This window comes from Centruroides sculpturatus, unplaced genomic scaffold (assembly GCF_000671375.1).
Source record: "Centruroides sculpturatus isolate CEXI.00-Female unplaced genomic scaffold, Cexi_2.0 scaffold462, whole genome shotgun sequence".
Lineage (NCBI taxonomy): Eukaryota > Metazoa > Arthropoda > Arachnida > Scorpiones > Buthidae > Centruroides > Centruroides sculpturatus.
This window is the reverse complement of record NW_019385104.1, coordinates 421422-489578: the sequence shown is the minus strand read 5'-3', so window position 1 is coordinate 489578 and position 68157 is coordinate 421422. Positions and strand designations below refer to the sequence as shown.

Here is a 68157-nt window from a genome sequence, read left to right as displayed (position 1 = left end):
TTTTTTTTGTTGTTGTTGTATGCAGTTTCCAGCAAACTTTAATTAATTTTTTTCTATTTGTGAAAATTTCTACGTTATTTAAAGGTAATTTTTATTATAGGCCTATAGACCTAACACAGCATTATTAATATGATTTTGGAGGTTACAAAACTTTAAAATTACTTTAAAAAATGGAAAATAATTATATCATTTGATTTCAAGATATTTTGTATACCTTAAAAATAATTAATTCTATCCCGGGATTTCCCGGGATCCCGGGAAACAGTTTACTTTTATCCCGGGATCCCGGGACAAGCAAAAAGTAGGCAAAGCCAAACCTCTTTAAATAGATATTTTACCAAGCAACTTCTATCCAGGAAATGAGAAACCCTAATAGTAACATTCTCTCAGACAAGCTCATTTCAAGTGATCCAATCGCGATCATAAACTTGAGTATTTATTACTCTTATACAAATTTATCAAATTTATAATAATATAATTATATACTTACTGAGTACATCGTTTCTAAATTCTTCTAATATTTTTTCATCCCATTTGTAATCAATGTCTTGGTGGAGTTTACCTTCAATACACGTACTCATGCTGTTCATACAGTTTTATTATCCTAATACATTCTAATTGATAATTTCTGCAAACGAAGTTAATATCTTCTCTATCACTTAACTAAAAAGGTTGCTTCAGATAACACAAACAAAACTTTTAAGTTAGGTTCACGACGTCATACAAACCAATGTGAACAAATCAAACGAGCAGTAATTGAAGCGAAATATTGTTTGCATCGTATGAAGTCATGCAATTAGAACTAGAGATTGGTTGAAAAGGTTTCGAATACTAATTGTGTACATTTCATTGATCCTACGAATTGAACTTATCTGTATTTTAGTTGTTAGTTATAAACATAGCTTTAATCTTCGTTACCCTTTTGACTCTCTTTTCGTTTCAAACTTCGATCTGTTGATAAGTTTTGTTTAAAATAAATTATATAACCTGAAACTGATAAGATTATTAAATTCTAAACCTTGAACTAGTTTTAGAGAATATTTTCCAGGAAAACAAAACTGTGATTTGCCTTGACAAGAAAATTCAAAAGTATTCACTTGATTCTATTGTTCTGTTCAATTAAAGCAATTTAAAATCAGTAGGTTTTTATGAAGGTCGTGCCTCATTGTAATACACAGAATCGTCAATAGCGAGGTTGCTGCCGAAGTTTTCATCTTTAAAACGTGAACGTCGAACGTCGAGCGCCGCTATCTTGTAAGCGGCTCTCGACGTTCGACATTCACGTTTTACAGATGAAAACTTCGGCCGCAACCTCGCTAATTATTAAATTATTCTGACGATCTTTGATTTAATAAAAGCTTATTATTTTTATCTATCGCAATTATTTAGATTAGTTAAATAGGTATTAAGTTAATTATAATTAATAATAGGAAATCTATCGGCTTAAATAATGTAAAAAATTCTTCAGTTTTTTTAGTATTTTAATTTTCAAAGAATTGTCCATTAATTATTACTTAATATTAAACCATTTATATTTATTTCCACCTCTTGATATTGTGTTACTAATTGCTGATGTCATTTACTATAATTCCTATGTCATAATACGCTTCATGTAGCGAAGAAACTGGAACATGACACAGAGAAGGAATTCAGGGAAAAATTTAATAAAAACAAAAAGTAAAAATTATTTAATATAATGTATAAAATATTTTAAAACATAACAAAATTAATTATTATTATTATTATTTAATATGATTAAATAATCTTTTCTTCTTTACTATTTCACATATTGTATTATATTTTAATTAATGCCCTCGACATTATTTTTAAAATATATACGTTATAGTATTATAAATTAAATTAAATATTGTTTACATAAATGATTACATAATGTTATTTGATTTTTTGAAGGAAATCTAAAGCATTTTCATCCATTAATTTCGTAACTTTCTTCCAACTTTCCCTATTTGTGGGCCTCCTAAACAAGTCTTTCGTCCTTGAAGTTTACTCGTGTCAACAACACAAATTTTCATCCATTCCTTTTTAAAATGTTTTCAATTTAAGTACTGTTTAATATATACAATTAAATAAATAAATTTTAGATATTATTATTATTATTATACTGTTAAATATAGTCTAAACTGTCTATTGTGAATATTTATTGTTTTTTAAGTACCGTAAATATGGTAAAATATGAGATATTTTATGATATATAGAAGGCTTAGAAGGCCTTATTCTTAAGTTAATGAATGTGTGAAAATATAATATTGATACAATCTAATGAATTATCAATAAATTAATGTAAAAAAATGCTCCTGATTTCTAATTTAAATACATTTCTTGATAATATAATTAGTTAATATATTATATTATTTATAAATTAAATTAATCGATAAAATATTAATTAAAAGGGTGTAAACTTACTCGTTTTTTGTCGAATAATTAACATTAACAGTGCTTAAACAATTAGCAGTGTGATCTTGATTCTTGTCATTACTTTCATCTTCCTTATCGATTTTCTTCTTTTTTTCGGGATTTTCTTTATCTGAATTTTTTTCCATTTGTTATGTTTCCAGTGAAGAAAGTACTTAACTCTTATGATCTTCGGAGATTTCTTTTATTAATCTATTGTAGTCACGTGCTTTAAAATTCGACCAATCCCGCTACTGAAAACATTTAATGGAGGAAAAAAACAACCTCAGTCGAAAGCTGAAGATTTAATAGAAATAAAGGATAGAAATTAGGTTGTTTTTACTATTTAAAATGGGTGTGTGTATTTTTCTATTTCCTGAATCTATCTGGATTTCTAGTCTTACAACTTTGCATTTTCTTCGAATTGTCAAATAACTGTTATAAAATTAGGACAAGAAAAGGAATTTGAAATGTAATTCATGTAAAAATTATATACAGTATATAAAAATAAGTTTAATAAATTTTTTTTATTAATGGAAATTTTATTTTATTTATTATTTAGGAATTAAAAATGATAATTCTTTGAAGGTAAAAAATACGTTGAACATGCAAACAATCATAGAAACAAAGACAAAAATGGCCTTGTCTTTTCTTTAGAGGTGACAATGATGGATAAGAAAGAGTCAAGTCTACAAGGTCTCATCTCTTATCTTCTGTGAAATGTTTTAAAACGTTTTCAAATATTTATTTATCCAGAAGTCTGCAAAATATTTGCAGACTTCGTGATGAAATCTTCATCCACAATGTAATCATTTAGTGTTGAGTAAGGAGGAATGAACTCCTTACTCAGTACCATGCCCCTGTAGAAAATAAAGATGAACATAATTCCTAAATTCTACTATTAAATTTAAAATTTTTATGTTAAAATATTTAAATAATTCGTATATGTTGATGGTAGAAGATCATGTAAAGCCAATATATAATATTTTTTTATATAAAGAAAGTAAATAAAATGATGATAACAAAATAGGTTTATTATATTATATGTTATATTTTATCAAATTATCAAGCAAATTAAATAAAATAAACCTGTTTCTTATAAACAAATAATTAAATCATGGTTGGACTTAGATTTGTTGTGTCTCTGTTAAAACATACAAGTCCTTATCCTCCACATATAAAAATACAAGGCCCTAAACTACATTTTGTTTAGCTTATATGCAAATTTGGCCCTATCCATATTATATAACTTACAGCTTTTAAAATATAAATAGGTAATGATGTTTTTTTTTAACCTAATATCAGAGCCTCCTTTTGTATCAATATTTAAATTATTTGAGCCAATTTATTTTCCAATAAATAATTAATATTTACTCTGGGTTATACAGTATATACTAAAGGGTAGTAACACATAAAAAAATAATAAGTTCCTGAAAAAAATGGCTTCTTAGAAGGGAGGTTTGACTATGTATAGTTATAAATTGAGATTACACTATATTAATAGTAGATTTAATAATTTTATTATGATTAATTTACATTAATATTAAATAAAATTTTACAAATGTTTTTTAAATAATTTATTTATTATTATTTTAGTGTCCGTTTTACTATTATTATTCTTCGCATGAAAGTAATCATAGAAAACAAGGAGAAATGTTAAAATTAAATAATTATTCTTTATTTAGACCATAATTTATGATTATTAGCTGATAATTTATCAGTTAGAAATATTTATAGTACGTACAATGAGATATTTTAAGGTGTAGAAGTTATTTTTAAATACGGTGTAATTAAAATAATGCTAAAATTCTGAATTTTATACCTTTTCAACAAAATNAAAATCGTGCAAAAATACAACCTTGAGGCGTGAGAATTAAAACAAATGCTCGAGATTCTTCTATGAAAAAAATCTCTACAGAAATATACATTAATATTGTAGGTCCATTATGTATATTTTCAAATTTATAAAGAAATATTAAATATATTTTAAATATCTAAAGACTTTTATGCATCAGTTCAATGGCCTTTTTTTACAAAGCTTTCACTCGTTATAGAATTAGAATTATCTATTCTCGTTGCTAAGCAACAGACATTTTTATTTATCAACAATTTATCCACATGTTCAATACTATAAATAAAAATTTTCCCAGATAAAAACTGATAATTTTAACTTAAGAATTACAAATTGAAATTTCCTCTAGTTTATTATCTTAAAAATTCATGTTAAATGTTCAAAAATTTAAGATTGGGGTCCACTGTTAGTGGGAAGTGGTAGTTCTACTGTATAAGTTTCTGTTCTAAATTCTATAAATTGAACAAAATATATCACTTAGATATTAATATATGCCTATATTATGATGACAGATGATATACAGGCGATCCCGACCTATCAATACTTTGACATTACTAAAATATGTTCATATAAAGTATCCAATTACGAACTACTTGAACAGAAATTGCTTAAAACTTCATTCGTTTTTACATCTAGAATAATATTTAAATATTAATTTAGGTAATTCATAAATATTTAATGAATTTTTAACATATAAATGTGGAGAAACTTATGTTTTCTAGAGCTCATATTTAATTTAATAAATTTCGAAATGTCAAGAAGTAGATATAAAACTGTCAGAAACTTATGTACCTTGCATAAATTATTAGAAAGTTCCTATTTCTAGTAAAAAAACTAAACTTTAATATTACATTAGTTGTTTATTTAAATGAGTATAATGGTATATTTTACAAGATTATAATCCTGTCAGCTCTTATCGCACCGTGTGACCCAATTGAGTTATTCGACCCGAACTTCAGTAATTAATGTGTTTAAATACAAAAATATCTAGGAAAAATACTATTTAAATAACAAAAAACTTATTTGATTACATTTTTAAGGCTACATTAAGAAAGAAACATTTATTTTTGGTCCATTTTTTGGGATCTCAATACGGGGACAATCACGTTTTTATGTATTCCAGGCATCCCTTGACTTGTAAGTTACTCTCTGATTTAATAATCAATAATAGTTTATATATAATAAAATAAAATTTTATATCAATTTTCTCAGCATTTTAATAATTTCACAAAGAAATTTCTTAATTCTAATACTAATTCTACTTAATATATTAAGCTCCAGACATTGACTAAAATTATTGTTTTAATATTTTCAAATGTAATTTATATATATATTATTTATATAAAAACATTTTGTAGGGCAGTTTTAAAATGGTTTAACCTATTGATTTTTCTACCTTAGCAACTAAAACATTAATATTTAAAGATTTAAAGCTACTGTTTATTGTTTGTGAGGTGTTTTCATAAACAACGTGATATAATTCTAATTGGTTTTTTTTAATTTATTTTTTTAAAGTGAGATTCATTACACTATTCCCTGGTGAATATAATCTGTTTTGATTGTATATGTTAATGAATAATCATTTAATGAATATTATGCATATTATAACATGGCTATCGGAAATTAGCAGCTGTTTTATAGCTTCCAGTACCAGGAGGTTGTTCCAATTATAGTTAGTCCTGTTGTATCCGCATATAGGTCAGGGAAAAGGCGGAATTTCCAAAATTATTATTTAAAAAATACACTAAAATTACTACTAAATTGAATATTTTTTTATGTTTCTAAAAATTTTATTACATACATTTAATACAGAGTAAAAAAATTTCATACGTTTATAACATCGAAAACTGTACAACATTACATTCAAATACATCATTTTTAACATTAATTATTGATTAAAGCGTAATATTATAATCAAAATAAATAAATTATTTATCAAATATAATATAAATATAATATAAATTTAACATTCACAAAGATAATGTGCTCAAAATTGATATAACATTGCCACGTAAACAAAGTTTAAAGATATACAACATATGCTTTGAGAGCTGAAGATGGTCATAGAATAACCAAAAATGTTAATAAATAATAAATAATTGGGTGAATTGATTATTGAATTATTCTTCTAATTGTATTCTGCAAAAGAATTTGGAATAATTCACCACTTTTCTAAGAAGTTTTGGTCTTTTAAGATTACAACATGGTGCTAAGTTTCATACATTTCCATTGTAAATTATGTTTTATATAATATATAAAATAATATAAAAAAAAACAATAATTTAAATTGAAAGAATATAAAATTATACAACAAAAACTGAATGATTCTGTTCTAAAAATGCTGTGGAATTTTCTCGAATTGGAAATTTAGGATTATTCTGCATGTTGTTTTCATCATTCTTCTGTGCCATGAACATCATCATTGCTGAAGTCGCTGTTGTGGCTAAAGATGCTAAAACAAAGGATGAGAGTGACATCAAAGGATTTTTTGGATCTCCGTAGTTATTTAATATCAAAGCATCAGTCGAACAGCAACTCACGGGCCTGGATTGATCGTTTGGTATCGATTTATTATCCATATCATCAATCTTATTGCTTTGAGAAACGATTTCGAATTGGTTGACGGATTCTTGTGTAGGAGAATCGAACTGAAATTTCGATCCGAATTTTTCAGAAAGGATGTTTCTAGAATTTCGAGTTTTTCTATAACAGCAAGCCCAGAAAATTAAACTCATAACACCAAAGAGAAATGCCCCGATTATGGTAAAAATAAAAACGTCTTCCACCGACATTATGAATTTACTCGTAAGCTTTCAGTCTGTAATAATAATAATTTGATTTATATAAGTTTAAATTTTTAATAAATTTTTCATAAATTTCACTTATAAAATGCTTCTAAAGTCTAAAATTTATGAACGTCACACATACAAGTGTCATTCATAACTCATCGCTGTAATAAATTGATGAACTTATTTTGTTTATATCTAAATTAAATCTTGAAAATAATATATTTTAATTAAAATTCTACATTATTTATAAACATAAAACACATTTTAAATATTTAAAATACCTGAAAATTAATTATGTATCTCACATTTTGATCTTTAAGAGATGACATGACAGATAACTGTACTCTGTGTACTTTTACAGTCATTTTTTGTTAAATTTAAAATTTTATAATAAAAAAATGCTTATTTTAATAATTAAATTACATTTTAAATTGTATAAATAATTTAAATAACATTATCATTTTCTCTTAAAGAGAAAATTAAGATCTTATAGATAAATCCTAATTGATGCTGTATTTATTCATCTAACAAACTGAATATACTTAATAATTATCTGTATAGAGTTTTATAAGAAGTGGAATAGAGAAAATGACACTTACCAGCGTTAATATTTTGTTAAACTGAATAAAATTAGTAAAAAATAGAGATTGAATGACCAATAACGGATATAGGAGGAGATATACAGGATATATTGTAATGCTCTACTAATTAATTTTTGATGTCAAGGTTTGAATGATATTGTAATTAGTAAAAAATCTTCTTTCTACTTCTGATTAAACTCTGCAGATAATAAATACCTAAACTCATTTATGAATATTTAAAAACGAAATTTATTTATTACGAAATTAATAAATATATTTATTGCAAAATTTATTTTCTATTTATTTTTAAATTATTCTAATCGTATCAAGACTGTAAATTGTTATTAAATTATATGACTTCTGTCTAATTTTGTTATTGTTATTTATATAATCTCATATATTTTATATTATTTTATATAAAATATAAAATATAAAATAATATAAAACATATGAGGCTATAAAATATTTAATATAAAGAAGACATAATTCTGCGAATAGTTTTAATCTGGCAATATTAAACGTGATCGTAATATATTTAAATACGATTGAATTCATTATAATAACGTTGAAATAAATGAATAATTTATATTTATTAATGAAGATTAATTTTCTGTCAACAAATCATCAAAAGCAAATTGACCTTTTTTACAATTGTTTTTAATTATATAAAATTTGTTTGCATTCTTCTCAAACATTATAAAATTTCTATATTTTCTTTGTTTTAAGCATAATTTCATTGTTAAATTTATTATTATTATTTTTTGTCACATATATAATTAAAACATTTATACATATCAATAAAACTATAATAGTTTGCATTCATTCATCATTCATTTCCAACCCAGTAACGTTATTCCTCTCCATCCTCTCCATTGAGATTGAGATCAATCCCGATGGAGAGGAATAACGTTACTGGGTTTTATAGTTTGATAGATGCCTGAAGTAAATGGAAACGTTGTTCAATATTCTATAATTATAATTATAGAATATTGTTTTGTTTGTATTTAGCGTAAAATTCCTAGTTAACTTAAAATTTAGTTTTCTTTTTTTTAATGACCTTAAAACGAAGATTTCTCACATTAATTCTATCAATTATAGCTGGACTTGGCAATAAAAAAAAATGTTAATGGTTGAAGAGAGTAGTGGAAGGGAGGGGTGAGTTAAGTAGTTTTAGCGTTAGGAGGAAGGTCGCATGATCGTGTAGAAACAGGTTAAAAGTTGATAGTGAGTAATATTACTGGTGAAGTTGAGCATGTTATCTTGAGCATGTTTCAACATATTATCTGGGATACTAGGAATAAATATAAACAACTTGCTGTTGGATTATATCACGTTTCAACAAGCTAAATAAGTTCAGTATCTTGCTNGGGAACCTTTTACCCCCTTTTTTGTCATCTTTTTGTTTAATTTTTTGAACGAATGACACATGTAATAATTTTTATTAATACAATAATCAGTTTTAAAGATTTTATTTTTATTATTTATTTATTAAAAATAGAATTAATTTGTAGGCATAAGAATCACCGCAAACATCTAAGTTTCCTCCTTGTATTGTAAAAATTCCTATCTTATTAATTTTTCTAATGACCTCTATGATAACCTGTTGAATTCGACTGACCATCCATGACGACGTTGACACGAAAAAAAATAAAAATTATTAAAAAGTTAAAATGGAAATAACTAGAGATTGAGACGGAAGTTGATTCTTCCGCTTTAATTTTTATTTAACTGTCTCACACTGTTTCATATCAGTATCAATTTGATATGCTTCCCCTCATACGAATACATACTTTAAAAATTGAAAAAACAAAAATTATATATATTTTTACTGTACACATACAAGTGAATATTCTCATTTAAAATGAAAATTTAAAATTCTAAAAACAAGAATATATTTAAAAATTAAGTCGTGTGATGAGAGCCCTTTTTCCTCGCCACCCAACTTAATTGTGGGCCTGCCCGAATCAACGATGGGCCTGAAAAATGCTTTTTTAGTGCCCGTAGGCAGAAAGAGTAAAAAATAATAGTGAATTAACTGAGTAATTTTCAATATTTTTCAGTTAGTGGTGCACAATTTTTGATGGCATACTGACGAGAGACTGCGTAATATCAAAAAGTCCTTATAACTTATAAAAAAACCTGCATTTTTCTACATAGAAAATGTACAAATAATGTTTAAAAAAGTACACATAAAATTTTGTGGCACCTCTTTCATGGCAGACCGGTTTAGAACCATTGTCCAAGTAGTAGAATCTAGTTTTTAAACAGTCTTTTTAGTGAGATAAGTGTCATTTATCAGTATTAATTTATTGAATAATTTAAAATTTCATAAACCATTTAAATATAAATTCGAAAATTAACATTATTATAGTAAAATTTAATTAACAGCAATACAGTTACATTGGTAATACTTCAATATGTAATAACGATTAAACTAATATTATAAGCACATATATAAGAAAACATATGTAAATTTTACACAACAATTATATATTCGTATACTATTATTTATTTAAAAAAAAAAAATAAAATAAAACAGTAAATTTAAAAAATTATTATAAACAATTAAATATATCCATAAATGTCTGCAACGTTATCGGAATTAAATTTTAAGGTCAATAACAGGTGCAATTTCATTTTAAGTAATGCATTTATCTTAATGGTTACATCGATTTAACCAGAAGTTTATATATTCGAGCGAACTTCTGGCATGCTATTCTTATTATTGTATAGATAGCTTTATAAGCCATAAGCGTTTAACCATGCTTGAAAGTACATTTTTCTAAGGTTTTTCCGCTATAATTAACTCACTGGAGCCTTTCAAACTAGCTGCATATTGCCGATCTGCATTACGAGTTTCGGTCTTCCGCCTTTTGTCTTCCATAGCCAAATACAAACCAATCGAACCGATTCCCAAAAAAAACAACATTCCTCCAAATAATAGAAGAACAATTCCAGCGATCCACAAAGCTTCTGGTTCTTGTGGCGATGATCCAATGACAACTAGTATGACTCCAATGCTAAAAAACAATCCACCTACCGAACAAGAAACAACTCCCAAGTCAAAGTAACGTTTCGAAGTCCTAGGGAAGGTCATCATTTTGTGGTGTTATTCCACCTTTCAACCTTTAATGAATTATGTCTACCTAAAGGAAAACAAGTTTGACGTTAGAATGACAGACAAAAGACGTCCTTCGCGTTATTTAATACATTAAAAAATATTAAAATATTTAGATTATTTTAACGTAATGAATGAATAATACAGTAAAACCTGTATAAACCGGAATCAACCGTTCCATTTTAGACAGGTGTAATTGGATTTAGTGAAGATTTGACAATAAATTTATGGCTTTAGATGAGAATTACTGTCATATTTAAATGTATTACATTTCTTTCAGATATTATTAAATACAGTCGACCCCCTATAACACTGTTGATAATTCCGTTTTATAAGAATTCCATGTTGTACGAGTCACTTAGATTTTACAAATACGTGCTGTGAACGGCTCACGTATTTGTAAAATCTAAGTGACTCGTACAACATGGAATTCATATAAAACAGAATTATCAACAGTGTTATAGGGGGGTCCACTGTATCCTTAAACTATAGAATTTGAATTATTCATTAAAGCTAGAAGATATGTCCTAGTGAACTGTGTTTATACTAGTTCTATTTTCGGGTTTCATATTGTGAAAGGTTGATGTATTAGTCATACGAAACAAGATTTTGGCAATATTTCTGCATAAATTCGTGTTAAAATCATGCTTGAGGAACAAGGCCAAAGAATATATACGTAAATTAACATTTTTACATTATAAAGTCATAGAATATATAGTGTATATTATGTATTTTACTGGATAAATTATTATTATTTTCAATTGTGTGATTTATTTATNACTGCACGGTGAGCCACGATTTTATCCTTAAGCTCTTGTTGCCTTGTTGCTAAAGTTCCTGGTTGTTCATCCAGTGCCTCATCTGCCTGTCCTTCAAATTGTTGTAAAGGATTTGCGTTTACTTCTGGTTCGGTGTGTTATAATATACAAATATTATTACAAAATAGAAAAAAAAAACTAGCATTTGTTAAATTATATGACATCTGTATGAGGAATTCGAGCCACACAAGCTTTCTCTGCCTTGTGGGTACTAAGATGGCCTTGTTTTAAACCCCCTTTAAGGCCAACAATGTGAAGGACGTAGCCTGACTTATTCGGATTTTTTGAAATCACCTTATAATCATATTATTAAAGAGACGACGATTAATAATACAATTAATATGGATGTTTTTATTGAAATATTTGTACATATATTTAAGAAATTCGATATTAACACATGATTATTTATAAATATTCCACAATGATATCGTCATTCTTTCTCAGTTTAAAAAAACTATCACCCCAATGATGTCTAGTCTTACTGGATCCACAATGAAAGAAGAAACGCCATTTTGTTTTTGATTCATCGTAATGCCAAACAACATTTCCTAGAAAAGAGCCTATAATGATGCATATCAAAGAGAGTAAACAACACGTCCAAATTGCAGTCTTAAAATATGGCGTGTATGGTCCCGGAAAGGTGAAGATGGCCAATAAAAACCAAGGTGTGATCATAGCTAATGAAAATCCTATAAACATGATTATTAATGAGATGATTTCGGTTATCATTTGAAGACGATTACCTTTATCTTCATCTTCTTTCCTAAAAATAAAAAAATGACAATAAAATACTGTATTTAAATGTAATGATCAATAACAGAAGAAAGATGTTTTATAACAATCAGTCAGCATAAAAATCAAGTTTAAGAATGCAGTAAACTTTTATAGAACAATAATATACTCGAAAGTCATCTCTAAAGAGCTGTAATTTCGATCACCTCTATTCAATATCATTTATTTTTAGACCACGGAGACATATTGGAAATTGTATATATGGCACTAAATCCAACTAGAAATCCTTTCTCTTTCTTCCATTAGACTAATATTGGATGGTCAGGGCGGTTGTTAAGTCGTCAGAATAGCGATCTGACGACCCAGAATCAATACGGGAGAGTAACCCTAGGAATTTTCACGATGGTACGTCCCTCATCACCAGGAGTGCCATGCTGAACTGGGCATGGTACGAAAGTACAATTAATAAAGGTTTAATTGATTGTTTTCATCACCAGCGCCCAATTGTAGATCTGGTCGAACGTACGATAGGCAGAGAAAAATGCCCTCTTAGTGCCCACAAAACGAAGAAAGCCCCCAGAAAAATAAATAAGAATATTCAAGCTTATCAAACTATAAGGAACTTTGTTGAATTGACTGAATCTGGCATTCTTATAAGAGCGAATGCAGTTTTTAGAGCATGGAAATAAAGGGCATATACGAGTATCTTTAATGTCATCGTCAATTCTACATTTCACATCGTCCTTTCTTTCTTACCTTCGAAATTCATTAGAAAACGTAAGTAGCAATTAACTTTAAAGAAACAGCAGCGCCAAACTTACCCTAGCGGCTGAGTTTTGAAATAAAAATTTCTTTGAAATAAAAAGTATTTTTATGGTAATTTCGATTATGCATAAAGACTGTTGAACTTTATCAATTTAATTAAAAAATTGTTATATGTTTAGGTCTATATATACACTATATATTATCTATTAAAGAAGATTTTAAGAGTTAAATATTTAAATATGTTTGGCATTAAATTTTATGTAAAAAATAGAAGAAATGCCTAGAGTAAAACTGTTTTTTAAATTAAAATGCATATATCATATTGCGTGTATGATTTTTTAAATATAAAAAAAAAAGCTTTCTGCATAGTGTTATCTTTGCAATATGAAAGTAAATAAGGTCAAACATAGCTAGAAGCAAAACATTAGAACGACCTTGACACCATAATAATCCTACAGAAAATGTTTTATGAAAATGGCTTCCAACTCGATCAATAGATTATTAGCGGAGATTTTAATAGCATATAATTACAAATCTGATATGTTTTAATAAACAAACTATTATTCTTTTAATCTTCAAAACAGTAACGCGCTATCCTATGGGAAAAGAGTGCAATTACCTGGGATCTTCACCAAGAGAAGCCCTAAACTATACGTGGAGCCCCCTAATTCAATTTGCCTGGACGCCGAGAAAACTTAGTGTCCTTATCGGTTCCTATTCCTTTAAATTAATGTTATTTTTACTTAAAAAATAATAATAATAAAATAAAAGCTTTAAAAGTACTTTTAATAATAACTTATTCATTTGTTAAAAGAAAAATTGGCAAAAGAGGCCTGCTCTACCTTCAAGCTCTTGAAGACCCTTGGTGTAGCCTTGTGCATCCTTTAATGTTATTAACTACGTTAAGAATGAGAATTTTGAGATCAGTTAAATTAATATATTCGAGATTAAACAATTCTTGAATAATTTTCATTATATTATTATTATTAAATTCATTTCTTATTTCTTCGTACAAATATTAGTACAAATAAGAAATAGAAATTAATAATTAGATTTTAATTAAAACAGGAAAACATTTTATGGAATTTATCCACATTAATTAATTAAATTCTATATTAATTTCGAAATAATTAAGCTTTTACACTGTTTTAATCATTGTAACACATGTCAAATCGCTCAACAAACGGCCATTAATAGAAACAGAGGGCCCGGAGAAAAGTTAGGGGCCCACAGTACTGCCTAATTTTACAAAAAAATCGAAAAATAAACTAGAAGGGAGCCGCTAAGGAGCGAAAGGGCCCGCTTTACCTCCGACTCCGTAAAAACTCTGGAAGGACCTTAAGTCGCGAGGTTGCGGCCGAAGTTTTCATCTTTAAAACGTGAACGTCGAACGTCGAGCGCCGCTATCTTGTAAGCGGCTCTCGACGTTCGACATTCACGTTTTACAGATGAAAACTTCGGCCGCAACCTCGCTAATTATTAAATTATTCTGACGATCTTTGATTTAATAAAAGCTTATTATTTTTATCTATCGCAATTATTTAGATTAGTTAAATAGGTATTAAGTTAATTATAATTAATAATAGGAAATCTATCGGCTTAAATAATGTAAAAAATTCTTCAGTTTTTTTAGTATTTTAATTTTCAAAGAATTGTCCATTAATTATTACTTAATATTAAACCATTTATATTTATTTCCACCTCTTGATATTGTGTTACTAATTGCTGATGTCATTTACTATAATTCCTATGTCATAATACGCTTCATGTAGCGAAGAAACTGGAACATGACACAGAGAAGGAATTCAGGGAAAAATTTAATAAAAACAAAAAGTAAAAATTATTTAATATAATGTATAAAATATTTTAAAACATAACAAAATTAATTATTATTATTATTATTTAATATGATTAAATAATCTTTTCTTCTTTACTATTTCACATATTGTATTATATTTTAATTAATGCCCTCGACATTATTTTTAAAATATATACGTTATAGTATTATAAATTAAATTAAATATTGTTTACATAAATGATTACATAATGTTATTTGATTTTTTGAAGGAAATCTAAAGCATTTTCATCCATTAATTTCGTAACTTTCTTCCAACTTTCCCTATTTGTGGGCCTCCTAAACAAGTCTTTCGTCCTTGAAGTTTACTCGTGTCAACAACACAAATTTTCATCCATTCCTTTTTAAAATGTTTTCAATTTAAGTACTGTTTAATATATACAATTAAATAAATAAATTTTAGATATTATTATTATTATTATACTGTTAAATATAGTCTAAACTGTCTATTGTGAATATTTATTGTTTTTTAAGTACCGTAAATATGGTAAAATATGAGATATTTTATGATATATAGAAGGCTTAGAAGGCCTTATTCTTAAGTTAATGAATGTGTGAAAATATAATATTGATACAATCTAATGAATTATCAATAAATTAATGTAAAAAAATGCTCCTGATTTCTAATTTAAATACATTTCTTGATAATATAATTAGTTAATATATTATATTATTTATAAATTAAATTAATCGATAAAATATTAATTAAAAGGGTGTAAACTTACTCGTTTTTTGTCGAATAATTAACATTAACAGTGCTTAAACAATTAGCAGTGTGATCTTGATTCTTGTCATTACTTTCATCTTCCTTATCGATTTTCTTCTTTTTTTCGGGATTTTCTTTATCTGAATTTTTTTCCATTTGTTATGTTTCCAGTGAAGAAAGTACTTAACTCTTATGATCTTCGGAGATTTCTTTTATTAATCTATTGTAGTCACGTGCTTTAAAATTCGACCAATCCCGCTACTGAAAACATTTAATGGAGGAAAAAAACAACCTCAGTCGAAAGCTGAAGATTTAATAGAAATAAAGGATAGAAATTAGGTTGTTTTTACTATTTAAAATGGGTGTGTGTATTTTTCTATTTCCTGAATCTATCTGGATTTCTAGTCTTACAACTTTGCATTTTCTTCGAATTGTCAAATAACTGTTATAAAATTAGGACAAGAAAAGGAATTTGAAATGTAATTCATGTAAAAATTATATACAGTATATAAAAATAAGTTTAATAAATTTTTTTTATTAATGGAAATTTTATTTTATTTATTATTTAGGAATTAAAAATGATAATTCTTTGAAGGTAAAAAATACGTTGAACATGCAAACAATCATAGAAACAAAGACAAAAATGGCCTTGTCTNTGGGGTTTAATGTTTTTTTTTTGACTAAATGTGATGATTCTGTAAATTATATTTTAAACCTTTATAAGTACTCCAATATTCCTTGTGAAATAATGGCTTGAACTTACAACACAAACTTGAATTACAGTATATTTAGAGTTTATAGTACTTAAAATGTTAATTTATTTGTATATTTGAAAGTCTGGATGGGTTTTGGTCCCAATTAGTCAGAATTTTTGATGATTTACTGTACAATGTGCAGTGCCATCGAAACAGTTGATTGCAGTGAGTTTTCAATTAGTTCCTGTAGTGAGTGCAATTCAGTCTGTTTCAATAGATTTAGAATTGATAAAAAGTTACAGCATAATTCAATATTTATTTATTGTTTTGGTTTAATTCTTTTCTCTAAGAGAAACAATATAATTTATGTAACATTCCTAATGAAAATAAAAAACATATTGATTAGATAATTGAATTATTTGTAATTGGTAAATTTGAATGGTCAAAAGAATGATATTCATAGAATAGAAATTTTATCTAAATAATTTTTCTAAATTATTTCTGAATGTTATTATTATTAATCAAAAGAAGTTAGTATTTTATTGAATACAGGTTAGTTGAATGATGATGAATAATGATGTATCAGTACAATATCTATTGTTACTATCTTTTTTACTGAGAGGACTCTCCTTAGCTGAGACAACAATTTAACTTTCTATTTTAATTCAAGAAAGATATATCTTTCTTGAATTAAAATTTATATTTTATATTTAATTTCTAATGTTTATAATTTCTGATCAAGGTGATTGAGATTTTAAGTCATTGGAACTTTAAATATTTGAAATAAAAATTAAAACTTCAGTTTAATGGTATCATTGAATAAGAATGCAGATGAAAAAAAAATCTGTAAACAAAAGTTATGTATTAAGTACTTTTATTATATGCTGTTACATACAAGCTTCATGTTTTTATTATGTAAATAATCATAGCTATCAAATGATGTCCTTTATTTTATTATTATAAACAATAATGCTTTGAAAGTCTTTGCTTTGTTGGTAGTTTAACTTCTTAATCAATTATCTGAAACAAAAATTAAATTTATAATATTAATAACTAGGTAAAAAAGACCAATTTAAAAATGATTGTCTTGAAAATTTAATAAAAAATTTCCATGCATTCAATAATGTTTTGTTATCTCTTACATTCATATACTTTTATTTGTATATCTTTAATATTAATTGAATTTTTAACACTGAGATTTAAATTGGTCATTTGACTAGATGTTATAATTGTAATTTTTATTTTTTAAGAGATTGTACAATTTGAACTGTTAGTAATTATAGAGTAATATTCAGCAGGGATAACAAACTATTTATATTAAGGCTGAAAAATGTAGCATATTTTGGACAATGTTTCAATAGTCGAACATTTAACTTTTAAAAATGCTGATTTCAAATTTAATGAAAACAGAAAAATTTCTTACAGCATCTTTCCTTATACTAATCAAGGAACCTTAAGTAATATTTGGACAGTATAGGAAAATAGGTCTTATAAGTAAAAATGCAAAAACAATCAGTGCTGCATGAAAGTCTCAACACTAACATATTATTAAACATTCAATAATGCAATAAACTATACAATTTGGCTTTGAATAATAGATAAAAGGTATTTAAGTATGTTAAAAACTACACCATAATAAGTTTTCAAAGTCTTTTTAACAACAGCTTTTGGTGTAAATCAGTGTTTTTCAACCTGTGGGTCGCGACCCCTAGGGGGGTCGCAAAGCCTTACACGGGGGGTCGCGGGTATAAGAAAAAGACAAGTAGTTTGTAGGTCCTACACTACAATAAAAAAAAAACTGCAATTTCAGTGAGAAGGCTATGCCTGTTTCTTTTAAAGTACAATTGGTTTTCCGATCGATATTTAAGTCTCTACAGAAAGAAAATTAAATAAGTAGTTTTTAAAATCACTGACATAGTTTTAATATGGCCCTGGGGGTCGCCAGAATTTTTTCACTTGTAAAGGGGTCGCGTATTCAAGAAGGTTGAAAAACACTGGTGTAAATAATGAAAATACAATCTTGAGGTTTTGAAAATAAACATCTAAGTAACTTTTAACTTAATCCAAAATTTAGATTTATGTAATACATTTAATTCAGTTGGCTTCTTAAATTAGGATAGAAATCTGATTGGATAGGACCTTCAATATCACTGGAGGTTTCTGTGATGGAAAATATTTGTATTCTAATTTAAAAAAATTTTTTTACATATTTGAAATATTGTTTTATTTTAGAAATTCAAGAACTTGAAGATGACTGCCAACTGAGTTGAAAACATTTGTTTGTTATTATAATCATTTATTAGGAATTATTGGGAAATCATCATCACTTTAAAATTACAATTATTAAAATGGTATGTAATTCAAATATAAACCTCCACTAAACCAATTTTTAGATTATTATAGCCTGATATAATCTGACAATCATTTGGCATTAATGATACTATTTAATAAATGTCAAGTAATTTGACCTAGAGGTAGGTGTTAGGTGCCATCTCTTGATATATTTGATAATTAATTTAGAAGATTCTAGAAGAAAAGAATTGGCCTGGAGCACAACACTTGAACCTGCAACCAGATTGGATGGAGGTCCAGGTAACTTAATTGGTAATGCATCCTACATAGCAAGTGAGTTGCAGGTTTGAGTCCTGCTATAGGCCAAATCTTTTCTTCCAGAACCTTCTAAATTAATTATTAAATACTAATTTAATTACAATTATTAAATTTATCAAGAGATGGCACCTGATGCCTGCCTACCTCCAGACAAAATTACTTGACATTTAATTATTAAATAGTAGCATTGTTATAGCCCAATGTAATCTAGCAATCATTTGGCATTGATATGTAATTCTTCAAAATTCTCAATACTAACATGTTTTAATTATTATGGTGTTGAGATAATATTGATTCAAAAAAAAAGCATGGTTTTTTTCCTGTGAATATGCTAAGATTAACCAGAAACCAAGTACTGTACATACTAATCAATCAAAATGAATAATTTATTTTCCTATTTAGATTAAAACATTCAAACTTTTCTTGGAGGAATCACAGTTTGGTGTTGAAGCTAATAAAAGGGTACCAATGCTTCTTTATTATTATTATTATTATTATTATTTTAATTTTTTTTATATACAGATTTTTAAACATACAAACTTGACATATGGTTTATATGATTACCTAATGATTTAATTTCACTGACATAAAACAATCTCAAATTCATGGCTTTGTTTCCATTTAAGCAAAATAAATATGATCATGTTAGTGTTGAGCATGAATTTTTGGACAACAGTGGTAGCAGTTTAAAAGTTAAAAAACCAAGTAAAATATAACAAATACTGTCAAACAATAACAATTTATTAAAATGTTAATAAATTCTTTTTAATCTTAAAATGATTTTAAATCATTTCATGATTATCATTTCATACAGTTGCTATTTAATTGTAGCAATAGCCTAATTAAAATGGACTAAAAGTCTATTTTAATTAACGTAAAATGAATTATTTTAGTCAATTAAACTAAAATATCGTCTACAGACTTGTTAAACTTTATACTTTTAAATATTTTAGCAAGCGCAACATTCATTTCACGCAATGTCAGTAGCCTGTTTCCAAGAGAAGCTATCAATATTTTTAAAAAGAATGATTAGTGTTATTTAATAGTAATTAGATCAGGAAATGCAGAATTGACAGTAATACTTCACTAACAAGGTTAATGAACCCTTATTCATGTTTTAACATTTATAACCAGGAAGGGATCAACATATAACTTGAACTATTTCACTAACTTGTAAGTGTATTCTAGATAATGCACACCGAATTTCTCTCTAGAAGCATAAACTCAACATATTAACTTGATCAAATGTGTAATGTATTAGAATTTAGGCAGTTTATAATTAGGCATAATTCTTAATGATAGGCTAGAAACTATCTACATTATGACATAGAAAAGTATAATAGTTATTGTAATCCAAAACAATAGGTATTATTGGGTCGTTTCAAAGTTTGTAACCTTCTCTACGTACAGTACAATATTTTAATGTCATTCTGACGAAATTTAAATTGTTACATGGACATTTCCTTCCGTAATAAAATTAACTACTGATTTTATAGTATTTTCGAAATCTAAAAGAAAAAATATAATTAAGTAATTTTCTACTACATAAAGATATTCTATAATAATAATAAGTTAAATTAAAATTACCTCTACTTTACTAGATTTATTAAGCATTATAAAAGTAATTTTAAAGTAAAATTTGATCGATTTGCTTTATAAAATAGTATTACAAGTCTCTATTAATTAAATACAGTATATAAGTTTAGTTACACGTCTATAGTATTACTTAATTAATAGATGTATAAAGAAACAAAATATTCAAAAGTAAAGGTAATAAATGTAATTACCTGTTATCCATCGATTCGTTGTGTAAATTATAAACACAAGTAAGCTTTCACTTTCCAGAGAAGGACAGACAATGATGGTTGCCTCTCTGCTTATGACGTTATTTCTACCTGTTGCTGTTCATACCTGAGCAACAGGTGGGACTGGCTCAATGCCAAACCAACCCTAAAACGAAGGAAATGGGTGTTTTTGTTTTTTCGTAGTCGACTGTCGTAAGAATCATTATGAAAGTTTCTATTAAAGGAAGTGGTAAAAATTACACTAAATATTTAAAGAATATTTTGCAATAATTCTATTTTTCTTTATNATGTAAAAAATTCTTCAGTTTTTTTAGTATTTTAATTTTCAAAGAATTGTCCATTAATTATTACTTAATATTAAACCATTTATATTTATTTCCACCTCTTGATATTGTGTTACTAATTGCTGATGTCATTTACTATAATTCCTATGTCATAATACGCTTCATGTAGCGAAGAAACTGGAACATGACACAGAGAAGGAATTCAGGGAAAAATTTAATAAAAACAAAAAGTAAAAATTATTTAATATAATGTATAAAATATTTTAAAACATAACAAAATTAATTATTATTATTATTATTATACTGTTAAATATAGTCTAAACTGTCTATTGTGAATATTTATTGTTTTTTAAGTACCGTAAATATGGTAAAATATGAGATATTTTATGATATATAGAAGGCTTAGAAGGCCTTATTCTTAAGTTAATGAATGTGTGAAAATATAATATTGATACAATCTAATGAATTATCAATAAATTAATGTAAAAAAATGCTCCTGATTTCTAATTTAAATACATTTCTTGATAATATAATTAGTTAATATATTATATTATTTATAAATTAAATTAATCGATAAAATATTAATTAAAAGGGTGTAAACTTACTCGTTTTTTGTCGAATAATTAACATTAACAGTGCTTAAACAATTAGCAGTGTGATCTTGATTCTTGTCATTACTTTCATCTTCCTTATCGATTTTCTTCTTTTTTTCGGGATTTTCTTTATCTGAATTTTTTTCCATTTGTTATGTTTCCAGTGAAGAAAGTACTTAACTCTTATGATCTTCGGAGATTTCTTTTATTAATCTATTGTAGTCACGTGCTTTAAAATTCGACCAATCCCGCTACTGAAAACATTTAATGGAGGAAAAAAACAACCTCAGTCGAAAGCTGAAGATTTAATAGAAATAAAGGATAGAAATTAGGTTGTTTTTACTATTTAAAATGGGTGTGTGTATTTTTCTATTTCCTGAATCTATCTGGATTTCTAGTCTTACAACTTTGCATTTTCTTCGAATTGTCAAATAACTGTTATAAAATTAGGACAAGAAAAGGAATTTGAAATGTAATTCATGTAAAAATTATATACAGTATATAAAAATAAGTTTAATAAATTTTTTTTATTAATGGAAATTTTATTTTATTTATTATTTAGGAATTAAAAATGATAATTCTTTGAAGGTAAAAAATACGTTGAACATGCAAACAATCATAGAAACAAAGACAAAAATGGCCTTGTCTTTTCTTTAGAGGTGACAATGATGGATAAGAAAGAGTCAAGTCTACAAGGTCTCATCTCTTATCTTCTGTGAAATGTTTTAAAACGTTTTCAAATATTTATTTATCCAGAAGTCTGCAAAATATTTGCAGACTTCGTGATGAAATCTTCATCCACAATGTAATCATTTAGTGTTGAGTAAGGAGGAATGAACTCCTTACTCAGTACCATGCCCCTGTAGAAAATAAAGATGAACATAATTCCTAAATTCTACTATTAAATTTAAAATTTTTATGTTAAAATATTTAAATAATTCGTATATGTTGATGGTAGAAGATCATGTAAAGCCAATATATAATATTTTTTTATATAAAGAAAGTAAATAAAATGATGATAACAAAATAGGTTTATTATATTATATGTTATATTTTATCAAATTATCAAGCAAATTAAATAAAATAAACCTGTTTCTTATAAACAAATAATTAAATCATGGTTGGACTTAGATTTGTTGTGTCTCTGTTAAAACATACAAGTCCTTATCCTCCACATATAAAAATACAAGGCCCTAAACTACATTTTGTTTAGCTTATATGCAAATTTGGCCCTATCCATATTATATAACTTACAGCTTTTAAAATATAAATAGGTAATGATGTTTTTTTTTAACCTAATATCAGAGCCTCCTTTTGTATCAATATTTAAATTATTTGAGCCAATTTATTTTCCAATAAATAATTAATATTTACTCTGGGTTATACAGTATATACTAAAGGGTAGTAACACATAAAAAAATAATAAGTTCCTGAAAAAAATGGCTTCTTAGAAGGGAGGTTTGACTATGTGTAGTTATAAATTGAGATTACACTATATTAATAGTAGATTTAATAATTTTATTATGATTAATTTACATTAATATTAAATAAAATTTCACAAATGTTTTTTAAATAATTTATTTATTATTATTTTAGTGTCCGTTTTACTATTATTATTCTTCGCATGAAAGTAATCATAGAAAACAAGGAGAAATGTTAAAATTAAATAATTATTCTTTATTTAGACCATAATTTATGATTATTAGCTGATAATTTATCAGTTAGAAATATTTATAGTACGTACAATGAGATATTTTAAGGTGTAGAAGTTATTTTTAAATACGATGTAATTAAAATAATGCTAAAATTCTGAATTTTATACCTTTTCAACAAAATAAAACAACATTTATTTGGAAAGAAAATTTATTTAATTTTAAAAAATATATAAAAATATTCATTTTTTAAAATAAATTACAAAATTAAAAACAAAATACATCATAGGTTTACATTAAAATTTATTTTATTTTTTTTATTTTAATATCCATTTTGTATTAAATATTACAGCAATTTACACCCTTCAGTTTCTTTTAATTAGTTTTAAATTGTATTCATTGCTTAATATAATTTGCTTACAAATAAGATTTGATATTAAATCTTAATAAACTCAATAACTCGTAATGGTTATCAAATGGCAAAAGAGATAAAAAAAAGGGTGTAATGTGGGAACCTTTTACCCCCTTTTTTGTCATCTTTTTGTTTAATTTTTTGAACGAATGACACATGTAATAATTTTTATTAATACAATAATCAGTTTTAAAGATTTTATTTTTATTATTTATTTATTAAAAATAGAATTAATTTGTAGGCATAAGAATCACCGCAAACATCTAAGTTTCCTCCTTGTATTGTAAAAATTCCTATCTTATTAATTTTTCTAATGACCTCTATGATAACCTGTTGAATTCGACTGACCATCCATGACGACGTTGACACGAAAAAAAATAAAAATTATTAAAAAGTTAAAATGGAAATAACTAGAGATTGAGACGGAAGTTGATTCTTCCGCTTTAATTTTTATTTAACTGTCTCACACTGTTTCATATCAGTATCAATTTGATATGCTTCCCCTCATACGAATACATACTTTAAAAATTGAAAAAACAAAAATTATATATATTTTTACTGTACACATACAAGTGAATATTCTCATTTAAAATGAAAATTTAAAATTCTAAAAACAAGAATATATTTAAAAATTAAGTCGTGTGATGAGAGCCCTTTTTCCTCGCCACCCAACTTAATTGTGGGCCTGCCCGAATCAACGATGGGCCTGAAAAATGCTTTTTTAGTGCCCGTAGGCAGAAAGAGTAAAAAATAATAGTGAATTAACTGAGTAATTTTCAATATTTTTCAGTTAGTGGTGCACAATTTTTGATGGCATACTGACGAGAGACTGCGTGGTATCAAAAAGTCCTTATAACTTATAAAAAAAAAACTGCATTTTTCTACATAGAAAATGTACAAATAATGTTTAAAAAAGTACACAAAAAATTTTGTGGCACCTCTTTCATGGCAGACCGGTTTAGAACCATTGTTCAAGTAGTAGAATCTAGTTTTTAAACAGTCTTTTTAGTGAGATAAGTGTCATTTATCAGTATTAATTTATTGAATAATTTAAAATTTCATAAACCATTTAAATATAAATTCGAAAATTAACATTATTATAGTAAAATTTAATTAACAGCAATACAGTTACATTGGTAATACTTCAATATGTAATAACGATTAAACTAATATTATAAGCACATATATAAGAAAACATATGTAAATTTTACACAACAATTATATATTCGTATACTATTATTTATTTAAAAAAATAAAATAAAATAAAACAGTAAATTTAAAAAATTATTATAAACAATTAAATATATCCATAAATGTCTGCAACGTTATCGGAATTAAATTTTAAGGTCAATAACAGGTGCAATTTCATTTTAAGTAATGCATTTATCTTAATGGTTACATCGATTTAACCAGAAGTTTATATATTCGAGCGAACTTCTGGCATGCTATTCTTATTATTGTATAGATAGCTTTATAAGCCATAAGCGTTTAACCATGCTTGAAAGTACATTTTTCTAAGGTTTTTCCGCTATAATTAACTCACTGGAGCCTTTCAAACTAGCTGCATATTGCCGATCTGCATTACGAGTTTCGGTCTTCCGCCTTTTGTCTTCCATAGCCAAATACAAACCAATCGAACCGATTCCCAAAAAAAACAACATTCCTCCAAATAATAGAAGAACAATTCCAGCGATCCACAAAGCTTCTGGTTCTTGTGGCGATGATCCAATGACAACTAGTATGACTCCAATGCTAAAAAACAATCCACCTACCGAACAAGAAACAACTCCCAAGTCAAAGTAACGTTTCGAAGTCCTAGGGAAGGTCATCATTTTGTGGTGTTATTCCACCTTTCAACCTTTAATGAATTATGTCTACCTAAAGGAAAACAAGTTTGACGTTAGAATGACAGACAAAAGACGTCCTTCGCGTTATTTAATACATTAAAAAATATTAAAATATTTAGATTATTTTAACGTAATGAATGAATAATACAGTAAAACCTGTATAAACCGGAATCAACCGTTCCATTTTAGACAGGTGTAATTGGATTTAGTGAAGATTTGACAATAAATTTATGGCTTTAGATGAGAATTACTGTCATATTTAAATGTATTACATTTCTTTCAGATATTATTAAATACAGTCGACCCCCTATAACACTGTTGATAATTCCGTTTTATAAGAATTCCATGTTGTACGAGTCACTTAGATTTTACAAATACGTGCTGTGAACGGCTCACGTATTTGTAAAATCTAAGTGACTCGTACAACATGGAATTCATATAAAACAGAATTATCAACAGTGTTATAGGGGGGTCCACTGTATCCTTAAACTATAGAATTTGAATTATTCATTAAAGCTAGAAGATATGTCCTAGTGAACTGTGTTTATACTAGTTCTATTTTCGGGTTTCATATTGTGAAAGGTTGATGTATTAGTCATACGAAACAAGATTTTGGCAATATTTCTGCATAAATTCGTGTTAAAATCATGCTTGAGGAACAAGGCCAAAGAATATATACGTAAATTAACATTTTTACATTATAAAGTCATAGAATATATAGTGTATATTATGTATTTTACTGGATAAATTATTATTATTTTCAATTGTGTGATTTATTTATATACGAACAATTATATTATATACATTTTATTAATGATTTAGAGTAAAAATTAATTGATTAAAATGAAAACCAAGCTTAAAAAAAATGGCATTACTATTCACTTTTCTAGAATTTATGTTACAATGTTTTTTTAATAATAATAAATAATTTATTAACGATTTTTAAATGTAATAATTTATATTACAAAAGTATTTATATAAAGGTATTAACAAATACTTTATACCAGTTTATATAAATAGTCAACACAATTATAACAAATAATATACTGTATTTGCACGGCTAAATATCTGAAAACAGTTTAAACCGGTCTTTTTTTTCCTATATTTATTTTAAATCGTGTATAAATAATTTATTAAAATGTTAATAAATTCTTTTTAATCTTAAAATGATTTTAAATCATTTCATGATTATCATTTCATACAGTTGCTATTTAATTGTAGCAATAGCCTAATTAAAATGGACTAAAAGTCTATTTTAATTAACGTAAAATGAATTATTTTAGTCAATTAAACTAAAATATCGTCTACAGACTTGTTAAACTTTATACTTTTAAATATTTTAGCAAGCGCAACATTCATTTCACGCAATGTCAGTAGCCTGTTTCCAAGAGAAGCTATCAATATTTTTAAAAAGAATGATTAGTGTTATTTAATAGTAATTAGATCAGGAAATGCAGAATTGACAGTAATACTTCACTAACAAGGTTAATGAACCCTTATTCATGTTTTAACATTTATAACCAGGAAGGGATCAACATATAACTTGAACTATTTCACTAACTTGTAAGTGTATTCTAGATAATGCACACCGAATTTCTCTCTAGAAGCATAAACTCAACATATTAACTTGATCAAATGTGTAATGTATTAGAATTTAGGCAGTTTATAATTAGGCATAGGCCTAATTCTTAATGATAGGGTAGAAACTATCTACATTATGACATAGAAAAGTATAATAGTTATTGTAATCCAAAACAATAGGTATTATTGGGTCGTTTCAAAGTTTGTAACCTTCTCTACGTACAGTACAATATTTTAATGTCATTCTGACGAAATTTAAATTGTTACATGGACATTTCCTTCCGTAATAAAATTAACTACTGATTTTATAGTATTTTCGAAATCTAAAAGAAAAAATATAATTAAGTAATTTTCTACTACATAAAGCTATTCTATAATAATAATAAGTTAATTTAAAATTACCTCTACATTATTAGATTTATTAAGCATTATAAAAGTAATTTTAAAGTAAAATTTGATCGATTTGCTTTATAAAATAGTATTACAAGTCTCTATTAATTAAATACAGTATATAAGTTTAGTTACACGTCTATAGTATTACTTAATTAATAGATGTATAAAGAAACAAAATATTCAAAAGTAAAGGTAATAAATGTAATTACCTGTTATCCATCGATTCGTTGTGTAAATTATAAACACAAGTAAGCTTTCACTTTCCAGAGAAGGACAGACAATGATGGTTGCCTCTCTGCTTATGACGTTATTTCTACCTGTTGCTGTTCATACCTGAGCAACAGGTGGGACTGGCTCAATGCCAAACCAACCCTAAAACGAAGGAAATGGGTGTTTTTGTTTTTTCGTAGTCGACTGTCGTAAGAATCATTATGAAAGTTTCTATTAAAGGAAGTGGTAAAAATTACACTAAATATTTAAAGAATATTTTGCAATAATTCTATTTTTCTTTATAAAATATTTAATATTCAGTTATTAGTAACTGTTAACATAATAAAATAAATGTATTTATAAAACGTTAAAAGTTAAAGATTAAAGCTTAAAAAAATCATAATTAATCAATGAAAAATCAATTATTCTAATAATCATTCGGAATTTAATTTTATTTGTAATTATTATTGATGATTTATTAAATATTAATAGCATTATGAATATAGATTATATAGAATAAGTTAATCATTCATGACAGGCAAAATGATGAATTGTTTAGCATAAGTAATGTCTTCATAATAATATTGTCACTAATTCCCGTAAAATTATAATAGAATAAACATGAATATATTATAATAATTTTGTGATAAAAATAACTAAAATAAATTATATAATAATATTTTTTTAACTAAAATATCAAGGATATTTATATTATTTTTATAATATAAATATACTACACGACCCCCGTTATCTCCCCAATCCCTCGACCTTTAGGTACTAAAATTTAATGGCATCAATGCCCCTAATACACAAACCTTCCTGCAAAATTTCAGAAATTTTCGACAAAAATCACAAGAGTTATTAAGCTTCAAACAGGGTGAACATGGCCGAACGGTTAAAATGCAGTCTACCACTCTGGGGGACCGGGATAGAATCCGGACAGTTCAAAAAACCATAGGAATATTTCGGGGTTATCCATCAGAATATTTCGGGCCTCGTTGCTCACCATCCTCCCCATTGCATGTAGAAATAAACATGTAAAAATTGTAGCACTGATAATTATCTAAATAAATTTTAATTATATTCATACATCTATTAAAAATTTAAAAATATCGTAATTTAATGCAATTCTTGTGGAATTAATTAGTTCTTTTTTAGGTCAAATCGTACGGACGGAAATACTGAGTTCCTTCTTTTGTTATAATACACAAATCAATTCTTATTCCTGAATGTTTATTATTCGAAATACTGGAAATAATGGTTTCTTTGACTAATCTTTTTCCTTCTTCCAGTTCAATGCCGGGTTTCCACTTCTTTTTCAACGTTTCAAGAGCAAATAAAGATCCACTACCCAAAGCGGCATATGATGTTTTCAAAGATGATCCATCAAAGTTTATTACATAAATACTCGGTCCTTCATCATCAACTCCACCAAGAATGAAAGAAACTCCCAATTTTCCATTATAATTATATAAAATTCGTTTCAGTAAATTATTAGCACTAACTACTGGTACTGTTTTTCCAGTCTCTAGTCGTAACATCTCTACATGATATGAAATCATCCTTGTGATAACCTCAATATCTTCTCTAATACCTGATCCGCAGCATTGAATGTTAGGATTCAAATAATTCATTTTGGAACAAATTTTATTTTTTACTGTTGTTCTATTGACATTTGTTGTGTCTGCTCCTAAGATGACTCCATCTTTATAAGTTATTCCAACTATAGTACCAGTGACTTCGAGATGTAATTGTTCATTGGAAGGTGTAGGATTCTGTTTATTTTGATTCTGAAAATTGGGTTCATCTGATGATTTGTTTTCTGCCATATCATAATATCTCTTGTACTAATATAATCGGAAATCGGTTATTTCTATTTAATTTCTCTGTTGAAATTTCCGCATTAATTGGCAATTAATAAATGTTTTTCTGCATATTTTCAATTGTTACTTTCCCCATTTTTATTGTTGATTGTTTAATTTTTAAATAATGCATAAAATTTTCTTGTTTTTTTATTATTATTATAAGAAACTTTTCAAAAATAAAGTTGTAAAATACCACACCACTTGTAAAAATAAATTATATAAAAATATGCTATATCACACGTAACTTTTTAATAGCGATTCCGTTCCCCTTAACACTGGTAGTTCAGCCGTGGGCTCGCATCTTGCCAGGACAAACAGGCAACGTAGAGTTTTCCGGTGTTTCTCCACGTCTCTAACGCCTAAATAGGGACAAATTACCCTTAAAAGTCCTCCCGGAAGGCATTTCCTTCGGCTCTTCAAGAGTTATTTCTTATGGTCATGCAAAAAGCTTCAACCGGCTCTTCGGAGGATAAGCGACTACGCAATATAAATTTAGGTTGTATTTTTCATTCATGATATTTTTAAAACTCTTTTTTGTCCCGTATGCAATAAGAAAGCCACTTTTTTCCATCCCCATCATGGATTCGGCCAGATCTACAATGGGAACTGCTGGTGGGGAGGGACGAACCATTTTAGAAAAAATTCCTGAGGTTGCTCGCTTGGATTCGATTCAAGGTATTTCACTTTAAATTGCCTTGGCCATCTGACAGTCTCATTCGTGGTATGCCCACCCAGTGCCGGCCCGAGGCAAGTTTTAGGATGCAGCGAGATCCTATTATGACGCCCCCCTTGGTTGCCCCGAATTTATACCCTTTAATTTTCTTTACCACTGAGGCGCCCTCTAGGACTTAGCGCCTGGAGCGGCTGCTCTGTTCGCCCTATGGTAGGGCCGGCTCTGTGCCCACCAGTGGCCGGTGAAATAACCACTGAACGTGAAGTCATGCGAGTTCACTGAGATCTCGGTTTACGTCTCACCGATAGACTTGCCACATGGAATTTTGTGGCTTTTTTCGCATATTTTACATTTAAATAGAGACCAGTTTTCATAGAAAGTCTTCCCAGAGTATCCCACTTGGAAAATGCCGCGTGTTGCATTGCTGTATAACATCAAACCAAAGCATTCGGGGCATTCAAAATAATATGATTTCGTAAACTATTTTAAAGTCAGATACATGTAGCCTATCCCTCGTACAAAACGGCACTTCTACAACACGGTTGGAAAATAGGGGAAATACCCCGTACAAAATTTCACAATTTTTAAGTGCAAACTTCTTTATTCGATATTTTTTATTCAAGTAAGCATGCGTGTTATTTCAAACTTTCCCATAGATTTTACAATATTAAAATTTTCAATTTGTTTGGTGCCTTTTGTCAGATTTACTTTAACCTTAGTTAAGTAATCATTCGTAAAAATGACGAACGAAATACGGCGGTATCTCGGTACTCGAATTGCTCCCAACTCGAATAATTCGGTATTCGAACACAGATTCTGGAAAAAAATCGCTCGATCGTCGATTGAACAAACGCGATCCACTGGAGCAAATTTTTGACTAATAACATATTTTTATTTCTTCATAAATAACAAATTAAATTAAAGATGTTGCTGATATTATTTCTGATCAAGATCGACAAAAAAGTTCGGAAGTTTTTTATAAAAAAGAAAACGCTCTCTGAGAACAGAGTTCGATAAAGACAAGACCAGATATGGAAACCTTAGGGGCGGAGGCCCCGATTAACTATATACGAATGCGCAATCTTCCAAGGAGGAATGCCTTCCGGGAGAACTTTCTATGGAAAACTTGCCCCAATTTGGATGTTTAATACGTGAAGTAAATCCGAAAATTCCATCTGGAGATCCCTTTGATCAAGCGCGAATCAACTACCAGTGTTCATTGGTGTTATCCAATCGGACACTAGTGGGCATTAGAGTTCGGATCGACTGAGAAATCACTATGAGTTGATCGATTCTGATGTATCGAGTCTATCACTCACCAACCGCCACCACGCTTTGAAAAATACTATTTTAGTATCTTTAGGATAGAAAAAGAGAAACGTTACGAGTTAAAAAGTTAAGAACAAATTAATTTTATAATAAAAACTGAATATAAATTCTAAATCATGAAATTCTATACGTTATACCTATCTGTATTCTAATCTATTACAGCTTTTAAACGTTCCAGAACAATATGCTCTACAGCTCTGTTAAAGTCCCAATCGCATCATTTGGAGCTGGTATTGTGCCTTAAAATAACCTATATTCAGAAAGAGTTTCGGAAATATTAAGCAAATTGCACAAAATAGAACTGTATGGAAAGTCATGTTGGAGCCATGTATTACTCCAAATGAGTAAATGCCCATCAACCGAGTGGATACAACCATTCAACAATGGTAGTCGATCGCGGGTTCGGGCCTCACCAACGGGCTTGTCACATAGTTTTCCGGGTTTTTTTTACTTCTTCAATATTTAAACAGGGAATAAAATTAAGCTGCGATCCTCACTCCACCACTCCATAACGGACCAAATAAAAATCGCCTTCTTAAGGCCAGGGATAGAATCGGATTCGAACCTTTTTATGAGAGTCGGGAATCGTGTATTTTTCCTCCGACTCCTCATTCCTGCTTTAAGATTTTTTAAAAATATTTATTACTGTTATTTTATAATTAAATTAAAATAATATAATCACGGATGATAAGTTTTCTAACGTAAAAATTGTATTATTTTAAAATATTTTTTTAAAGGAAAATAGAGAAAGATTTGGCAACGTGATTTTCAATCAGCTGGCAACCCGATAATCAGTCGAACAGTCCATGCTGAGACTTCCGGTAGTGGCCTGTGGAAATTTTTTATCGAGAAGATCTTTATTTCTAGTTGGTTTCTCTCGTTTTCATAGAATTAGCATGGATCTTCCGGGATTCAAATTTCAATACGATTTTAAATTAAATTCGGAAGAAATACTAAAGAGAACTGATGAATTAATCGTAAGAATACGTAAAATATATGACCAGGTTGGTGCTCTCGCCCATGATAATCTCAGCTGCCAAACTGTCCTCAAGGTAAAAATCTATGCCTATGCAACCATTACCCGGTTAAATTGTATTGATTTACACTATTTATATTAACTTAAAGTACAGCTGTTTATTCCCTTTTTTAATGGCTTTATTGCCACATTAATACTAATCTGCTGTTATCTCTACCATCCTGTATTAGTAGAGATGATAATAATTTTCTATTACATTTACCTAAGGTGACCAGACGCCCCACTTTTGGTAAATGTCTATCCTTTATGTGTCATAAACTTACGTCTTATGTTTAAGATTCGTAAAGATCATTTTGTATCACACGTATCAGTACCAAGGTGTGCGTTAGAAGAAAAGCAAGAAGTACAAATAATATTTTTTATAAATTAAACGAAAACCTTAAACAAGACATTATTGGTGTTTGTTGTGCAGCGCACATAATACATATCGCTTTCAAACAGCTGCAGACTTGTTACCCATAGATGTGGAAAATATTATTATTAAAGTATACAGTATTCATATTTCTATATATACACTGTGTGTGTTGTTTGCCTTAAAGAATTTTGTGAAACTTCTAAAGGTGAATATCAAAAAATACTTGTATGTAGTAAAATGCACTGGTTAGATATTTTGCCAGCTATTAAACAAATTTTGAAAATATATGATCCTTTGAGATCCTATTTTCTTTCACAGGGTAAATGTCCTAGAATTTTAGAGTTTTTTGAATGAATGTTTGAAAATTTGGCTAGAGTTTGTATGCAATCAAACAGCTTTTTTTCAAACTACAGGTATACCTCGACTTACATCGTTCCCAATTATACATCGTTTGTCAAAAAAGTATATGGAAAAATAAAAATCAAGTTTAAGTTATTTTATTCGACTTTACGTCCGTCCGCCACAAATATTGAAGTCGTAATATCACTACAAAAATGTTTAAAGCACATAAAATCATATTAAAATATATACATTTACAAGTATGTACTGTATTTACAATACCTGCATTCATAAATTTAGATTACTTTTTTCTGTACTATATTAAAAACTAAAATTTATTTGTTTGTAAGCTTAAAATAGATTCTTATTAACCATATATTATTAAAAATGCATTAATAAATAAAATACAGAACCAGGAATGGTAATTTATGGTTTAGCCTAGTGACAAGTAGATTCGGAGACAAGTAAATTCGACTTACGTTGCCCCTCCTGGAACCAATTACCAACGTAAGGCGAGATATACCTGTACTGTAAAATTTATTGGAGGTGACAAAATTTCAATAATCAAAGTAGCAAACAAAATTAAAAATTTTAAATTTCAGTGTCAAGAGCAGTTAGAAAATAATTTTCTTCCATTAACCATCTGTAATAGTATAAGTCAGAAGAACAAGATGCAATAAATCATGCAGATTTCATGAATCACGTCAAAAAGTTTTATAGTAACTGTTTAGATTATTTAGAAGAGGTGCAAAAAGCATTCAATCACATTAGTCAACATTTTCCAGATAGTAATATTTCCAAAAATAATCTTTTTAATGAGTGATCATTATTTTAAAAAATTATATTGATATGGAAAAGATTAAATCTTGAACATCGGCAAAAATTTCAATACAGAACAAATGGTTAGAAATATTTCATCATTTTGAAACAAACTGTTCCATACAATAATGCTGTAAAAATGTGGAATACGCTCTGTCCTTAATGCCGAGACTGAACGCATTTTTTATACTGTAAATAAAGTGTGGACATCTGATAAATCACAATTAAATGTTGAGACTTTGAAAGTCATATTACGTGTGAAATACAATTTAACAAGTTCTTGCAAAAAATTTCACGACATTTTAAACGACGACAGCAATGTATTAAAAAAATTAACTTGACTGAGAAATATGCAAAAGAATAAGGAGATTTTAAAGATTTATTATAGTATATATGTAAAATTTACAAATATAATAAATATATATATATATATATATATTTCTTGCAAATTTTATAAACACGATAAAACATCAAAACAAAAGTCTGTCTGTAATATAATTTACTATTTGGCGAATTATATTATGTCAGTGAACTGAATTCTGATCCGGATTNTACCTATATATATATATATATATATGTTGAAATTTAAAATAATATAATATAATACAATTTTTGCATTCTTTGATGATAAAATTTTGTTGCTTGAGAACAATTTTTTTTAATAAGACAACCACTCCTCCCACCAATTTTGTCCCACTTCATCAATGTTAAAATCTGGTCATCTTACATTTAGCCCATCTGTGGAGTAAATTTAATAGGGTGAGGAGTAATTGTAAATGCTCCAGTTTTTGTGTATAGGACTCTATGTTCGTGTAGAAGAGAAAAATGTAAATGAACATGAAACTTAGAGGTGCAAATTGAATAAAATTGGGCAGTTCCTGCATTGATGTGTGTCCGAATTTGCTGGAATAAGATAATTTGACATACGACTTTTAATTTTAGCCTATAAAAATTAGTTTGAAAGGCTGCAGTTGCTATATTTGCATTTTTTATATGGAGCCCAGAGGTAGAGTGAGCCCTATTTGCTCCTTAGCAGGTCCTTTCCAGTATTTTTTATTTTTTTTTGTTTTTGAACAATGAAAGATGTAAAATACATTAATTTATAAGGTAGGAATCACTGTGGGTTCTTAAGTTTTCTCTAGGTCCATGGGGAAAATTCCCAGCTCACCCCATTTTGATAGTCCTATACAGCAACTCCTCATTAACATTATCAATAAATTCTTGAAAACTGCAAAGGTACACATGTTAAGAATGGTGTAAGGCAAGATAAAATGGTGAAATGAACACTGGTAAGTTTGAATGAAAGAAAACTATATTTAAATGAACAAAATGATAGAGTTAGTTGTTAATTAATTGGGAAGATAACAGTTATCTGTATCTATTCTTTGGCATAAAATGAGCAATATATAATATTAAATTTTGGGTGAAAATCAGCAAATGTCCTACTGAAATGTTACAGTACGACCCAGAAACAAAATGTCAGATTATGCAGTGGAAATCCAGAGTTTACCACACCCTAAAAAGGCACACATGTCATGCTCACAGTTTAAGACCATGCTGGTGTGTTTCTTCAATCACAAGAATTGTTGTTTGTTCTTGTTCAATTAAAGAATTTATTGAATAGGGACAAACAGTTAACCATCAACTTTATTTAGAAGTACTGCAGAGATTACAAGAATTTGTTTGAAGAAAAAGACCCAAACTATGGTCTTACAAGTGGATCATTTATCATGACAATGCACCAAGTCACTCACTGTGAGACATTTTCTACCCAAAAAATGATTACCCAATTAGATTGTCCTGCCTGTTCACCTGACTTAGCTCCGTGTGATTTTTGGCTGTTTTCAAAATTGCCTTGCCGAAAGGATGAAGATTTTCTAATATAACTGATATCCAACAGAATGTGAGACAGCTGTTCAACAGTGTTCCAGAAAACAATTTCCTGCCCAGCTTCTGGTAATGGGAATTCCATTTAAGTCAGTGTTTAGATGCACAAGGGGTGTATTCATTAATAGCGGTTGTTTTGCGTCTTTGTTACTGCTGTTTGTAACAGGAGTGCGCTGCTGTTTGTAGGCATTTAGGAACGGTGTGAAAGAAAGAAAGATGGCAATGCCGTATTATAGATAATATTGTAATAGAAGGGTCTATGATTTTAAAATATGCATAAAAACAAAGACAAAAGAAGGGTCTCAATTGTAAAATTTACCATAAAATGGATTATCTTGCCAACTGAGCATTCAAAGTAGCCATGAAAAAAAAATTAGAATGTCGGTTACCATTGGAAAAAATTCTACTAGACACACAGCGTGCACTAACTTGTGCTTACACAACTTCTAAATTTTCATTCATAAAATCACATAATGGACCCTTAAACAAAACTATCTGAGCTGTGGAGGACGTCATGATGCTTTCCACTGTAAACTACTGCTAGAAGCGGCTGTTTTTGCTGTTCGACAGCGCACACTCCAATCAGAATTTAGGAACACGTTCTGCAGGAATTTTTAAACGGATGTCACTTGCATGGAGTTACATGGAGGAATAAAAGAAGGCACCAATGGAGAGTATTTTGAAAATGACAGTAGCTATTAGTGAACTGTTCTGCATGCATATTTTTCTTAAAGGTGTGCATTCCAGGAATTAAATTCACACCTTGTATAAGAAACTACACGATGTAACACATGGATGGAGGATAAAGCTATGCAAAAACAAAGTACTACAACATCACAGAATGGAATAAAGTACAAAACTTGAAAATAAATCAACACATTAAATAAATATTTAATAAAAACTAATATAGAATTCTCATTATATTCTCTACTGAAGTTTTTTGTTTTACTTCTAATTACATGTCATAAATAAATGTAAATTGAAATATCCATTCCTATATGATTTTAAGACAATATGATAGACTTTATTTAATTAATGAGGAATAAAAAATAATTCTGATATATTCTTTTATACCATAGTTATATTTAGTTGAAATTTCAACATTTATTTACAAATGTTGAAATTCCAACATTTGTAAATAAAAGTAGAAATTTATAGCTAAATTATTATATATACTTTTGTCATTGGAATGCAATACATTTAAAAAATATTGGTACTATTTTTTAGCCTATTGCTTATGCAGAAAGTGAAATGCAAACTGAGGGATCTTTGTATACAATTCCAAAAGAAGTATCAACCGATAAGGAAATTAGAGATGCGAGTAACGAAGCAAATCGTAAATTAAAAGAATTTGACGTTGAAATAAGGTGAGAAATATTAAAATAGATTTGTGTGTAAATTTATTAAATTAAATATTTTGTATATTTAAAGTATGCGACAAGATATCTTTGAGAAACTACTCTCTTTAGAAGCAAAGAATGAAGCACTGGATTCAGAATATAGTCGGTTTCTACAAAAATTGATAAAATATGGGAAGAGACATGGTAATTTTAACTTTTGTCACTCACTGTAATTTCATTGGTAAAGAAGAAATATAGAATTATATTTTATGATATTTATCATATGAAAAATATGATTATTTTGTTTTTAACACTTTCCTGGTTAGATTGATACTGTAATTCCCAGCAGTATATTTGGAAAATATTAACACCTGCTATTATTATTGAATTCCTTGTGTAAAGGTTACTCATTACCAGGTACTGGTACAATATATATAATAGACTCACAAAAACCTTTAAGTGACCAGTAAAATATTTAATAGAGAAAACAACAGACATTTTCGACCGTATTTTTCAGCCTTCTTCAGGTTAAAAGTTCCGAGATTCAAAAAGCCATTGTGCTTAAAGATTTAAAATTTTTAGAACGTTTTGGAACATATCCAACTTTGCATATAAAATTCATTATGTGCATGCATATCAAGCATTGCATAAACAAAAATATATAAAAATATTATTTTACACTCACATGAAAATATTATTTTACACCTTAAATAGAATTGTCGGAGTCTTCCCCTTCATAAACAAACTTCCAAGCTGTAGAAGTATTAATCGCATCCTTATAGTTGATGCAGTTATTGTGTAACCCTGCTTTATATATTTCCTGAGTTTCTAGAGTTCGTATGTGTTCCCTTCTGTGTGTTAGTTTAATGATTTGGGAGTTATGCAAGTCGGCTCTTATGCCCAGGGTTGAAGCATAAGTAGATAGGACAGTGGTGCATCTGTTATGATCAATGTCATATTTGTGTTTGCGTATACTCTTATTGAGAGAGCATATCATGGAGCCAGTATACACCAGGTCCCTTTGAAATCTATGGTCCCTTAATGGGACAGAATATACCCCTGGAGCAAATCTTTTGTCTATGTCGTCTTTGCAGTTGCGCAGAATGTCATAAATAGTACTATGCCTCTTATATGCAATTCACTTGTTTGTACATGCAGCAATATCTCTGTAAATAGGATCAAGGTGGTGGTTATATTCAACCACAGCCAAAGACAGAATTATTAGAATTGTTCATGTGTGAGTTATCGTTGCCATTATTATATACTTGCGATGAATAGGCAAATGCAAGGTTCTGAATTAATTTTTGCCCATATCTGTGTCGTGCAGCTATGTTCTGGATGTGTTGTAATTCTGCCATTGTATCCTCAAATTTTGAGTGGTGTGTGTGAATGCTCTTTTGGTTAGGGCCCAGAATTCTGCTACTTTGTACGAAAAGGGGGTCATCAGAATTGGCAGGGATGAATAGAGGCGTGTAGCATGGCTTTTAATGGACCTTGGTCGATATCCTGTTGCCATCCAATTGTATATTGGTATCAAGGAAGGTTGCATTTGAATTGCTTATTTGGTCCAATTTGATGCAGAAGCCATGCGGGTTATTATTCATTGCATCAATGAAGTTATTTATATCAGGCTTAGCATTCCACATAATAAAGATGTCATCAACATATCTTTTATAAATAAGTATGTTAGAAACATACATAGCTATGATACTTTGTTCTAGTTGTCTAACCACTAACTCTCACAAATCTCCTGAAAGTGGGCTGCCCATAGGGACACCGCGCTTCTGGAGGTAAGTTTTGTTGTTGAACTGAAAAAATGACGTGTAGCATAACAGGTGGACAAGTTCCAATACTTGTTTACGGTACACTGCATGTGAAGTTAGTAAGAGGTCCCTAATGCCATTCCTTAATGCCTTGTATAAAAATCCAGCCATGCACAAAAGCATGGCTGGATTTTTATACAAGGGTATAATGAAACAAAATCTAGCACGGTGATGTATGTTCGATCATTAATACTATGCAGTCTCAAAGCCTCCAATAACTCTACCGAGTTCCTGACTGTCCATGGATAATTGTTTAAGCTATGTTCTATATGCTTGTGTATAGCCGTGTCTAATGATCTAGGGGGTATTATGCCTTGTCAAGGATCGGTCTCAATGAAGGTATATCCTTGTGTGTTTTGGCAAACGCAAAGAGCCTGGGAGTTTGTTGTTTTTTAAATTAAATATTTTACTGGTCACTTAAAGGTTTTTGTGAGTCTATTATATTATTGAATTGTTATTTAGTTTTGTTTATAATTTTTATGTTAATTAATAATTTAAGAAACCCACTTTTAATAGTAGGTAATTGTGGAGAAATGCTAATGTTTTTGTCCTGGTTAATGGGCCATTCTCGGTAAAAGACAGATAAAAAATGGAATTTATAAAAATATACACTTTTCAAAAGCTTGCTGAATTAGATTAACTACAGTGGTTAATCAGCTTTGCCATTGCTAATTTAAATACAGGATGACAAATAATATGTCAAAAGTAAAGTGCTATAATTTTTTTTAATGAATGAATGGCTTTTAATCACACCAAGGAACATTACACAGTATTAAATTCATTTTAATGGTAGTATTTTCAAAGTGCCCCATCTGATTCAGCACAAAATTAAAGTTTTTCAAACTCCTGAAAAAACCCTATCTAGTATATCACTTTTGATAATCTTAATAACCTTTTTAATTGCAATCTTTAATTGTTCTGCATTCTTTGGTCTTTCCTTGTAACAATTATGTTTGATATAAAGAAAGACACAAAGGTTTAGATTAGGGTTGTAAGGAGGCCATTCAATCCCACTAACACAAATTTTGGGTTAACTAATCCAATAACACAATTTTGATATCCAAGATTGTGTTACTGGATTTCAACCCAAAATGTGTGGTGGGGAATAGCACCATTTTGCATGAAGTTGTATTTCCAGACAAAATAATTTCTTTGCTCAAGGGAAAAATTTGGTCTCCAAGAAACTTTTTTATATACAGAGTCTGAGTCTCAATGAAATTTAAGTATATAGCACTCAATGTAATTGCTGTCCATGCTGTGATCTTCACTGGATGCAATGATTTGGACACAGTGACTTGTGAATTTGATGTTTCCCAAGATTAAACATTTCACTTAATAATACAGCCTTCAAGATGAAAAGTTGCGTTGTCTAAGAATATTATCTTGTTGGCAATGTCCCATCCACAAACATTTGTCATTATATTAGCAAAAACAATTCTTTTTATTACCAACATTTTATAGATTTGAATATAAATTAATAACAGTTGCAATTAAAATTAAAACTTATTAAGATTATAACATTATTACATAAAATATATACGTGATTATTTGCATTTAATGTTAAATTATTTAATATAAAGCTAATATTAGCAATATTTTCCAGATATAATCACTCACTTTTATAACTACTTAAAAGGGATTTTTTGGACAAAATCTGAAATACTATATCCTTTGAATTCGATAGTCACTCAAGTTTAAGAATTCTCAGTGTGTTATTGTTACTGGGATTAATTTCGAAGAGTTTGAAATATTGATGTAGGCTCTATTGCAGACTGTACCTTTACTGAAGAGGGATTGGCGAGAATCCTGATGCAAAATGCATTTAAATAAAATATCTGAGAATTAATTGTCTTTTGAGTAATTCTTGAACTTGACGTCGGATTCAAAGGACATAACATTTCAGTTTATTTGTCTGAAAAATCTCTTAAGTGGTTATAAAAGTAAGTTAAATTATTTAATACATAACTTTATATGGAAAAAATAACAGGTTATATTTATCAATGTTTAAAAAGTGCACAGGAAAGAATCTTACAATAATAAAATTATATGTCAAAAATTATAAATAATATTGATAAATGTATTAGAATTATATTATTATGCTTATTGGTGTGTGTAGACACTGCTAGACCTATTTTCTTAACTAACAGTTTCAGTAAATGATTCAGATTAATTTTTATTCAGAAAAAATAACTAATGTTGTGTTTACTTTCCTATTTCGTAAGAATATTTAACATTGGTTTACATATTCTTACAAAAAGGCAACATGTCTGACCTTTACTATAGTTAACGGAAAGTAGAATGAACTTGCTGTCTTTTTAACAATTTGCCAGAAGATTATGATGATTTATATGAAGTTTTTAAAATCCAATACTTTAAATATTTTTGTTTCTAAATAAAGTATGAAAGATTTTGAAAAAGGCAAAAACCAGGAAAGTGTTATTAGTATATATATATATATTTTTTTTTTTAATTTTACTAATCTAGTTCATTATTTTACTAGGATTACATTTATCACCAACAATTCAAGAAAAGATAAAATCATTAAAATCTGAAATAAATAATCTTTGTATTCAGTTTTCCAAAAATGTGAATGAAGAAAATACAGTTTTAGAATTTTCAGATGAAGAATTAAATGGATTGCCTGCAGATTTTATTCAAAATTTAACAAAAGTATGACATTTATTACTTCATAACATTAAATTTTAGAAAAACTGATATTTTTTTTTTATTTGCAGTTTATAAAAATAATATATAGTATTGTGATTTATCAAATTGTTAATTAGTTGAAATAACTCTCTTAATATCCTAATTTAAAAATTCACAATGCATGTAATCATATTTTGAAAAAACTTAGAGTATATGTTTTTGTTATTGATAAATTGTTATTTAAAATAAAAAGCTATGGAATTTAATTCTAGTTTTAAATTTAAAGAAAAGTATATATATTAAAGTAAAAATAGCTTTTAACATTATTTAAAATATCATTAAGCAGCAGCATGCTTTTCTTCATTTCTTACAAAAGATGCTAGAAATATTTTCTTAGATTTTTTTTATCATTAGTTTTTTGTCACATTGCATTTAATATTTTATTTTCATGCATGTGCTTTTTATTATTATTATTATTATTATTCTTTTCTCACTCTGTAGGCATTTGTTTTCATGTCTATTATGGGTTCAGCCAAGCCCACATTAGGGATGGTTGTATGGTAAAGAACAGGGTCCAGCATATCCATCATAATGCATTATCATGGTAACAGCACTCAATATTTAGAATATAGTGTGCTGTTACCATGATAAAGCATTTCCTGAAGGTGGATAAAAGTTTGAGAGTACTGTAATTAAATTTGTTTGTTCTAACTTTTTATATTCCATTTAAAACAAATATTTCAATTATATCGTAAATTTATAGAATCTTTTATATATTTTATCCTTAAAAATCAGACTGACGTATACGAAATAACTTGCATAACTCAAGCAGAATGAAATAAGCATACACCACATATAGTAGAAATTGAATTTAAAGTTTTGAATTGGATGTTAATAAGCACAAACACGAAGAATGATCAGAAAGTTCACATGTCTGCAAGAATTATTATTTAACAAACTACTATGTTCCTAAACAATGAGTTTAACATAATAGGGCATGTTTTGTTATTGGCATGATATCCCAAGTTTGAATATGTAAGGAAAAATTTTTGTGTTACTTTTTCCCAACATCATCGTGTATTGTGTCCAAAAAGATCTTACAAGAAGTTATCCATACATTTTATTAAGAATGGTTTTTTTAAAAATTGCTAAATTGTTTTCTTTGTTTATTTTTTTTATCTGCTTTGCTGTCTCTTTCATTACCGCATATTTTATCAAACAACAAAGATATCCTAAATGTTTTTACTTCTTTTCTGTGATTAATATCTCTTAATGGGGCCTAAATTTGGCCAATTTTTCCAGACTTACCAAACCTTGTAGATCAAGCAATTAAAATGGAGTCAGAAATCAGATCCAAAAATATATACGCTTTTATTAACTTTGAAAATGCATTTTGGACTCTACAGTCACTCATCAATCCAATCAGTTCATGTAGATGACTATAGGCAGAAAATTCTGGCAAATATATAAAGATATGATGATCCTACTCTTAATGATAATTGTTACCCCAAAAAAGCATATGTACTGTACTTCTGAATTAACAGATTTTAGAAGAAAAGACCAACCGGTTTTTTAATGCACAAGTATAAAGTTTAATTGTACATAGTATACTAATTAAGGTAATATGATGATCCTGTTTTTCTCTTAAATAACATATTTAGAAAAAAAAAGAAACCAGTGGTAACACAAGTAAAAAAGAGTAGTTAAAAGAATAGTTAAAAGTACAATTGATTAAAAGGTTTAATAAAATTTTCCTCATTTTCTCTTTGGCTGTGCACAAAGTCCTGGGTTTATATAGTTTTCCTATAGAACTCACCACAAGATCAAATTCCTCCTTGTGTAGGGGACACAACTAGAAAGCTTAAACTTTTGTGTAAAAAGAACACAGCTTATCAAACTTTGAGGAATGCTACACTTTAATTTAAAATAATGTGGAATGTTTGTTTTCCACTAGAGACTTTAACAAAACATCTTTTAGGAGTCATTCTTCACGTACAAAGTTTGCCCAGTTAATACTCTTATTCTGTCCCTTTTTTAAGCATTGACAACAAATTAGTAACTGCCTTGTGTAAAAAAAAGTGCATTCAATCCATGCATATATTTATAACAGTGGTACAAGGAACAAGGAGCTTTCAATGTTATTCCTTGATTCTCTATAGTAAATAAATGTCCAAGATTTCAGTGTTGGTTTGTGATGCATAGAACAGTAACAAGCATGGCTTGCTCGTTATGTTGCCAAGTCTATAAACTTTTTTCTTTATAGCCTGCTATAAGTGATATTTTTCTAAAATCTCTGAAATTTATGTAATTACAGAAAATATAATTTATATCAAATTAAAACAGTAGTGTAATCAAATGTTGCTCCTCTTCACATGTTTGCAGCATACAGCTTAATATCACTTTACAATAATAAACGGTATGCTAATTTACATTTGTCTGAGCATCCTTGGGTATTGCATATTGCATTCTCTTGCAATCTAATGACATTTCATAGAACTCTAAGTAAATATATAGTACGAATATCTTTCTACAACCTAAATTTAATATAGTGTATGATTGAATTTTTAATAATTTTTTTTATTTAATTGGAGAATTAAGTTAACGTTGATTAAACTATAGTTTATTATTTGATCAATTTCACAATTATAATTTAATTTTTATTCTAGAGTGAAACAGGTAAACGAAAAGTTACCTTGAAATATCCTCATTATTTTCCAATTATGCGTAAAGCAAAAAATCCTGAAACAAGAAGAAAACTAGAATATGCATTCAATGCAAGGTAAATATTATACTATTATTATGCTTATTTAAAAAAAAAGATTAATTTTAATTATATTATTAATAATTGACTATATTTTAAAATTATTTAGATGTATTGATGAAAACACTGTCATTTTAGAAAAAGTGGCTGAATTGCGACATGAGGTTATAATATTTTGTTTTACATTATTTTAATAAATTGTTACTTACATTTAATAAAATTTTTTCCTTTAGATAGCAGTGTTGCTTGGATTTCCTAATCATGCAGCTTTTGTGACAGATTTGAGAATGGCCAAAACTGCAGAAACTGTACACAATTTTTTAACTCAGTTAGCATTAAAATTAGATCCTGTTTGGAAAGAAGAGAGAAAATTTATTTTGGAACTTAAGAAAAAGGAGGTATGATTAAAATGTATGATATAAATAAAATGTTATTGTTACTATTCAAACTATCTTTTGAATAGTGTATAGCAATTTGCATATTTCTGAGAATTTTAATTTACATTACAGTGTGATGAATTAGGCATTCCTTTTGAAGACAAATTGCATCCTTCAGAACTCCACTATTACAATAATATGGTTAAAGAAATAAAATATTCTGTTGATGAAAATAAATTACGTGACTACTTTCCTTTGCCTGTAGTAACGAAAGGATTATTGAATATTTATCAAGTACGAAAACTTTATTTAAAAATATATGTTTACTGAATGAAATAGCTAGAATGATTATCTTAATCAGCAGTTTCCATTACATGGTTTATACACTACAAAAATTGTAAGGAAGAAAAATTCTTCTTGATTATAATTAATATTTTATATAAGTAACTATATTTTTAACTTTTTTGGTTGATAAGCATGACAATATTGAACATATTCTAACAAATTTATATAATATCTAATTCTTGATTATAGTCACTATCCAGTTTTCATTCATTTCTTAAATATACCTAATTTATACTTCTTACAGATTATTTATGCTTTATACATTATGCAATTATATTACCTCATATATTACTCTCGCATTCACTATAATAATACAACACTTATGATCTGTTTAACTATTAGATTTTTTTAACTTACATAAAAATCCTTGTGGGAACTGCTGATATAAACAAAAAGTTCATGGCAATAAAGTTAATTTATATATTTATTAATATTTAGCACATATAATTTAACTGTTGGAGTTAAAATTATATACATTTTTAAAATTACTTTTAAATTAGAAATATATTTATTTATTTTTAGATAAAATTTAAATATTCACTCAATTTAAGCTCCTATTATAACACTAGTTATTGAATATAGAAAATGTTTACTTTGTTATGTATCTTTAGAGATTGTGATAGTGAATTTAATGATAAATAAATGTATATTTAAATTCATAGAAAGCTGTATAAATTTTTTTATTTAAATGATTTTTATTACTTATGTTGCCATATAAATTTTGAATAATACTGTATATTTAGGAACTTTTAGGTTTGGAATTTGCTGAAATTAAAAATCCTGTAGTGTGGCACCCTGATGTTCAATTAGTAAGTTGTTTAAGTTATATTTTAAAATAAGCAATAAGAAATAAATTACTTTATTAACGCAAGATAATTTTTTCTTGTGTACTCATGTGCAAAAATATATTAACTATTTACGTGCATATAAATCTATTTGTGCTTTATTACTAACTTTCATATTTCTTTTAATGATATAAAGCTACATCAACTGTCATAACATCTAACGTCTCCCTCTAGGGACAAATTAATTGGTAATTCAAAGTTGTTATTGCCGAAATATAGTCTGATATTATACGGCAGTTGGTGTAGCTTTATAGTAATGAATTGGGTTTTGTAGGATGTTTATATTTTTTAATGATGATAATATATCAGTAATAATTGAAATTTTGTAAAGTTTATTTAGAAAAAGTTATAATTATTTCATATAATATTTTGAATCTATATACAAAGAACGTTTACTAAAATTTTCATTATAATTTTTTAATTCATTTATTTATATGAAAAAACTTATCCTGAACCAGTTATGAACTTATTTTTAGGAAATATTTTTATTGTTAAGTAGATTTATTTGCTAAAATCTGCTTTTAATTCTATATTATTCTAAATAATTTAAAAATTGAAACAAAGAAAGAGTTAATTGATATACAAAAGTGCATGAATTAAATAAGATTTAAAAAAAGATTTTATCTTAATTATTAATAATGAAATTAATTTTTTTAAATAAAAATTAATGCTGGGAGTAAATTATATATTTGTCTAGAAATTTCATGTAACAACTATAACTCAACTACCTTTGGATAGATTAAATTGGTTTCTCTGTTGATTTATGAAAGCATATAAATTATTCTTTGGGGATAAGATTATTAAAAATATGTATGCTATAAGAATTCTTAATGAAGTGTCAGAGAAACAGGTAATGAAATAATTTGACTTTATAATTTAAATTATAAAAATAACCAAGAATCATCATATCACATTCATGATAAAAAATTATAGAAACATGGCTATGCAATTTAGACAATATATTTAAAAATTAATCTCTTTATTCTGAATGTTCAAAATATTTTCATTTTTCTGTGTAAACAAATTGTAAATATTTCTAAGTTTGGTTTTAATTAGTTTTAGTATTGATATTTTTATGTCATACAATAAAGCAGAACATACATATTATCCCAGCATGCGTAATTTTAAAAAGTTTAAAAGAACATGAAGAACATTGTTATGTAATAACATACACCAAAACTTGTGTATTATTTATTAAAAACTTTGTTACCATGTTACCAAATTAAAATTGTGTTCAACTATTTCATAAATCTGATGATGTACAATTTTTGGAAGAACTTGCTAAAATTATATTTTGCACTTCAGCAGACCCAAATTCAACAGATGCAATCTCTCTACTATGAATTTTTGTACTTAATGAAGGATGTTTAAATCTGCTTATGTGATATTTATGTTAATAGAAGGGAAATATTGAATGATGTTTTTATCATCTCCCCACTTTATTGGACATTATAATAAATTTAATATCATAATTTTTTTTTTAGTTTAGTGTGATTGATGCTGAAAACAAAAACTTGCTAGGTTACTTTTTCTTAGATTTATTTCCAAGAGAAGGAAAATATCCTCATGCCTGTGTGGCTCCATTGCAAGTAATAATATTTTCATACTGCATTTGAATTTTAAGCTATTTATAACATACAGATATGTATAATTATTTTTTTTTTTACTAGCCTGGATGTTTACTAGATGATGGAAGCAGACAAGTTGCTGTAGTAGTAATGTTAGCAAATTTTACTAAACCAACTGAAGAGAATCCATCTTTATTGGATCATAATGAAGTAAATAATAATTAAATTTTCCTGCTTTAATGTTGTATGTACAAAACATGTCCCAAAGTAAGGTACAATTTTTTATAACTTCTTAATAACAAATTACATTAAAAAATTAAATTAGCCATTTTAAAGTACATGGTCTAAGGTATTTTGCCATTCTTTTCTAAACACTTTTCCTACAGGAGAAAAGGCAAAAATTCCTTGCTGAAAAAATTTCATGAATACATCTTTAACTTCATCATCATCTAAGAAGTGTAAGCCACCAAGATGTTTCTTAATAGATCCAAAAAAAGTAAATTTCAGAGGGTGCTAAGTCCAGATTATGCTCAGGATGGTCCATAACTTCCCATTCATACTTTTTTAGTCAGTCTGAAATCTGACATGCAATGTGGAGAATTGCATTATTGTGTAGAAGGTTTACCATGTTGTGCATAGTCTGGACTTAGCACCCTCTGATTTTTATCATTTTAAACCTCTTAAGTGATGACCTTTTAAGTTAACAAAGAACCTCTTAAGTTTTCAGATGATGATGAACTTCATGAACTTTTTCAAATCTTTAAGTGAAAAATTTTTTCCTTTTCTCCCACTGGGAAAAGTGGTCATAAAAGAATGGTGGCTATGTAGAAAAATAGCTTAATCTGTGTACTTTCAAATGGCTAATTTAATTTCTTAATGTAATTTGTTATTGAGTTATAAAAGATTGTTTCTTACTTTTGAGACATCTTATATATAAATAATAGTTTTACTGAAATGTTGCTTGCTTTTTTCTAAATACCAGGTTGAAACATTTTTCCATGAATTCGGTCACATAATGCATCAGCTTTGTGCAGTGGTAAACATATCACATTTTAGGTAACAATGTTTGAAGTAGTATTTATTATTATTTTTACTTTAAATGAAAATTAAAGTTTGACTATTTTGGTAGTGGAACGAAAGTAGAACGTGATTTTGTAGAAGCTCCTTCGCAAATGCTTGAAAATTGGTGCTGGGAACCAGAAACTTTACGACGAATGTCTGGACATTATAAAGATGGAAGCCCTTTACCAAATGATATTCTACAGTCTCTCATACATTCACGTTTAGCTAATGTTGGTTATTTTAACTTGCGTCAGATAACTTTAGGATTGCTTGATCATAAAATTCATACTGGTCCAAAAGTAAGATACAAATTTTACTAATGTTATTACAAAGTTTGTCAGCATAACTGAAGATTTTTATCCTCACCAGGCTGATACAAGACAGATTTTTCATGATTTGAGTTGCTCACTTCTTGATGTTCCTCCAACTGAAGGAACAAACTTTGCTGCTCATTTTGCACATCTGACTGGTGGATATGATGCACAGTATTATGGCTATTTAGTAAGTTTTATATGATTTTTTATACATAAAGTAAATCTATGTATATTTTTATTCATTTAAATTTTAGATTCAATTAATGTTAATGTATTTCATAAATTTCTAAAATATTTCTTATTTTTGTAAGTTTATTCAATATTCCTGTAAATGTTTTTACAATAAAATTGAAAATTTATCTTTGATTATTCAAAATTGGATAGTGAAATTAGAAATTCGTTTATAAAGATCATTAAAAAGAAGTTTCGAAATAAATTGTAAGAACTGTTCTTTCCACTTCAGACCAAGTTTTCCTTGGGAAACTTAAACAGTTACTGGACTGCAATTTGAAAAATTGTAGACCTGTAAATTCTCACTGTCGTCTGTCTGTTGTCTATCCTTCCTTAAAATCGAGAACAGAGTTAAATACATGAAAGCCAAGACCAGATATAGAAAGTATAAAGGCAGGAGGTCCCAATTAACTATATATGAACTTTCAATGCATACTGGAAGTCATGTTGTTTCAATTCAAAACTTTTCCTCTGAAAGGAGTTAGATAGTTGACCAGCCTACTAACAGAAAAGTATGATGTACAAGGAGAAAGATGCTACAGTACTAATTTGAGGTGGAGAACATATATTTTAAATTAAATAAATTAAAACTATGATTAAAAATTGCAGCCTGGCATTGTGACAATGTCATAATAAATAACTGCTTGTTTACAGTGGAAAACTTTTGGTTAAAATGTTTAAAATTTACTTTTCTTAAGTTAAAAAGAACCTTTTATAACTAGAATCTTCATTCTCTTCTCTCTCATTCATTCTAATCAAATGGCTCTTCAGTTTGATATTTTTTAAAATCTGAATCCCTCTTCTTTAACAACAAAATTTTATATATTTATTTCCAGTTTTGTCAGTTTCCTGCTTCAGTGATGAATAGTTGTTATTTCATTATTAAACAAAATACTTTATTAAATTTCAAGCCCTTAACAAAACTCTCTTTTATGTATTTAATTAGAACATTATTATGACACACATTGTAATTTTAAAAATTACTACATTAATAAACAATGAAAAAGATTCAATTTGATATTTTAAATTTTGTTCTATTTTTATAACAGTGGAGTGAAGTTTATAGCATGGATATGTTTATGACCCGTTTCAAAACTGAAGGTGTCATGAATCCACAGACTGGTAAAGACTACAGATATAAAATTTTAGCACCTGGTGGGACAAAGGTATAGTATTAACTTATCTTTATAAGACAATTGTATAAATTTAACATTCTCTTAATTTTAGGATGCAATTGATATGCTGAGAGATTTCTTGGGAAGAGAGCCTAATGATGAAGCATTCTTGAAAAGCAAAGGATTGAAAGTTTAAAAGAAAAGAAGTCTAACTTGAGTTTTTTGTTACATTTTTAAATATTTACTAAGGCCTGATTTTAATTGTATTGAGTGGATAACATGGGGATTTACTACCAAATTTATAACAACAATCTATTCTCACTGAACCAAATTAGAACACACTTTTGCCAAAAACAATCATTTAAGAATTGCATCAATTTTGCAGTTTATCATTTGAAAATAGGACAAGAAAGGATGATCAGTTCATTACTATATAGCAGTGATTCTCAACCCCTGTGCCACGAGATTTTTGAAATGTGCCGCACTGCAAATACCTATACATAAGCGACATCAGACAAATAGTTCAATTGGTTCTACCTTCCTAGGACACGATTGGAAATTGTAATCTGTATTACTGGTAACTGCCAATAGTTACCAAAGCATTTAGAAAATGTGACCTAAATAACCAACTGCATTTAAAAATCAGTTATGACATCACCAGTTGTCCTATGGTACTTACTGAAGTAACCATGTGTGCCGCCAAATTTTTAAATTATTAAAAGTGTACAGTGAAGAAAAAAAGGTTGAGAATCACTGCTATACAGCAAAAATTAATTAAAAAGTTCTTAAGAAAGTTTTGATAAAATTCTGTAATTTTTTTTTTATTTCAAACATGTATTCTTCCATTTATAACTTTAATACATCATTAGGTTTTTTGTTTTGTCAATAAATATGTTATTGAAATTTAATATTTCAGTTTTAGCTAGATTAATTTAAGCAATGACAGAATGAAAGTAGGATATCAAAAAACTTTTAAACTGAAGCAGTCATAAATTTAATGAAAGTTGTCTTTGTTCTCTCTAAAATGGTTCTTCCAATTTTCAAATGAATATTAATTATTAGGAAAGAACTCTGTGATATTATTATTCCAGTTTTATCATTTCAACTATATTCCTTCTTCCTTCTATTTGCTATTTTTAGTGAATTCTGATTATAAATTTTAAAAATGAACTAATTAAAAAATATTTCTTTATTGATAAATACAATACAACTGTAGTTTTATTTTGAATTTCAAAATAGTATCATTAATAATTTTCAATATAATACGAGAATTATTTAAAATTCAAAATATATATTACTTAATTTAAAAGTACCAGTTGAGTAAACACATACAAAGTACTGTAAGCTGCTTGGCTGATTGACTTTGAATATAGTTTTGGCTTGTTATTGTTGTTTAAATTAAATGTTGCACTAACTGAAATGCTTAAAACAAAAAATTATATAAAGAAGAAAAGTTACTGAAAGCAGAAAATGATTTAGGATATTTATATATAATTATATATATTTATTCTTTGGAAACATTGTTTAGTTCAATTAGTTCAAACAACTGCAACAGCATCTCTCAAGTGCTCAAATTATATTTCTCATGATGCAGCAGAGCAATAACAGGCATGGCAAAACTCCTTGCTTAACTTTTTGACCAACCTTTTTATTTGTTTACTCTGTAGATAAGTTTTATTAAATTAATCTTTTGTTATTATTTAATTAATTTGGTTGTATCTTCTCTGTAATATCTATAATACATCAGAAATCATCTCTGTACTGCTATTGTTGAGTGATATCATGGGCAATGTTAAATAGTTGAAATGGAAACTGGAGGAATTTTGAACTTGATGCTGATATAATAATAAAAATTGGAGTGTTTTCATAATAACTGAACTCTTGCTATCAATATTCTGTCCATATCATGCAATGAGAATCAGGCCTAATTGTTATAACATTGCCAAATTCATTATATACAATTAAATTTTATAATTTTACATGCAAAATTTTTTCTTTGTTTGTAATTAACAGATCTCGATCGTTACTAATAGTAGCAGGAATTTTGTAGTAGAGACGTTGATTATGCTTACACTTTTTAATATTTATCGGTCTTGAGCGATGATATATTTCTGTAATTTTATTTATAAAAATTAATGAAATTGATTTAAAATTTTTACAAGATTATAGAAAGTGACATTTTACAATGTAAAGAATGCAGATATTTGTATACAAATTTTGTTCTTGAAATAAAATTTTTCAGAAATGAGATTCTTTTAAAGTGTGGACATTCAGATATATATGTGTATGTTTAAATTGTTGAATGAGGAATTTTAGAAATGATTAAGTAGCTTGGATAACTAAAGCCAACCATTGCCATATGTTATTGGGCTAAATAACAGCTGTAATATTAATAAATTACCAAACAATTTGATATATTTATTAAATTTATTTAGAGATTTGATACTGCAGGGAGATGCCAAATGCTTTCCTATAGTATCAAATTGTTTGGTAATTTATTAATACTATAGCTGTTATTTAGCCTGGAAATATATGGCAGTGGTTGGTTTTAGTTATATAATGTATCGGGTTTTAGTAGTGTTGTTTGTAGTTTGGATATCCATGTAACTTGAAAAATTTAAACACAAAGATACAGATATGTAGAAAAGCAATTATGAAATCATTTAAATATTTCACAAAGTAAGAATAGTTTAAAGGGAATCTTCTATTAAGGATCCAATATAGAAAATAGCTATATTCAGATTAAACTTGAGTGTGATGTGGTATGAGAATTTTTGCAATATACTACTACATTCACAAACCTTTGCAAGGTAGCAAGTTAAGTAATTAATCATGTGAAATTTAGTAACAAAAAATGACTTAACGCATTGTTTTTGTTGTTATTTATTGAACACGTGAAAAATAAAGAATTACATATTTGAATAAAGCAGCAAAAATTATGGTAATATGAGTTAAAGTAATATTAGCATGTTATGTTGTCATCAGACATTGTTCAGAAAAACATGCAATTCTGAAAACTCTTCAGAATTGTTTGCATAATCACAAGACAATAGGTTTTAAGTTTTACTGTTCTACATAATTTGTATTTGGTTTGGTAGTCTTTGTTACGTAACACTGCAAGACATCTTTTTGGCATCAAGCTGTACAATTTTTGGCAATCTGCAATGGAAAAGTCATCCTAAACATGCTGAATAATGCTTTTCAGAGTATTCACTGTTGTTGGATGTGGGTTGACTTTGCTTCCTATGTGCTTCATAAGCTTCCACACAGTCTTGATCACGTTGCAATCAGGAGAATTTGTAGCCCATAACAAAACGTATATCTAGTGGTTGGCAAACTATCTTTTGAGACATGGCATGGGCAAGATCCTGCTGGAAGATAATGTTTCATTTTGAAAATGATGTTCTATCAGTTTTATTAATCAATAGTCTCGACTGTTTCTTTGTACTCAGAATAACAGTTCCCATTCTAAATAATCATTTTTCAAGTCATCAAGCAATCCCAAACCATGACACCTGCAGGGTACTTCACACTGCATACTCTGCAAGTGGGTTCAGTTTTGTCCTCCTCTTTTTTCTAAACAGGCCTACTATCTCCAATGAGTATGATTTAATTTACTCATTGCTGAAGATTACCTGATACTAGTCCATCACAGTCTTGTGCTTAGTTGTATCTATCTCGTGGATGCTTAGCTGTCATTAAAGATTTTCCTTTACATATTCGGGACTGAAATTCCATTGTTTATTGATATATGTTCAGAACAGTTTATACTAACAAGTCTACTTAAACATCTGTCTTCACAAGCTGATGTTTTGTGGATGACCCCTGCTTTTTTTTTTTTTATCAATTACAGAGTGGTGATTGTTCACAGCAGTAATCACTCCAGATAAAATTGATTGGTGAAAGCCCATGTCTTTAACAATTTCATATTACTTTAGGTCATTTGCATGTAAACATAAGATGACTTCCTTTTCAAGGCTGTAAGTCTTTAAAAAATGATACAACTGGACACTAAAATGCTTTTATATAACATGTTATATAACTTTTTTATTAAGCATTATTATTTATATATTATATTAAGCATTTTATATAACATGTCTTCATGTTATATAAAATGCTTTTATATAACATGAAGACATATTCCATTTTTCTTGTATATATTGTTTAGTATCACTACCTCTTTAGATCCTTGTATAAACCTTATACTTTAGGGTACACTTACTCTGCTAAAGGAAAATCCAGTTAATGGTTACTAGTTCAGAATACAGGGTGATGAAAATATAATGGATACAGGGTATTGTATGTAAACCTACACTATGTTACATAGTATATGTAGTATTTTAGTGTAATCCCACACTGGCTGTTGGGCAGGCATTGTAACAAAGGTTATTTGATTTAATATAAAAGTAGTAATACGTATTGCGTTCATGTAAATACTGCATAATAAGGTTTCCACTTGTTATAATAAAGAATTTGTATTGAGAACCATGTTATGAATGCCTTTATGGTTTTTGACTTGATCCTAATTACAGGTAAGATAGATATATATATATATATCTTACCTATATTATATATCTTATCTGTTAATTATATATCTTAGCTGTTAATATATATGTCTTATCTGTTAATAGCATACATTTTTGAAGAATTTATATATATATATATAAATTCTTCAAAAATGTATGCTATTTAACAGAATTATATCTCTAAGTTAAGGCTCCCAATGCTATAAAGTAGCTCAGGATTATTTGTTATGTTCAATACAGAAATGTTTCATAATTCATCTAACACATAGCACATTTACCTCACTGATTAGTCTTTAGTACTAATTATGTGCAATTATGTCCTATCTAATAGGAATGACTTAATCAATTGGTATCTTGTACTTCGAACTCTTCAGAGTTAGAATGCCAAATTCGCTTCAGACTTCGAACGATGCTTCAAAGGTTGAACGTGCAGTGAAAAAAAAAATGCGTGTTTTAATTTAATTGTTATTTTTACCTTAAATTACGTGTATTTGCTTTTTGAAGTTTATCGAAATGGGCATTGTTTAGGGTCTGGAAATGGGTTAATTTGCTTTCCATTATTTCTAATAGAAAAAAAAATTGATTCGGAGTTCGAACGGTCTCATGGAATGAATTAAATTCGAAGTATGAGGAAATACTGTATTTATGTTGAATGACATTTTTGTATTTTTTACTGTACTAAAATGTTTAAAAAATGTAACAATTATTATTATATTTTTAAATATTAAAATTATAATATTAAATTTTTTAAAATAGTTTTAAAGCTTATTTTTGTATGAAATTAATTTATTTATTTCTTAAAATGTCACCTGTTGCACGTTGTAGGTAAGAAAGCAGGAACAAACGTCACGCATTCTTCACGTAGTAGACCACCCTCGCATAGCCTTGTGACTAGCAGGTGGATAGACGACCTTGTGTTTGTCCTCGCGCCCAAATGTCAGGTCCTCGCCCCAAAACTTCCTTCTTTTCTCCAAAGTATTTCCGGGTACGAAAAATATTTTGACGAGAGAATGTCGTTACAACTTTTTAAAAATTCATTAACAAGCAATTAATATTATATCGTGCTGAGTGATTACAAATGCTAATATTTGCCAAGTTTAGAAGGGGAGAAAAGGAAAAAAAGGCATTGTCCATTAATATAACGAGATTAAACTTTAAAGACAAGATAACTAATGGCAGCGACTTCAACTAAACCTAACATGTCGTTCTATACCTTAGATAAGCACTTGTCAGGAATAGGTGGAGTTAAAGATGAAGAGGGAATGGGATACGATATTAAGTGACTCCATGCCAATTGCTGTGATGTGTTGACACGCTGGCCTCTTGATCTGATTCGATTATCAGTCAGACCCATTTGTATTGATAGAAACGTAGGTTAAATCTCTCAATAAATTATATAAAAAAATCATTTATATTTACCTAATTAAGTATACACGTAATTAAACTTCTCTCTATACTTCCTTATTTTAAAAAATGAACGTGTAATGTTTAATTATTTAATAAAGGAAAAAAAAAGGTTAAACATTATCAACAGGAAACAATTTTATTTACTAATTTTGATTTATATNCAGGCCTTTCCACTCTACCAAAGCAATGATATATACAAAAACGTGAGGCCTTAAGCTATAACAGGCCCTTCTCCTCCACGAAATAATGGTACATACAGAAATGTGAGACCTTAAGCTATAATAGAACAGGCCCTTCCTCTCTACCAAATATATACAAAAATGTGAGGCATATAACAACATATCCTTCCTCTCCAAAATGTGAGGCCTTAAGGTATAGAGTAGGTCCTTCCTCTCCACCAAATAATAATATAAAAATGTGAAGCACAGAACAGTCCCTTCTCCTCCACCAAATAATGTAAGGACTTATAATGCGAGGCCCCAAATTGTTCGGTTTATGTGCAAATGCAGCCCTATATCCGAGATACTTTATATTCATTGAATGTAACCTATACATAATTGAATAAATGACACGAATACAAGTAATTAAGAAGGAAACAATATTCCAGAAAATTAATGATATTCGTGTCCTCACGCAATTTTTTAACTTAAAAAAATCAATATAAACAAGTTAAATTATGTAGTAATTATAGCTAAAAACAATTTTTATTTGAGAACACTTTAATTAATTATTTACAATTTTGGAAATTTTATTCCCAAACCTCCGAACAATGACTGTCGTTTAGGGATGACCTTTATTGAAGGGCCTTTTTTTAATTACAAAAATTACTATTGAAGTCTTATAAAGCGAAATTAGACGTAAGGCCTCGTAATAGGAGGGGGCCTTACTCAATTTACAAAATTTATTACGTATTTTACATTATTATAAGGCGGAGGGAGGGCCTCTAGTCTCTTGCTAACAATAAACTTAAAGGCTTTGTTTAGTGTTTAAGTATTGTTATATATGTAATTATGATATAATAAATATTATTTTAAGAATTAAAGATGATATTTTATTAATTCTAAAAGGTTTTTATCGTAATTTGAGTGTTGATAGATGTAAAGAAATGTGTTGAAGACTGTAGTAATGTTGTCTATCTCACGTGATGTGAATAAGAGATGCTTAGTAACGAGCATACACAAAGATGTAATTACACTTGAAACTTGACTACGAGCTGATTTTAATTTGAACGAACATAAATCAGAATGTGAGTATAATATAATCATTATTTACAATTAATTAAGTTTAAAATTCTATAGTTTTTAATGTATTTTTGAACTGTAAAGTGTTGGATTGATACTAAAAATTACACGTTTATAATTAATAGATTAATTTTATGAAGGAGTTTAATGTGGGTTATATTGTAAAATTTAATAATAATTTTAATATTTTTAACACATTAGAAGATTTAATAGTAATATATAACAGACTCTTTCCTTCACCAAGTAATAATACGTAGAAAAATGTGAGGCCCTAAAGTATAAACTTGTGATTTTGCGGTGGACCCAAAAAAACTTATTATTGGGGCCTCAAAATATTTGCAGAAACGAATTTTCTTATAAATAGGGCCCCTGAGAGCGCAGGGCTACGGTCTGAGGCCCGAAAAATCGATTGTATGGACTCTTATAACGCCAGGCCTTAAACTTTAGTTTATGCGCAAATCCTGTGTTACACATATACAATTTTTTACGCTCTCTATAGTAATTTTAAGCGGAATTTATGCAAATTTTTAAACATTTTATATAGTTAAAAAATTTAATTTTTAGGCCATTAAAATTTAAAAATCATTATATCTTTCTCAGGGGCAGAACATGAAGGATAAGAAACGAAAGAAGGATCCGCGGAAACTTCGTGTTTTGTGTACATTGGCATGCATCCTTACTATATCCATACTAGGAATATGCGTAGGAGCGGCCATCTTGATAATAGGATTATATTATAAGTTACCAGAGGGCCTAGAAGAAAGTGGAATCGTTTTACTCATCACGGCAGCAAATTTAGGTGTATTGGGAGGTTTATTTTGCCTTATTTGGTGGTGCATTATTAAAAAGGATCGAAAGGCTGACAGGAAGAGAAAAGCCTTCCTGAAACTTAGAAAAACAAATGGACCTTCGTGGACTGATGGTAAATGGTAATTTTATACATCTTTCCGTCATTGGGTATACGAATATAACTTTTCTTCAATTTATAATCAAATTCGACTGTTTTTTAAACATTATTTTATATTGGAAGGTAAATTGTGTGAATTTCTAAGACTTAAAACACCTGTCTCTATTGTATTTAAATTATAATGGTCAAACCTCTAAACGACGGCCATTTTTCAGGAATATTTGTTTCTGAAATGCATACGAAATAACCTCCGAACAACGGACATTTCCTATGCGCTCGTCAGTAACCGTGGTTCACAGGTTTGAATGTATTTATATGAAAGAAATGCATCCGTTTGTCTGCCCAAACTGAGTTATTATATTAAGTATTATTTATAACTCTAATATTGAGATATTTTATGCAGAGTGTGTACCGATATTATTATTGTTATAAGCAGGCACGTGTTCTGTTTACGTATAACATCTTCCATTTTTAGCTTTCATTTAAATTTATAATGGAAATCATTATTACAGATTATCTTTCTTTATGTACATTCTCGATTTACTTATTCGTTTTTCTTATAAATATTGATTTTGTACGCTTTATATTTGTTCAAAGCTTCCTGTTTTTCTAACTACGAAGTTCCTCGGGGGGACACCGAATACCGATTCAAATACTCCTACGTGCAGTTACATTTTAACGCCATTTTAGTATTGTTTCTCTTAGATGTACTGCTACATTGATTAACCTTAATTCCTTCAAACTGTAGTTTCTTGTGAATAAATAATTCCCTTCATATTATGCTTATAGAAAATTATAGACCTAATTCCGTTTGGTATGCGTTTTTCTAGTGTTCATGTCTTACAGCCATGGGCGTCACAGAAAAATTTCTAGAGGGCAAAACTTGGAGGTAAATTATTTAATTTTGGGGGGATTTCTTCACAAAAGCATACCATGGGAGGGTATTACATACCTTAATCACTGTTACGATTATAATTTGTGGAATATATTACTCGATCCCAGGGGAGAGTAAGTGTCCCGTTTGGTCCCCACTCCTGACACCCAAGCTTTAAAAATATCGGAATATATTTTTTATTGTATAATGATTTCACTGAATGTTACGAAATAAATGAAGCTATAGAGAAAATTAGATGCTTCCCACGCAATTATAATCCAACTTTTCTATTAGGAAGAAACTTTGGTCTCAATCTTACTTTCTCTTTTTACTCCTATAATGTACAATTTATCTATCCTTTGCATTCTCTTTGCGAATGGCAAATCCCACATCAATCTTCTTACTTTCCATTTCTATATTTATTCATTCTTTTCATTCGATCTCTTCCCTCTTCTCCATCAATCACAAACTTTTCGATATAAAATTTATAATGCATTTAAACAAACGAAAATACTTAACTTCTCGTCTTGCTTCATGCACTTGTTTTATTTTATTTTATTTTTTCCTATAATTTATTAATACAATTGGAAGTGGATTATCCGGTTTTACGTGTCATCTATCCATAAATATATATTTGTATTTTTTTATGCAGAATATTTTAGAAAATTAAAGAAAGAAAGAAAAAAGCTTATCCTGAATTTCGAGCGTAAACGAGCATCCCTGTGATGTTTAGAGATGATTTTCCGCAGCAAAATCAGGATAACATGTTTGTATATTATCCGGATTATCCTTCTTGTTCGCCGGATAATCGAGAGTACTATAGAAAAGTAACTTGAAGCTATCATTTTCAAGGTCTACTCTAATGAAATTGCTTTGTGAAAGAATCCAATATCTAAAATATCCATTACTTTAATTTCCTGAATTTTTCTTATTATTTAATATTAGAGAAGGGGGAAAATTATAAATATATTATTAAAATTAAATCACATTTATATATAATATATATATATAGAAACGATTCTATAATGGTGCAGCTCTCCGCACTTTAATAAATTAATACATGTAAAGAAATGTGTTGAAGACTGTAGTAATGTTGTCTATCTCACGTGATGTGAATAAGAGATGCTTAGTAACGAGCATACACAAAGATGTAATTACACTTGAAACTTGACTACGAGCTGATTTTAATTTGAACGAACATAAATCAGAATGTGAGTATAATATAATCATTATTTACAATTAATTAAGTTTAAAATTCTATAGTTTTTAATGTATTTTTGAACTGTAAAGTGTTGGATTGATACTAAAAATTACACGTTTATAATTAATAGATTAATTTTATGAAGGAGTTTAATGTGGGTTATATTGTAAAATTTAATAATAATTTTAATATTTTTAACACATTAGAAGATTTAATAGTAATATATAACAGACTCTTTCCTTCACCAAGTAATAATACGTAGAAAAATGTGAGGCCCTAAAGTATAAACTTGTGATTTTGCGGTGGACCCAAAAAAACTTATTATTGGGGCCTCAAAATATTTGCAGAAACGAATTTTCTTATAAATAGGGCCCCTGAGAGCGCAGGGCTACGGTCTGAGGCCCGAAAAATCGATTGTATGGNAAATAAGAAAATGACTGTTTTCTTTGCTCTATAATCGCTTAAGGTGACGTTAAAACTCAGTTGATAATAGTAAAATCGTATAAATGATCATTAACAAATCATAATATATTCGATATACAGGTTTATTTTAAACCAAATTATATAATTAAAACTCTTAAAATTTAGTTAAACACTGTAAAGAATAAATTTCAATTAAATAAGACATCATGAATCCGACTGATGATGATGATGTCTTTTGACGATCCTTTTGTTCCTCTAATTATTGTGGGGAATTGTTTATTGTTCTATTATACACAAAATTTATGCAGTTTCTTTTCTAATTTGGTCAATTCTTTGTGCCATTACTTTACAAATTTCAAACAAACAAAGCCCACAATTTAAGTCAACTTATAAGAATGCCTTACATTACAATCAATCCCCCGATATAGCGTTCTTCTAATTAGTGCCACCCTCGAATCTTCCTCATAAATATTAAACAGAGGATCCTTCGGTATATTCGAATTATTAAATTTATCGATTTTGTATTATAAAAGACATCAAATCGTGTGAAATTTCGAGCTCGAATTTGCGTATAGTTTTCGCTTCAATTTAGCGGATTCAGAAGCCAAAAAAAGACGGCGTTAAATCGGGGTTTGACTGTTAGATATTTAATGGACGTTATTAAGTACAGGAGCATTTTTAATACTTTTTTTTTTCTTGTTTTTCCACCACAAAGAATCCTTACTAAATCGTATAGAGTTAAGGTATTCGTCCTAATCTTTCAGACGAAATTTAAAAAGAAAATAATAATAATAATAATATTTAAATAAAATAATCACGTATAAGTTAATATTATAAGCCGCTTGACAGGAATATTTAGAAAGAGTAAAATATTATAAGCCAGCTTTCTAAGAATAAAGTTTTATGCGAATAGTTTCTATGAAAATGTCTTCTGAATAATTTATTTCAATTCCCTTCTACTAAAATACTAGATTAATTGTATTATCGTACGTAAAATATAATTTTTCACCTTTAAATTTATAACTAATTAGCAAAAAAGAAATTAATTAGAACGTTCTACTCTATCTAATTTTAATTATAATAAACATCAACACGCTCTTTGCCTATTGTTATTAACCATTTTTAGTGTAATATTTTCGAAGAAAGTATTTTTATTTGATAAAATCTTGAATGTTTTAAAGTAAATTTTACATTTAATTAATTTTTATCGTCTTTATTTATTTATTTATTTTTATATTTGCAGGAATTTGAAGGCAATTTAATTAAGGTAAGTTTTCTCCTTCTGTTCTAATAATACTAAAAACTCCTAAGTAATAAATTAGTTGATGAGATAAATTATTTTTTAATAGAAAATTAGAAAATGTTAGCTTCTGAAGATTGTTTTTTTTTATTTTTTTTTCTACTGTTTAAACTATATTGACATCTTTATACGGATAAAGCGTGTCGATGAAGAAAGACCCTACTTAAACTAGGAATTTTCAAATTAAATACTAGAGTTAATATGATAATAATAGTTAGATGCCGTGCATTATTGTAATTCATCGACATTTATTTGTGCCAATATATATGCAAATCGAGAGTGAGAAGAGATTGAAGATGAAGGAATCGAGTATATTGCACAGGTGAATATGGATAAAGTGTAAGAAGATAAGGTTATTGCTTTCTATCCTGCATCATTTGTATTATTATTTTCAGTGCAAATTATTTATAGTTACTTTTATAATTTCCTTTCTTCTATATTTTCGATAATTCTTTATGTTTAATAAAAGTTTATTTTATAATAAAATGAAAATTGACTGATTTAAATACAAATTAAATACACATTCATTAAGATAAAAAGTAATGTAAAATGTAATTAAATAACATATAAAATAGAATGTCTGTCCGTCTGTCTGTGTTCTATACAAACACTTCTAAACTTTTTGACCGATCTGAACCGAATTTTTCATTCTTAAAAACCTGGAAACTACGTCCCACCCCTGATTTCATCCCCTGATTTACCGGTTGAGGGATGCTGATTTTCTGTTTATCAACTAGTGATATATATAATTAAAAAGCAATTGATATCTGATACTTTACAGCAAATAACACACGGTTATATATTATACTTGTGTAACTTGGACTTATATAATAATATTATATAATATTAAATTTTTTAAAATAGTTTTAAAGCTTATTTTTGTATGAAATTAATTTATTTATTTCTTAAAATGTCACCTGTTGCACGTTGTAGGTAAGAAAGCAGGAACAAACGTCACGCATTCTTCACGTAGTAGACCACCCTCGCATAGCCTTGTGACTAGCAGGTGGATAGACGACCTTGTGTTTGTCCTCGCGCCCAAATGTCAGGTCCTCGCCCCAAAACTTCCTTCTTTTCTCCAAAGTATTTCCGGGTACGAAAAATATTTTGACGAGAGAATGTCGTTACAACTTTTTAAAAATTCATTAACAAGCAATTAATATTATATCGTGCTGAGTGATTACAAATGCTAATATTTGCCAAGTTTAGAAGGGGAGAAAAGGAAAAAAAGGCATTGTCCATTAATATAACGAGATTAAACTTTAAAGACAAGATAACTAATGGCAGCGACTTCAACTAAACCTAACATGTCGTTCTATACCTTAGATAAGCACTTGTCAGGAATAGGTGGAGTTAAAGATGAAGAGGGAATGGGATACGATATTAAGTGACTCCATGCCAATTGCTGTGATGTGTTGACACGCTGGCCTCTTGATCTGATTCGATTATCAGTCAGACCCATTTGTATTGATAGAAACGTAGGTTAAATCTCTCAATAAATTATATAAAAAAATCATTTATATTTACCTAATTAAGTATACACGTAATTAAACTTCTCTCTATACTTCCTTATTTTAAAAAATGAACGTGTAATGTTTAATTATTTAATAAAGGAAAAAAAAAGGTTAAACATTATCAACAGGAAACAATTTTATTTACTAATTTTGATTTATATGCATTTAAATTGTATCTAACTTATAGAAAAGTGCAATTGCACAGGACAAAGACATTAATTTTTTTCCTTTTCCTTTTTTTTTTTAATTTAAGATCTCTTTAAAGAAAGAAATCAAAGAAATGCTTTGACAACATAATATAGGCCTTATATTTCAGTTTCTTCTGTTATAATGATATGTTTCAAGATACGCCTATTTCTGAAAAAGATCACGAAGTAGCAAACTGACTACTATGATTGAGCATTGAGTGAACATTAAATGGAAATGTAAAACGTGAAAATGCTTATCTTTGGCTTTGAAATTTGGTATATTATTAACGACTTCTAAATAAAAATCGAATTCAATTTTATATTGGAATCAATATTTTTAAATATTTTGGGCGTTTCATATGCCCGTCGGCCACACCTTATCTGTACCTCTGACATAAAAATTTGAGGTGCAAATTTGAGAGTTCGACATGTGTAGGGATACATTTTTTTTTTTTTTTCGGTAGGAGCCACACCTCTAGCGAAAGATTTCCGCTCTCGTTCTGGTGAATTCGGTATTGTTTATGTTTTAAATATAAGGGGAACAAACACAAGGATGATCGATAATGAATTCCCCCCCCCAATGGAACCTTTTCTATCCACAACACTTGGCTAGTGCATCGTTCATTGTCTCATCTGAACGAGGAAACAAGCGGCTGGTGTAGGCGGACAGATTTGGGAAGAAGTCGAACCACTCTATGTCGCCCCTGGCTGTTATTTGATCGGGGTGGAACCGGATCGCCAGGATGTCACATCGTCCCTAGAGCGCAGGTGGCGACACCTATCGACTAGCACCATCGATCAGATCCAGCCTTGATTGAGGTTATTTATAACTTTAAAGGGTGTGGTCTTCCCATCAACCCTTCATCTCTATTTCCTTCTGACTGGAAAGAACTGTAGAGTCCGTAGCCAAAAAAAAAGTTCATTCTTAGTTTCGATTCTTGTCGACAGATGGCTTGTCACGTCAATAAATGTTCCAGTTTGATTATAGAAGAGCGACAAATGGAGTGAAAGTAAATTGCTTTTTCTTGTGTGTTCGAATTTCTTATTGTTGGCTGTGTAAATAATTTTTAAAAAATTTCAATTTAAAATTATTTCTAAAACATGAGAATTAATATAAGTATTGATATTATTCCGATAATATCGCGGTGTAAACATGGCCGAAAATCGAAATATACCAATGTTTTTTTTTTTGGTTCCAGTTCAATGATTAGATGATAATTTCAACTCCTTCCACAATTTGACTGATATAAGAGCTTCGGAATCATTCGTTAGGTAATTCTCCCTGGGGGAACAGGTGGGACCCGAAGAGCAGGTGACGCTTGGTAAGGGTGGACCGAAAGAGTACATTCCAACGATAAGGACTTCAGGCCGGAGGACGAGGCTTAAATGGGTAGGGATCATGGAGACAGTTGCGTTGGTTATTATGCTATAAATTTGAAGTGGCGGTTTGCCTATAAAACCAACGCCAGTCCGAGCAACTTTCCTTCAACCTGTTGTTAATAAGGGAGGTATTTAACCTCGCGGCCGCTGTGTGAATGGTTAGCCCCGGGACATGGTTGAGGTACCCACTTCGCCATCTTGAATGTCACTTTTCGGTTCGTTTTACCGGCTATACAACAAGTTCTATTCAAATTTCGTTTTTTAAAAAATACATTATAAAACCCAAACGGATAAGTTTTTCCTTTCCAAATTTTAAGTTGTCCTTTGTAAATATGATTGATCATAAAACGTGATGAGATGGACGACACACGCACAGTTAAATTCCAGAGAATGTCGTTTCTTTTCTCCATTAAGAAAGGAGGGGAGGGAGAAAAAAATGATCGAATGAAGTGTTTGGAGAAAAGATGCCGGCGCTCGTATCGAAATTATGCAAGTTGTAAGCCGTTTCGGAGTGCATAATTGGTCAATCGCATGAGTCTGCTGCAATCGAGGGTGGAATTCCATCGCTGCCAAAACGAGGCAGACAGACAAGATACAAATTATATTTCGCTTGTAAAACATTCCCCGTCCATGCCCCCGGCCATTCGCAGCAGCTATGGACATTAAGTACTGCCTCTCACAACCAGTAGGCTTAACGACTTGTACGTCTAAAACTAATAGGTGGTGGGCGGGCCCTGTTGTCTCGACGTCGGTTACCGTGGGAGCTGAACAGATGAACAGGGAGAATTTCCAAGATTTACAGGTGACGTCCGGGGTCGCATACGGGAGCAACCTCCCCCGCCGCCTCGGCTACCTGGCCACCCCCGTCTCGTCGAGGTTAATAGAGGTGATGGGAGAACATCTTCTGGTTAATAAAACAGTCTCGTCTTGCCATCGGCAGAGTCTCTCTGATTAAACTTAATTCGTTGAACCGCAGCAACTGACCACCGCCGCCGTTTCTTCCTCCGAAACAAAGAAGTTGTTAATGCAATGGAATCTCAATGTTTATCAACAACACCGAATGATTTGAGTCAGAAGGCCTCGAGTGAAGAACGGCGTGCGTGATTTGGGCATAAAGTGATGCATAGGCATTCCGTTTCTTGAGGCCTAAACTGGATCTCAACCTCACACGGATTATTAAAATCCAACTTGTCAAATTTATAATTAAATAGGCAGTTATTTAAGTTTTTCTCGCATTAATCCAAGGACTCGGATGTTACGGGGAATAATGCCATTGTGGCCTTTTTATCCACAGTAAATATTTATCGATGGTCCTCTCCCCCAGAAAAATGATTTAAAATTGATTACAGCGCGAAAAGTCAGAATAAAATTCATTTTAATAAATCAAAAATTACATTTATTTAAACTGAAATGTCCATAAATTATTATCATTATTTTTTTTTACTCATTAAAAATCTGTGTGATTCAAGTTACCCTATAATAGATTCTTTTTTAAAGTAGTCTAAATACAGGTTAACCTGTTTAAACTGATCGTTCTTTATAAATTTATAGGTGTGCTGGCATAAATAGCATTACAAGAAATGATTTATTTTCTACCAAACCTACAAGTGAAAGTTCAAATACAAGTCATGCGAAATGAAAAAAATTTTGCCTACAAAAGAAGACAGGAAAATGGTTCTTTGTCATGAGATATGTACAAAAATTTTTATAGTCTATAAAAATAAGAAATAATGGAAACAAAAAAAAAGCAGAAAAGGTTCTTGTCCTTATGTAAATTAGAGCAGTTATAAGTGACATTAATTTAAAATGGAATAGTTAAATTTATAAAATGTACAAGTCCTATTGATTGTTTCATCCCTTTGAAACTACTGTAGAAGGGGGGTGGAAATAATTAAAAATGATTTATTTTTACGTGTAAAAAGCCTAATTATTAAATGTTTAAATAAATGGCGGCGTTTCTAAGCACGAAATAAATTAAGCACCGTTTTATCTTTAATAACCTTTGATCCCTCATTGACATCACACTTTACGACTGGACAAAATCAGCAGCTCTGGATTATGCGAGCTGCATGTCCAGTGATTCTTACTTTAAAGGTAAATAAATTAGCTTTCTCTCCCCTAACCCTGCAACTAACCCGACGGGGAATTCTCAGAGTGGCATTAATATTCACACCATGCTTCCCATTGCAACGTACAGTGGATCTTTTGTGTTGACCGCATACATGCCGTCCATCCCCTTTATATCTCCCCGAGGCTATCTTAATATGCAAGGAGCCTGTTAATTAAGGCCCAGTCGAGTATAAGGAATGTAATAATATAGCTCGAAACACAGCCAGTAGGCCGAACGGTTATCTGTAATTAACCTGGTCGAAAGGGGAAGAAAGAAATGCACCCACGGCGACACCTACAGTATCACGTCATCTAAGTAGTTTACCCGAAATACATCGCGAAAGCCAAGTAGCCCGCACGTGATGTCTTATACAACTGGCTATTGGTCAATATTCTAACGAGTCTTGTACAAATAACCAATAGCGATAAGTTACATTCGGGTTAAAGGTTTAAGATGTGCCAACCATTATTTTCTGTTTGTTTGCACGTTAAATCTGACTTTTTAATTTAAAAAAATAATAAATAAAAAAAAACAATTTGTTTATCTTAAATGCCTGGAAGGAAAAGCTATTAAATATTTCTAAGAAAATAAATAAATGCTTTTCTTCTCTTCTCATTACTCCATTACTTATAATAATTAATAAATA

General features: G+C 28.7%; 2 protein-coding genes, 2 long non-coding RNA genes and 1 pseudogene across 4 annotated transcripts; 2 read left to right on the top strand and 3 right to left on the bottom strand.

Annotated features, from left to right (window-relative positions):
- Positions 1–9205: 9205 nt before the first annotated feature.
- LOC111634748 lies at positions 9206–20928 on the bottom strand. The gene is made up of 2 exons (XR_002758279.1): positions 20721–20928; positions 9206–10780 (listed from the first exon to the last, which is right to left on the bottom strand). It is a non-coding gene; the product is annotated as an uncharacterized LOC111634748 (long non-coding RNA).
- Positions 11919–15792, bottom strand: LOC111634747. Its single transcript, XM_023379590.1, has 2 exons — positions 15648–15792; positions 11919–12333 (listed from the first exon to the last, which is right to left on the bottom strand). Exons 1-2 carry the CDS (start codon positions 15782–15784, stop codon positions 11976–11978), a joined length of 495 nt encoding a protein of 164 aa, XP_023235358.1. The 5' UTR covers positions 15785–15792; the 3' UTR covers positions 11919–11975.
- Positions 20929–28527: 7599 nt separating the features above from the next.
- LOC111634738 lies at positions 28528–29695 on the bottom strand (annotated as a pseudogene).
- A 2663-nt stretch (positions 29696–32358) lies between these two features.
- On the top strand, positions 32359–52690 carry LOC111634737 (thimet oligopeptidase-like). The gene is made up of 16 exons (XM_023379577.1): positions 32359–32629; positions 37241–37380; positions 37445–37557; positions 41677–41846; positions 44489–44601; positions 44693–44747; positions 44817–44981; positions 45093–45254; positions 46049–46114; positions 47635–47739; positions 47821–47928; positions 48701–48774; positions 48848–49079; positions 49150–49281; positions 50375–50491; positions 50553–52690. The coding sequence occupies exons 1-16, from the start codon at positions 32384–32386 to the stop codon at positions 50634–50636; spliced, it is 2082 nt and encodes a 693-aa protein (XP_023235345.1). The 5' UTR covers positions 32359–32383; the 3' UTR covers positions 50637–52690.
- Positions 52691–56572: 3882 nt separating this feature from the next.
- On the top strand, positions 56573–62685 carry LOC111634745. The gene is made up of 4 exons (XR_002758277.1): positions 56573–57619; positions 58215–58536; positions 62263–62286; positions 62369–62685. It is a non-coding gene; the product is annotated as an uncharacterized LOC111634745 (long non-coding RNA).
- The last annotated feature ends 5472 nt before the right edge of the window (positions 62686–68157 follow it).

Bases quoted from the DNA above. Each gene is read 5' to 3' on its own strand.
- LOC111634747 (XM_023379590.1), bottom strand. From the start codon at position 15,784: ATGGAAAAAAATTCAGATAAAGAAAATCCCGAAAAAAAGAAGAAAATC. The intron at 12,334-15,647 runs GTAAGTTTACAC...TTTTATTTTTAG, and splicing joins AATTATTCGACAAAAAACGA to GAAAGAAGATGAAGATAAAG.
- LOC111634737 (XM_023379577.1), top strand. From the start codon at position 32,384: ATGCTGAGACTTCCGGTAGTGGCCTGTGGAAATTTTTTATCGAGAAGA. The intron at 41,847-44,488 runs GTATGACATTTA...TTTTTATTCTAG, and splicing joins TTATTCAAAATTTAACAAAA to AGTGAAACAGGTAAACGAAA. The intron at 48,775-48,847 runs GTAACAATGTTT...CTATTTTGGTAG, and splicing joins GTAAACATATCACATTTTAG to TGGAACGAAAGTAGAACGTG.